Genomic DNA, 72,089 nt, shown 5'->3' with positions numbered 1-72,089 from the left:
AGATGTGACCCTGTGAAGACTTCCCCAAAGCTGGTGCCAGGAGTCTAGCGGGTCCATCTGAACAAAAGGCTCTTATACTTAAACAGATATACGTGTGTTTGCTATGCCATATATCAACAAGAGAAGATATGGATCTATGCCAGAACACTCTGTAGATGAGTGAACGCACCCCCCTCTTCATGCTACACAGAGTTGTTACAGACCTCCTAGGATGAGACATTCTTTTAATCTACAAATGATTATATACTTCTAAGCATATATGAGTAAATATTTCTAAGCATAAATGACAATGAACAATACAAAACCTAACACTTTTCTTTGGCTGTCACTTCTTCACCCTGACCTGTCTTATTTGGCTCAGCAGAACTAAAATATATATCCTGCTGCTTTTACACACGCACTCACATAACGCTCAGCGATTCTCTGCGTGATCAACCTCTCACATGTTTAAGCTTGCTGCCGGAGATTTCACTTGTCATGTTTGCGTAGTAAGCTAACGATTAATAAGACGATGTCAGAGGAATTGGTGCACAAATTATCATCACTCACAGATCAGTGCTGTCGCTCTCTATACACAGTTCGCGCGATTGCAAAGTGAAAGCAAAAAAACAAGCGCAATTCAAACGCGATTTCAATATGTCACATATTGACAGTGGCTCACCGATGCCAATGACATAATTACCCAGCTACATTTCCGAAAGAATGCAAAAGCATTGACATATATTTTTCCTTCCTACAATAGCCGGACGGGCAGGGCAGAGATAGATTTTGGTAGCCCGACTGGAAAAATCGCTAGCCCCGGGACGTCGGGCTAGCGATATTGCGAGCCCTGTATCTGATTGAGGAATCACTCATCTTTGGAAAAGAGAGTTTATTACAGAGAAATGTCTCTTTCAAAAATAAAAGCTATACTATACGCTTCTTCTGGGCTATATTCTCAGCAGCATATTAAACATATCAGGTCCCCATAAGGAGAATCATGTGCTAACGGCTGTCTAAATGACTCGGCTAAAGTTTGTAGCATGCTTGCTTGTTGTTTTTGTTTGCTTCCACTTGTCTTTGCACTAGGATGATGTCGGCGTAAATGTGCAGTTATATTCGTTGTGTTCCCACTAGTACTTTCAGGTTAATCTCGTTGAAATGACCTTAACGCCACAACACGCAAATCTCCGTTAACAAGCTACCCCTGATCGCCCCGTGCATGGGGCTGGACGGCCAACACGTTAACGAGCAAACTGCGCTAACGCACTAGTTCCCACCAATGTAATTGAGCATTGCGTGGCACATCCGACATACTGTTTTACTTTTGTCCATGACGCGCTTACCTTCAGGGTCATACGTCACATGAAAACCAAAATAGTTCCAAATGCCAGATCTGAATTAGGGTGGGGGAGGTTCAATTTGCCATGTTGCAAGGAGAGCTTAACTTCTGTCTAGCTAGCTTGACCTGCACTCAGTGGATCTGCGTTCGACTACTCCGCCTAGGCTGCACTGTCGAGCGCAGATCCACTGAGCGCTCAACACAGACAGCATCGTCAGAAGGAAAGTTGATAAAATAAATTAAAAATTTTGTATTGTTTGATACATATGCGTACCGAACCGAAAGCACTGTATCGAACGGTTCAATATCGATACGAGTATTGTTGCACCCCTAAAATATATATATATATATATATATATAGCAGCTGGATAGCGATAGCAGCTGGATAGCGTAGTGGTTAGACTACACGCCTTTGGAACAGAGGATCGCAAGTTCGATTCCTGCCTGGGGCGTCTGTATCCAGTAAGGGTCCTAAGGCTAGACCCCCTATGCTAAGCAAGCCTACCGCAGACATGAGCGAGACAGATAAATATGAAGGCAAGGATCATGGCCAAGCTTGAAACCTGGATCCCCCGTAGCCGGTTACCAAGATTACGTGAAGTACCCTCAGAAGGTCTGCTAGATGATGTTAAAGCAGCACTACGGGCAATACCTACAACCACGATTACCGACACTAACAAGCTGATCTACAATACGGCAGCAGTGATCAGTGAGATGCTTGGCTACAAGTTGAACAGCCACAAGGGGCAGTACCCTCCATGGAGAAGGAGGCTAGAGGGCAAGATCAAAGTAGCACGGAGGGAAGTTAGCCAACTAACGGAGTTGCAGAAAGGTGCGACAAATAAGGTGCCTAAGAAATACAGCAAGCTGTCCATACCTGAGGCCTTGGAAACTGCCAAGCAAAGACTCACAGCCTTGGCCAGCCGCTTGAGGAGGTACACCAGAGAGATAGAAGGCAGGAGAATAAACCAGCTGTTCTCCACAGAACCAGCAAAGGTGTACTCTCAGTGGCAAGGGAACAATAAGAGAATAGCACCACCAAGGCTGGAGACGGAGAAGGATGCAACCCATAACGGCAATGCTCAGTGGCTAGAGGATCTGAGGGCAGACCACAGCGACCTCCCTGAACAGGGTCCAGTAACCATCACAGTGGCAGATATCCAAGAAAGGGTCTCCAGTATGAAGAGTTGGACAGCACCAGGGCCCGACATGGTTCACGCCTACTGGCTGAAGAAGCTGACTGCACTCCACGAGCGTCTGGCAGCACAAATGAACCAGCTACTAGTTAACGAAAGACACCCGGAATGGCTAACTGAAGGCCGGACGGTCCTGATCCCCAAGGACCCCAAGAAGGGACCGGTCCCCTCCAACTACCGACCAATAACCTGCCTCAGTACTACATGGAAGCTCCTGTCAGGCATCATATCGGCTAAGATGAACAGGCACATGGGTCAATACATGAGCAGGACACAGAAAGGAATTGGCAAGAATACCAGAGGTGCAAAACACCAGCTACTGGTAGACAGAACAATCAGCCGAGACTGCAAGACCAGACTGACCAACCTGTGCACTGCCTGGATTGATTACAAGAAGGCCTATGACTCAATGCCCCACAGCTGGATACTGGAATGCCTAGAATTGTACAAGATCAATGGGACCCTAAGAGCCTTCATCAGGAACTCAATGGGGATGTGGCGTACAACACTAGAGGCCAACTCCAAGCCCATAGCACAAGTTACCATCAAGTGCGGGATCTACCAAGGAGATGCTCTGTCCCCACTGCTGTTCTGCATAGGCCTGAACCCCCTCAGTGAGATCATTAACAAGACTGGCTACGGATACCGACTACGGAACGGAGCAGTTGTCAGCCACCTCCTGTACATGGATGACATCAAGCTGTATGCCAAGAGTGAACGAGACATCGATTCACTGATCCACACTACCAGGCTATACAGCAATGACATTGGAATGTCGTTCGGACTGGAGAAGTGTAGTCGGATGGTAACAAAGAGAGGGAAGGTAGTCAGAACTGAGGGGATTGAACTACCAGAAGGCAACATTGCAGACATAGAGGACAGTTACAAGTACCTGGGGATCCCGCAGGCAAATGGGAACCATGAAGAGGCCGCTAGAAAGGCTGCAACCACCAAGTACCTGCAGAGGGTCAGGCAAGTCCTGAGGAGTCAGCTGAATGGTAAGAACAAGATTCGGGCCATCAACACATACGCCCTGCCCGTGATCAGGTACCCTGCTGGGGTAATAAGCTGGCCAAAGGAGGAGATAGAAGCCACTGACATAAAGACAAGAAAGCTCCTTACCATGCATGGAGGGTTTCACCCCAAGTCCAGCACCCTGAGGCTGTACGCTAAGCGGAAGGAAGGGGGCCGGGGACTGGTGAGTGTCAGCACCACAGTCCAGGATGAGACAACGAACATCCAAGAATACATTGGGAAGATGGCCCCAACTGACCGAGTGCTCAGTGAATACCTCAGGCAGCAGAAACCCAAGAAAGAGGAGGGAGACGAGGAACCATCATGGAAGGACAGGCCCCTGCACGGTATGTACCACCGGCAGATAGAGCAGGTGGCTGATATCCAGAAATCCTACCAGTGGCTGGACAAAGCTGGACTGAAAGACAGCACAGAGGCACTAATCATGGCAGCACAAGAACAAGCTCTGAGTACAAGATCCATAGAGGCTGGGGTCTATCACACCAGGCAAGACCCCAGGTGCAGGCTGTGTAAAGATGCCCCAGAGACAATCCAGCACATAACAGCAGGGTGCAAGATGCTAGCAGGCAAGGCATACATGGAACGCCATAACCAAGTGGCCGGCATAGTGTACAGGAACATCTGTGCCGAGTATAACCTAGAAGTCCCGAGGTCAAAATGGGAGATGCCCCCAAGGGTGGTGGAGAATGACCGAGCTAAGATCCTGTGGGACTTCCAGATACAGACGGACAAAATGGTGGTGGCTAACCAACCGGACATAGTGGTGGTAGACAAACAGAAGAAGACGGCCGTAGTGATCGATGTAGCGGTTCCGAATGACAGCAATATCAGGAAGAAGGAACACGAGAAGCTGGAGAAATACCAAGGGCTCAGAGAAGAGCTCGAGAGGATGTGGAGGGTGAAGGTAACGGTGGTCCCCGTGGTAATCGGAGCACTAGGTGCGGTGACTCCCAAGCTAGGCGAGTGGCTCCAGCAGATCCCGGGAAAAACATCGGAGATCTCTGTCCAGAAGAGTGCAGTCCTGGGAACAGCTAAGATACTGCGCAGGACCCTCAAGCTCCCAGGCCTCTGGTAGAGGACCCGAGCTTGAAGGATAAACCGCCCGCAGGGGCGTGCTGGGTGTTTATATATATATATATATATATATATATATATACTAGGGCTGGGCGATATATCAAAAATTTATCGTTACCAAAATTTATGACTCTCATCGACGACATTTTGCCCATGTCGGTAAATTCGGTATCTAAAAAAAAAAGAAAAGGCATGTGCAGGTTGGCGATGTTCATGTCCCTTTAAGACGCTGTGCTACGTTACAGACTTGACGGGGTGGAGTCACATGACTCTACTACCTGTAACAAGACGAGACACGGGTGAACAAATGGAGGACGATTTAAATGTTGAAGCAGCAGCGACGGAGGTAGAGCTGGTGGAGGAGGAAGAGGAGATGCTTGTTAACAAAAAAAATGCATCATCAATCGTTTGGCAACATTTTGGATTCAACAAGGATGATATTGATCAAAAAATTGTTAAATGTAAACTCTGCAAAAAGACTGTTGCGTCAAGTCAAGGTAACACAACCAACCTCTTCCACCACCTGCAGCACAACCATGTGATTCAATTCGAAGACATAAAAAAAGCTCAAAGCGAGAAGAGAGTAGGAGGACCAGCAAAAACGTCTTCCTCCACCAGGCAGCGGTCAATAACCGAAGCATTTGCTAGTACTCAACTATATGAACTTCCAAAAGATGGCAAGAAATCACAAATGCTATAGGCTACCGCATAGCAAAAGACATGGCTCCTATTGCTACAGTGGAACGCAACGGGTTCAGACACTTCATGAAAATAATTGACAAGAGATATGAACTCCATCACGAAAATATTTTTCAAAAACTATCATTCCCAGCATGTACAGCACAGAGAGGGAAAAGGTTGCTGCTGAATTGAGAAACGTTAAGCACGTTGCAGCCACATCCGATCTCTGGTCCAGCTGTACAATGGAGCCGTATATTAGTCTCACAGTTCATTACATCGACAACAAATGGGAGCTGCGTACCAGAGTGCTCGAGACGGCCTATTTTCCATCTGATCACACGGGGGAGATGGTTGGACAGGGGTTGAGAGCGATGCTGTCTGCATGGGACATCGGTGAAGAGGACCTTGTTGCTATATCAACTGACAACGGCCCAAATATTGTGAAAGCTGTCAAGCTCAATAAATGGACACGGGTGCAATGTTTTGGGCACAGGCTGCACCTGGCAATCGGTAAGTGTACATCTTAATATATTTGGGTGGTGACATCTGGTGTGTTTTAAAGTGACTTTAATTCTGTGTGTCATATTCAAAATTGAAAGTATTAATGTTTGAATAATGTTTATATAGGCATAAAAATACTTAAGACTGCTGAGCAGCAGTGTATCCAGAAAGTTTTTACAGAAGACTTATTGTGAGCCAGTGTTGATCATGTTGTGCTGTGAAATGTAGCAAAATACATCCCAGCCACCAGCTCCCCATCCGAGCGGGTTTTCAGTTCTGGAGGAAACATTGTGACATGCCTCAGATCCTGCCTGAAACCTGACATGGTCAATATGCTTGTGTTTCTTAGCAAGAACCTGGAGTAAACACTACTCAGGTAAACATCTACAACAGTAGTTTGATTGAACCGCTCAGGATACCAAGTCTGCTGCTGCCCCTTTTTGAAGTGCCCTGTTCTAGCCCTTCCTAATTTTAACTATCAGTGTTCTATTGAAGTTTTTTGCAAACAGCACTATTTAATGTTTTTGTTTAAGAGTTTATAGTTTTCACTAGTCACATGGCAGTGCTTAGTATTTATTATAGTTTTTTCTGTGTTCAATTGACATTTGTGTTTGTGACATTATTTGTTTAATTCAATTCAATTCAATTCAATTTTATTTATATAGCGCCAAATCACAACAAAAGTCGCCTCAAGGCGCTTCATAGATACAGAGAAAAACCCAACAATCATATGACCCCCTATGAGCAAGCACTTTGGCGACAGTGGGAAGGAAAAACTCCCTTTTAACAGGAAGAAACCTCCGGCAGAACCAGGCTCAGGGAGGGGCGGCCATCTGCTGCGACCGGTTGGGGTGAGAGAAGGAAGACAGGATAAAGACATGCTGTGGAAGAGAGACAGAGGTTAATAACAGATATGATTCAATGCAGAGAGGTCTATTAACACATAGTGAGTGAGAAAGGTGACTGGAAAGGAAAAACTCAATGCATCATGGGAATCCCCCGGCAGCCTACATCTATTGCAGCATAACAAAGGGAGGATTCAGGGTCACCTGGTCCAGCTCTAACTATATGCTTTAGAAAAAAGGAAAGTTTTAAGCCTAATCTTAAAAGTAGAGATAGTGTCTGTCTCCCGAATCCAAACTGGAAGCTGGTTCCACAGAAGAGGGGCCTGAAAACTGAAGGCTCTCCCTCCCATTCTACTTTTAAATACTCTAGGAACAACAAGTAGGCCTGCAGAGCGAGAGCGGAGCGCTCTAATAGGGTGATATGGTACTACAAGGTCATTAAGATAAGATGGGGCCTGATTATTTAAGACCTTGTATGTGAGGAGCAGGATTTTGAATTCAATTCTGGATTTAACAGGAAGCCAATGAAGGGAAGCCAAAACAGGAGAAATATGCTCTCTCTTTCTAGTCCCTGTCAGGACTCTTGCTGCAGCATTTTGGATTAGCTGAAGGCTTTTCAGTGAGTTTTTTGGACATCCTGATAATAATGAATTACAGTAGTCCAGCCTGGAAGTAATAAATGCATGAACTAGTTTTTCAGCGTCACTCTAACTTACAAGTTATAGTACCTCAAGGCCTTAGCAGAGATAGGCCTTTGTCCATGATGGCATTACATTTGCACAATCATTGTTTACTTTGTGAATAGCCAATGTGAAACATATTTATTATTAAACTATTTTGTTTACAAGGGATACACATTTTTTAGAGAGCATGGTTACATATTGTATCCTACACTTTTTTATTTTGTTCAGTTAATAAATCTTAACCACTAAAAGTACTTACTACTATTGTCTTCATTTATTTTCAGTGACATTTTACAGTCCTTTAAAGTGGTAATAATATAATTGCAATGAATAGGTCTAGGGGGAATAATATTATCAAAATAACTGGAGGAACTATGCTGCCTGCCACAGCCCCATCAAATGAAAAAAAAACAAAAAACGTTCGTTTTTTTGGCACTTGGGGTGGTTATCGTCCATTTATCGTTATCGAGGTTAACTGCTCAATTAACTGCTCAATTTATCACGATTTTAGGCCATAACAAAGGTTATGTTACAAATTATTGAGTTGTATTTTTGTTATTGACCAAATACTTATTTTCCACCCTGATTTACAAATAAATTCTTTACAAATCCTACCATGTGGATTCATGGATTTTTTTTTTCACATTCTGTCTCTCACAGTTGAAGTGTACCTCTGGTGCAAATTACTGACCTCTGTCATCATTTTAGGTGGGGGAAGTTGCACAATCGGTGGCTGACTAAATACTTTTTTGACACACAGTGTGTGTGTGTGTGTGTGTGTGTGTGTGTGTGTGTATATATATATACACACACACACACACACACACACACACACACATATATATATATACACACACACACACACACACATATATATATATATATATATATATATATATATATATATATATATATATATATATATATATATATATATATGTGTATATATATATATATATATATATATATATATATATATATATATATATATATATATATATATATATATATATATATATATATATGTGTATATATATATGTGTGTGTGTGTGTGTGTGTGTGTGTGTGTGTGTGTGTGTGTGTGTGTGTGTATATGTTATCGAATACCCAATCCAATAGTGAATAGCAATGAGAAATAGTATGCTGTGGTGACGACATTGTGGTACTTCATTTCAGAGTACAAATAATAGGTGAGGGAAGCATTCACCACAAAGAACTGTTTGCCACAACGTTTTGGCAATTGTCTCTCACTGTGTTTGTTTTGTAATGACAACTCTCTAAGGTTCTTTTTTAAATTCATTTACAACATTTAAACTTATGGTTGACAACAGCTCATTCATTGGTGTATCCTCAATGCGACAACTCAATGACCAAGTCATCATTGTTCAGGTTTTGGTAGGAGTTTTCCTTTGCATCAACACCATGTTGATCATAACCTTTTTTATGAAGGACACCTTTTACAGAACTATGCGCTACATCTTATTTGCTGTCACATTACTGTCTGATTGTCTCATTTTAATTCTGACAGATTTGCTGCTCATCTTGACCTATTTTCATTTATCTATACAGGTGTCATTGTGCCTTATTATGTTTGCAGTGTCATCCGTGTGTAACTTTGTCACACCATTTACTTTGACAGCAATGACCCTGGAACGCTATGTGGCCATTTGTATGCCCCTGCGTCATGGAGAGCTTTGCTCCACACGCAGCGCTCTGCAGTGCATCCTCATCATTCACGGCCTCAGCTCTGTGCCCTGTATTTTGATTCTGTCTGTCTTCTTTGCATCTGTATCCTTAAGCTTCTTCACACAGTACCAGTTTTGCTTTAGGGAGACGTTCATTATACGTAGTTGGCAGGGTCATCTCAGGTCAGCTATAAGTCAGTTTTACTTCTTGATTATGTGCATTATCATTGTTTTCTCTTATATTCAAATAATGAAAGTGGCCAAAGCTGCATCAGGAGAGAACAAAAAGTCAACACATAAAGGGCTCAGAACAGTGGCTCTTCATGCTTTCCAGCTGTTGCTATGTCTCATCCAGCTGTGGTGCCCATTCATTGAAGATGCTGTCCTTCAGATTAATTTCATGTTGTATGTTAATGTACGGTACTTCAACTATATAATGTTTAGTCTTACTCCTAGATGTCTGAGTCCTCTCATTTATGGCCTCAGAGATGACAAATTTTTCCTTGCACTAAGATATCATGTCCTCTGTCCCTTATTCAGGAAAAACAATTAGCATTTTCTAACTAAACACATAACACACTTAAACACATGATTCCACTAAAGAATAAGCTACTCACTGAGCATTAATGCAATCATAAGGAAGTAAGTAAACAGTATCTTCTATCATTTAGTCTCCCCGTTTGGACCTGAGGATCATGACACACACTAATAGTTCTATGCTGAATACAGTGTTTAGCTATTAACATATAACTGTAGTTCACTGTGGCGGCAGAAGTGATTTATTCATTGGAGCTTTGGTAACATCAAGGCCTCTGGTATCTTTATGCACTACTTGTCATATACAATGTTTTGTATGGTTCAATAACATGTTATTGTAAAAGTGAACTCATTTAAATGCCATTGCTGAAATGAAACAAACTGCCAGAGCTGATGTTTGTGAAAGACTTACATAATAAATGATCATTGAGAGGTGCATATATAATAAACATTTGCCAACAAAAACAATATTTTAACATGCAGTATGCATTTTTTCTTGCAACAGAAAGATCATATATGCCCTGTTTGCCTTCAGAGTGTTGTTTGGCAGACCTTCAGTGCTAAGTATGATCCCCAGATAACAGAACTGGCAAATACAAAGCAGGGGTAGAATCACATTAGCATGTATATCCCCAGAAAACCAATACTAACATATTAACAAACATGTCATATTGGCCCAGTTTATTTTTTCTTATCATTGTTATGATGATACCATAAATAGCATTTGCATTTTCTGTTGTATTGTTCTTTTGCTGTTAGGGTGTTCTTGTTATGGATAAAAAAAACTGTTTTTTGAAACTAGCTGATCTGCACTTTGCCAACTTCTGTCAACAACATTTGTGAATTTTGGCAGCAAAAACAAGCAAGGTCTTGTTCCAGAGAACAGATTTAGTTTTTAGTACAAGTGATGTAACTGGTTCACAAAGAGGTGAATTGAATGTGTTAAAAACAATGAATCAGTCAATTTGCTGCTGATGCTGACTGGTGTAATAAGCATTTAATTTGACCAATTACTGCAGATTATATCTGTAAAGAAGCTGAATAAATGTTGCCTGATAACTTATGGTGAACGGGTGGGAATAAATAAGGCTACGTTCACACTGCAGGCGAAAGCGCATCAAATCCGATTTTTCTGACCCTATGCGACCCATATCCGATCATGCTATGACAGTGTGAACGGCGCAAATCCGATATTTTCAAATCCGATCTGGGTCACTTTCGTATGTGGTACTGAATCCGATACATATCCGATGTTTTAGAAAGCGACTGTTGTTTGAACGGTCATGTCGCATTAAATCCGTCTTTTACGTCACCAACACAAGACAGGCGCCAATTATCAGCGCCCGATAAGACATCGCGAACGCTTCCTGGCCATCCCGTGTAGATGTCAGTGAAACTGTTGGGAAGACAACGTTGGAGAAACGTGAACATTTTATTTGTACTGTATAATCTGCAGATTCTGACAGAAATCTGCAACTATCCTTTGAAGCACCGCTCCTCTCTAAAACAGCAATAAGGATCATTATTAGGTTATTTACATTATTATGTAAATAACAAAATAACTTAAAGTAAAAATTGGGAAACGTAAAGTCCGAAGTCTTTATATTAAGGGCCATCTGTCAAACAATACTGTTTGCTCTGGGTCTAAACAGAGCGCGTTGTGTGTGAAGTCTTTTGCGCATGCGGGCCGCTTTGAGCGTTCACACTAGCGCCTTTGCTGTCGCATTTTATTTGTAGTGTGAACACGCAGACAAAAAAATCGGATTTGATCAAAAAAATCGGAATTGAGCATTAAGACCTGCAGTGTGAACGTAGCTTCCAGTTGCTTTTCGATATGTAACTGAATCAGAACAGGTGAATATTGAAATGTATTTTTCTTTACCTTTCTTTCCTTTGCGAAATGTCTATTGTATTGGGGGAAAAACAAATGATCAAACTATCAAATTGTTATGCTTCAATCGCGTTTTATGAACACAAAATGCGCATGTTTATTGAATATGAAAAAGTTGTGTTGATTGAACACAATTGTTTAAGTTTCTGCCAAAGCAAAACATTTGTGTGCAACCAATGTCCACTATTGAATCAAGTAAATCTAACATGGCCTTTTTTTCAGTGTAGGCTGTAGCCTGGCTACTCATCAGTTTGTTATACAGGGAGTGCAGAATTATTAGGCAAGTTGTATTTTTGAGGAATAATGTTATTATTGAACAACAACCATGTTCTCAATGAACCCAAAAAATTCATTAATATCAAAGCTGAATGTTTTTGGAAGTAGTTTTTGGTTTGTTTTTAGTTTTAGCTACTTTAGGGGGATATCTGTGTGTGCAGGTGACTATTACTGTGCATAATTATTAGGCAACTTAACAAAAAACAAATATATACCCATTTCAATTATTTATTTTTACCAGTGAAACCAATATAACATCTCCACATTCACAAATATACATTTCTGACATTCAAAAACAAAACAAAAACAAATCAGCGACCAATATAGCCACGTTTCTTTGCAAGGACACTCAAAAGCCTGCCATCCATGGATTCTGTCAGTGTTTTGATCTGTTCACCATCAACATTGCGTGCAGCAGCAACCACAGCCTCCCAGACACTGTTCAGAGAGGTGTACTGTTTTCCCTCCTTGTGAATCTCACATTTGATGATGGACCACAGGTTCTCAATGGGGTTCAGATCAGGTGAACAAGGAGGCCATGTCATTAGTTTTTCTTCTTTTATACCCTTTCTTGCCAGCCACGCTGTGGAGTACTTGGACGCGTGTGATGGAGCATTGTCCTGCATGAAAATCATGTTTTTCTTGAAGGATGCAGACTTCTTCCTGTACCACTGCTTGAAGAAGGTATCTTCCAGAAACTGGCAGTAGGACTGGGAGTTGAGCTTGACTCCATCCTCAACCCGAAAAGGCCCCACAAGCTCATCTTTGATGATACCAGCCCAAACCAGTACTCCACCTCCACCTTGCTGGCGTCTGTGTCGGACTGGAGCTCTCTGCCCTTTACCAATCCAGCCACGGGCCCATCCATCTGGCCCATCAAGACTCACTCTCATTTCATCAGTCCATAAAACCTTAGAAAAACCAGTCTTGAGATATTTCTTGGCCCAGTCTTGACGTTTCAGCTTGTGTGTCTTGTTCAGTGGTGGTCGTCTTTCAGCCTTTCTTACCTTGGCCATGTCTCTGAGTATTGCACACCTTGTGCTTTTGGGCACTCCAGTGATGTTGCAGCTCTGAAATATGGCCAAACTGGTGGCAAGTGGCATCTTGGCAGCTGCACGCTTGACTTTTCTCAGTTCATGGGCAGTTATTTTGCGCCTTGGTTTTTCCACACGCTTCTTGCGACCCTGTTGACTATTTTGAATGAAACGCTTGATTGTTCGATGATCACGCTTCAGAAGCTTTGCAATTTTGAGACTGCTGCATCCCTCTGCAAGATATCTCTCTATTTTTGACTTTTCTGAGCCTGTCAAGTCCTTCTTTTGACCCATTTTGCCAAAGGAAAGGAAGTTGCCTAATAATTATGCACACCTGCTATAGGGTGTTGATGTCATTAGACCACACCCCTTCTCATTACAGAGTTGCACATCACCTAATATGCTTAATTGGTAGTAGGCTTTCGAGCCTATACAGCTTGGAGTAAGACAACATGCATGAAGAGGGTGATGTGGACAAAATACTCATTTGCCTAATAATTCTGCACTCCCTGTAGAGGGTAAGCTCCACCCTTGTGCTTACTTCTCCCGTCGTCTGCAGAGCAGAACTACGACATCGGGGACAGGGAGCTGTTGGCAATCAAACTCGCCCTGGAGGAGTGGCGCCACTGGCTAGAGGGCACAACAGAACCCTTTGTGGTATGGACTGACCACAAGAACCTCGAATACATCCGGTCGGCTAAACGACTAAATGCCCGACAAGCCAGGTGGGCTCTGTTCTTTACCAGATTCTGCTTCACCATCACCTACAGGCCCGGCTCTCGGAACGTGAAACCCGATGCCCTTTCCCGTCTATTCACTACCTCAGAGGACCCCAACCGTGAGGCTCCCATTCTCCCTCCCACATGCGTTATCGGAGCCCTGTCGTGGGAGATCGAGTCTGCCATACGGGAGGCCCAGCGGGCAGAACCGGATCCGGGGACTGGTCCCCCGGGATTGCTCTTTGTTCCCACGTCCGTTCGCTCACGAGTGCTACAATGGGCCCACGGCGGAAAACTCACCTGTCATCCGGGCATTCATCGCACCGTCACCTTCATCAAGCGGTTCGCCTGGTGGCCTACACTGGCCAAGGACGTCCAAGAATTCATCGCCGCCTGTCCAACCTGTGCCCAGAATAAACCTGTCAACCAGCCCGCTGCCGGCCTACTTCATCCCTTACCTACGCCAAGCCGCCCCTGGTCCCACATTGCAGTTGACTTTGTCACTGGTCTTCCGCCATCATCAGGTAACACAGTCATCCTCACCATGGTCGACCGTTTTTCTAAAGCTGCCCACTTTGTTGCTCTCCCCAAGCTCCCCACTGCCCTTGAGACCGCTGCATCCCTCTGCAAGATATCTCACTATTTTTGACTTTTCTGAGCCTGTCAAGTCCTTCTTTTGACCCATTTTGCCAAAGGAAAGGAAGTTGCCTAATAATTATGCACACCTGCTATAGGGTGTTGATGTCATTAGACCACACCCCTTCTCATTACAGAGATGCACATCACCTAATATGCTTAAGCCATGGGGCGATCGTGGCTCAAGAGTTGGGCGTTCGCCTTGTAATCGGAAGGTTGCCGGTTCGAGCCCCGGCTTGGACAGTCTCGGTCGTTGTGTCCTTGGGCAAGACACTTCACCCGTTGCCTACTGGTGGTGGTCAGAGGGCCCGGTGGCGCCAGTGTCCGGCAGCCTCGCCTCTGTCAGTGCGCCCCAGGGTGGCTGTGGCTACAATGTAGCTTGCCATCACCAGTGTGTGAATGTGTGTGTGAATGGGTGGATGACTGGATATGTAAAGCGCTTTGGGGTCCTTAGGGACTAGTAAAGCGCTATATAAATACAGGCCATTTACTTAATTGGTAGTAGGCTTTCAAGCCTATACAGCTTGGAGTAGGACAACATGCATGAAGAGGATGATGTGGACAGAATACTCATTTGCCTAATAATTCTGCACTCCCTGTATGTTGAAGTTCAGGGTCTGACTGCTGGGCTGGGGTCAACATTCACAAAACTAAAGTCACTTTGGGTTCTAGCATCATAATGCAACTGTCTCTGTCCTGGATGCAGCTTGCACTTTACCATTTATTCATTCCTCAGACTGTGCCACTAACTGAAATTGACTGATTGTAATTCAGTTTATCCATTCCACTTATCCTTATCAGCCCTCTGCAACCCTGATAAGGACCCAGTGGGGAACAGAGGCTGGGTACACCTTGGACAAGTTGCCAGACTTTGGACTGTGGTACCCAGAGTATGAACCCACACAAACACTGGGAGAACACACAAAATCCACATAGAAATACACAGTACCTTCTTGCTGTGAGGCAATAGTGCTAACCACTGCAAAATGTATTCCACTACAGATTACAGAATACATGCCCCATAATGTATTTTGTAATCTATTCCATTACGTTACCTAATGAGAGTAACCTATTCTGAATACTTTGGATCACTTAATATATTATCATGCTTTTTACAACTACATGAATGTACTGTTGCTGTGTGATTTATTACTATTACTGAAGGCTACTCGCCATACCAATACCAACTAGATTTTTAAATCTTAATATAAAACGAGTAACAGTAGGGTGGAGATTAGGTAAGGCTGCACTTTTCGCAGCGATCTCGTATAGAAAACTATTCCACGCATATATAAAACAGGTCCGCGGCTCCGAACCGTAGCAAAGGGACCTCTATGACGCCAATGCACACAGTGCTCGCAGACGCTGCAATTTTGCGCTTCCAGCTGAGCCGCTGTCTCCATTGGCGGGGAGGTAAACATGGCAGGAGGCGTTGGATCCAGGGAAGGATAGCTGCATATGTATGTATATGTGTGTGTATGTGTGTCCAGAGTTTAGCTGAGACAGTGTCCTTCGCCCTGCCAGACTAAGTAAACAGTCTTCCAGCCAATCCCGGTGGCCTTGTGTAGGATAGGAAGAACAGTCTATGCACAGTCTGTTATCAGGATGTTTTTGTTCAGCTCCAGCCTTGAGACCACAGCTGACGCCAAAGTGGTAGCCGCATGAAATGATGGTGGTTTTTACTTTAGTGCAAACAACTCATATGAATTTCAAAGCTGTTCTAGCAGTCTGACACTGGTCTCTTGATCTCCTGTTGGAGAGCCGTGAGCTTCTCCACAATGTTATCAATCTTACGCTCCATTAGTTACTTTTGTGACTGATAGGTTAGTGTTACAGTTTTTTTTTATTGGTTTGGCGCAGTTTTCACAAGCAATTGGTACATTTTCAAAACTCTTAGTACTTATATCACAACAGATCATCAAAAGTGCACCTTTTTCAAACATTTCAGCATATTTTCAATTGTGTTAGTACAATACACATAATGACAAAATATCATTTTCACTACACAAAATAAGTGTTTCATCTAAATAAATGTTTCGTTCACAGTTACTGCCTTTCATAATGTTGTCACTATAAAATTTTTGATTTGCATCTCTTATTATTCAGTTTAATACATTTTTCTGTCATTTAATTCAACCGATCTTAATGTTTAATCAATGAATCATTCATTATGTCCATGGATTTTCAACTTGACTGATTGTTGTCTGGTCATTTGTAAGTTCCTTTTGAGAGGAACAATGTCCAGGTGAAACAACTGCGTTCAGAATATATTCAGGTACAACACTAAACTGTAACAGAGGGTGATGGAGCTGGACGCTGCTGTGAATCATCACAAGTATATTTTTGTTGATGAGGCCGCTTTCAATCTAGCAAAAACTAGACACAGAGGACGTAACCTTATTGGGCTACCATCCACGTCCCTGGACAACGTGGGGGGAACATCTCATGTGTGCAGCTATATCTGAAGATGGTGTGGTAGGCTGTAGACCAGTTCTAGGGTCATACAACACTGAACACCTGATAGTTTTTTTTTAAATGAACTGGAGCAGGCCTGTCAGGGAGAAGACATCGTCTATGTTGTTGTGTGTAGGGCTGAACGATTATGGAAAATAATCTAATTGCGATTTTTTGCCCCAATATTGCGATTGCGATGCGCGATTATTTTTTAAGGTCTTTGTCTTCTGTATTATTAAACAAAGACAAGCAATACATCATATAGTATGGCCAATACTATATTACATTAATTTTAAACTGTTCTTTCCTGGAAGACAGACCTCTGTTATGATGACATGAGGTGATGCATGAATTGATGACTGACATTTTTATTTAACTTCTTCAATCACAACAGTATATTTGAACATACACAATAGTTTATTTTTAGCTTACAAACATCTGAGCATAAAGTGCTCACAAGGAACCCTGGTGTAAACATTAAAATGAAAGTCAGTACAATGTGCAGATTGCAGAAATATACATAAACAAAATCAGTGGCTTTACCACACTCAGTTTTTCGACATCTGTGAACTACTAGACAGTCATTCAATTAAAAAATAATATTAAATAAATAAAACTAATAAATAAAAAATACACACATCTTACTGATCTCCGCAGTCAGTAACATTACACATAAAGTGCAAACATAATAGCAATTGTATAAACACACACACAAACACACCTTTAAAATTTAAAGGCGTGAAATTGGACGGTCTAGCCTTCTGAATCAGAAGGCTAGTTCTGATTAGCGTCACCGCTGTCTCGGTGGAGTTTAATAAACTCGGCCGTCTGCTTCTTGCTATCTAAAATATAACCAGACACTGGCGTAAATTCTCGACTGTCTCATACTTCTGTTTAATAAGTTTTCTGTTTGACGTTTAGTCAGCTGTGTGAAAACCAAGGAGGAACCCACCCGGGGGATTAATAAAGTTTTATTTTATCTAATCTAATAACTTTAATCTCAGCCAAACCGATTTACTCACGAACAAACAAAACACTGAAAAAAGCCCAACAATAACATTTTTAGGTTGTCTAAGTGACTTATATATTACGTTTAACCCGAGCAGCGAAACTCCGCGGTGATCTGAAAATGATGTGCCGGGAGTTGTGCCGTTCTCGGCCGCATCAGTAACCCTCGAGCTCCCGGCTAGCTGTCGAGCTGGTGGGTAGCAGACGCCTCTGAAAACGTCGAAGCACTTTTGCAAATATGGGATATCTTGATAAACCGAGCAGATATTCGATGTTTACACAACTACTTTCTCGCCTGAAAATATTTTAAAAGTTTATTTTGTGACCCAGAAAGATTAGTATGAGTAATTTTAAAACTTAGTAGCGGCCGCCATTGTTGGAAACTGGAGTTTGGCTGGGCCGCGCTATGAATTCTGGGATATGGTAGTAATTTGGACAGCCTTCGGCGCGTCGCTGTGACGTAATCGGTCTACAAATGCGGCCTCAGGAGGATGCAGCCCATGAATTTGGACATGTCCAGAGTATAATCGCAGCCTTTGCGGTTAGAAAATTGCACTTGATCATGTCGCGATATTATCGCAAATGCGATATATCGTTCAGCCCTAGTTGTGTGGGACAATGTCAGCTTCCACCATGCACAGCTGGTTCAGGAATGGTTTCAAACACACCATATTCCCCTTTCCTCAACCCAATTGAGAAATTCTTCTCTACATGGAGGTGGAAGGTGTATGATCGCCATCCCCATGAGCATGTCTCCCTTCTTCAAGCCATGTGTGGAGCTTGTGGTGATATAACTGCTGAGCAATGTCAAGCCTGGATTCGTCTTGCCAGGAGATTTTTCCCACGGTGCCTGAACAACGAAGACATCCACTGGGATGTTGATGAAAACTTATGGCCCAATGTTAATGACCGGCTTGATTAATTGTATAAAAGTGATAAAGATAAAATAAAAAATATATTGTGCTTATGTAAATGACTTGTTGTTTTTTCTCCCTTTTTCGTGTGTGTGTGTGTATATGTGTATATGTGTATATGTGTGTGTATATATTTTGGTTATGCCTGAACATAAGTGTAATATTTGCTGTGTAAAGTTTTACAGTTCAGTTACACTCATTCATCACCGAGGACAATTTGAAACGCTTACCTTGTATTATTTGCTCCTGAATGAAATGATTGGTAAAAGTACTACGTTGAAAAAAGATCTTACTGTTTTGTTTGGGTGAGTAAAGCAAATGTTCTCAGAATATATCACAATGATCATATGTTCTGCAACAATGATTAAGTGGAATGAAAATATGTGCAAATACAATGAACTCATGACATCAGATTTGAAAGAATGACTAGTGGTGTTACAAATGTGATCAAATGTGAGTTTTGTACTGAGAGATTTGAAAATGCACACTTTAGTTGTGAAAATAGTACCAAACCAATTAAAAAAAACTAAGTAAATCAGAGAATTAACTATTCATTGAGGAAATTATTTGGACTAAATTTAATTAAAAGCCACTGCAGTCAGGTGCTGAACAATTTAAGAAGTAAATAATTTTTGACTAATTCTATTCGAAGAATGGATTCACACAGGACACACAAAAGAAATGCTTTGCACATTCAGGTAGCATTGTTCTCTTCAATTTTATGTGTGAGGTGTTGTGTTGCCAAACAATAATAATAATTTGTGTTGACAGATAAGAGTTGATGGTCAAACCTGGACACCTGATATGTGCAGTAGTTTTATATTTTAGTACTTGAATCGATCTGTTGTACAAAATGTTTCCCAAATGCTTTTCCTTTGGTGACATCTTCCTTTCGTGACATTCCCTCTTGTGTTACAGTTTCAGCTATAAAAATCAGCTTGTGACAGCACACACCTCAGATGTGTTTTACTTACTGCAGGGATGGTTTGGTAAAATGACTCTCTGATGTCTTGTGACTTGTTGTTATCTTTGGGTATTATAGATATATGTCATTATATTATCAACAAGCACCGTGAATACTTAACTCAATAGATACACTTGTAGCTGTGAGGCTGTTTAGGTTGACATCATTTAAACTTTGGTTTAGATAGTGTGTGTGGGGAATTTGTTTTTAGAATCTTTAACCAGATATATAATAATATATGTAGATAAGTTCTTAGAATTTTGGGCCTCTCCACATTTTGAAGATATAAAACAAAAGAATATTTGCCTAAAAGTTAGAAATACATGGCAACAAATAACTCAGTAATTGGTGGTCAGTTGGCAATAAACAACATCAATAATCGGGTCATCATAGTCCAGGTATTAATCTCTGTGTTTCTTTGCATCAACTTTTTGCTAATCACAACATTTTTTATGAAGGATATTTTTTACACAACTATGCGTTACATCTTATTTGCCATTGCACTGTCGTCTGATTCGCTTTTTTTGTTAATGACCAATGTCTTGCTCATTTTGAATTATTTTAGTTTCACCATACAAGTGTGGTTGTGTGTTATTATATATATTGTTTTGTCTGTGTACACATTTGTCACACCAGTTACTCTGACAGCAATGACCCTGGAGCGTTACGTGGCCATTTGCGTTCCCCTCCGTCATGCAGAACTGTGCCGAACACAGAGAGCTCTGCACTTCATCCTGATCATTCATGGTCTGAGCTCTGTTCCCTGCATTGTTATTCTTTCTATTTTCTTTGCTTCAGCAATCACCAGCTTCTATACCCAGAGCAGAATTTGTGCTGTTGAAATGTTCATTTTTCACAGATGGCAGGATCATCTTAGGTCAGCTATAAGTCAGCTTTATTTCTTGATTATGTCCATCACTATTGTTTTCTCATATGTGCAAATAATGAAAGTGGCCAAAGCTGCATCAGGAGAGAATAAGAAGTCGACATGGAAGGGGCTGAGTACAGTGGTTCTTCATGGTTTCCAGCTGCTGCTGTGTCTTTTTCAGCTCTGGTGTCCATTTATAGAGGCTGCTGTCCTGCAGATTGATTTTATGTTATTTATCAATGTGAGGTACTTTAATTACATAACCTTTATTCTTGCTCCAAGATGTTTGAGTCCTCTAATTTATGGCCTCAGGGATGAGATGTTTGTTAATGCACTGAAATACTACGCTCTCTGTGGCTTATATAAGAAACATTCAACAGCTTTTTGATTTATTATGTTCTAATGTATTCCAATAGAAATACTCATAGATCTCCCAGTGGATCCTGATTCTGGTCAGAGGCGTCTGGAAGCGAATTCCTCTCTCTTTTAAGGCTTTCTTAATTCCAGCGTATTCCTTCCTCTTTTGAACCACGTCGGCAGCGTAGTCATGATCAAAGAAAAGCTGCTTATCCTGATGTACAACCTTTTTCTTCCACGCTGCCTTCAGCACCATCTCCTTGGTTGAGAACTGAAGAAAATTAACCACCACCGATCGCGGAGGTTTTTCTGGTCCGGGTTTTGGCACCAGAGCTCTGTGCGCCCGCTGAATATTTAGAGCAGAATCCGGCGGGAGCGAAAGCTCAGCTCTCAACAAGTCCTCCACACACTGCAGCACAGAGTTTCCTTCAGAGCCCTCTTTTAGGCCAAAAATGCGAATGTTGTTCCGTCGGCTACGGCCTTCCAAGTCAGCCAGTTTCGTCTGAATATTCCGTTGTTGCTGAAGCGACTGGATTAGAGCGTCTTTTGCGGCCAAATTCCACCTTTCCATCTCTTCCAGTCTTTTCTCAGCTTCTTCGAGTCTGGTCTCATGGCTAGCTAGCTCGTTCGCAGTTTCTGCCAGCTTTGTATTAATGTCTTTCTTGAAGCTGTCGAATTCGTCCTTCATTTCTTGTGTGATGTCTTTCTTAAACGTGGCAAACTCGGTTTTAAACTCTGCTTTAAGTGAGTGAATTTCCTTAATGATGTCCTGGAAGTCTGCGTGAGGGTGGCTAGCTACATCTCCTTCCATCTGCTCGCCTTGCATGCTGTTCTCGGACATGTCTGCGTTGCCCCCTCTTACCAGCTCCACTTGTTTCACAAAATCCTTAATGTTTCCTTGTCTTTTTGACCTTCTTCCACCTTCCATGGCATTTATTACACGGTTTAGCGGTGGAAATATTCGAATTCTGGTTCTCTTTCGAGTTTTGACCGGGAGCTGCAGGTTTATGCTGCCATCTTCCTTACGTCCCCCTAGTGGTCCCTCTGTCTCGGTGGAGTTTAATAAACTCGGCCGTCTGCTTCTTGCTATCTAAAATATAACCAGACACTGGCGTAAATTCTCGACTGTCTCACACTTCTGTTTAATAAGTTTTCTGTTTGACGTTTAGTCAGCTGTGTGAAAACCAAGGAGGAACCCACCCGGGGGATTAATAAAGTTTTATTTTATCTAATCTAATAACTTTAATCTCAGCCAAACCGATTTACTCACGAACAAACAAAACACTGAAAAAAGCCCAACAATAACATTTTTAGGTTGTCTAAGTGACTTATATATTACGTTTAACCCGAGCAGCGAAACTCCGCGGTGATCTGAAAATGATGTGCCGGGAGTTGTGCCGTTCTCGGCCGCATCAGTAACCCTCGAGCTCCCGGCTAGCTGTCGAGCTGGTGGGTAGCAGACGCCTCTGAAAACGTCGAAGCACTTTTGCAAATATGGGATATCTTGATAAACCGAGCAGATATTCGATGTTTACACAACTACTTTCTCGCCTGAAAATATTTTAAAAGTTTCTTTTGTGACCCAGAAAGATTAGTATGAGTAATTTTAAAACTTAGTAGCGGCCGCCATTGTTGGAAACTGGAGTTTGGCTGGGCCGCGCTATGAATTCTGGGATATGGTAGTAATTTGGACAGCCTTCGGCGTGTCGCTGTGACGTAATCGGTCTACAAATGCGGCCTCAGGAGGATGCAGCCCATGAATTTGGACATGTCCAGAGTATAATCGCAGCCTTTGCGGTTAGAAAATTGCACTTGATCATGTCGCGATATTATCGCAAATGCGATATATCGTTCAGCCCTAGTTGTGTGGGACGATGTCAGCTTCCACCATGCACAGCTGGTTCAGGAATGGTTTCAAACACACCATATTCCCCTTTCCTCAACCCAATTGAGAAATTCTTCTCTACATGGAGGTGGAAGGTGTATGATCGCCATCCCCATGAGCATGTCTCCCTTCTTCAAGCCATGTGTGGAGCTTGTGGTGATATAACTGCTGAGCAATGTCAAGCCTGGATTCGTCTTGCCAGGAGATTTTTCCCACGGTGCCTGAACAACGAAGACATCCACTGGGATGTTGATGAAAACTTATGGCCCAATGTTAATGACCGGCTTGATTAATTGTATAAAAGTGATAAAGATAAAATAAAAAATATATTGTGCTTATGTAAATGACTTGTTGTTTTTTCTCCCTTTTTCGTGTGTGTGTGTGTGTATATGTGTATATGTGTGTGTGTATATATATATATATATATATATATATATATATATATATATATATATATATATATATATATATATATATATATATTTATATATATTTTTTTTTTTGGTTATGCCTGAACATAAGTGTAATATTTGCTGTGTAAAGTTTTACAGTTCAGTTACACTCATTCATCACCGAGGACAATTTGAAACGCTTACCTTGTATTATTTGCTCCTGAATGAAATGATTGGTAAAAGTACTACGTTGAAAAAAGATCTTACTGTTTTGTTTGGGTGAGTAAAGCAAATGTTCTCAGAATATATCACAATGATCATATGTTCTGCAACAATGATTAAGTGGAATGAAAATATGTGCAAATACAATGAACTCATGACATCAGATTTGAAAGAATGACTAGTGGTGTTACAAATGTGATCAAATGTGAGTTTTGTACTGAGAGATTTGAAAATGCACACTTTAGTTGTGAAAATAGTACCAAACCAATTAAAAAAACCTAAGTAAATCAGAGAATTAACTATTCATTGAGGAAATTATTTGGACTAAATTTAATTAAAAGCCGCTGCAGTCAGGTGCTGAACAATTTAAGAAGTAAATAATTTTTGACTAATTCTATTCGAAGAATGGATTCACACAGGACACACAAAAGAAATGCTTTGCACATTCAGGTAGCATTGTTCTCTTCAATTTTATGTGTGAGGTGTTGTGTTGCCAAACAATAATAATAATTTGTGTTGACAGATAAGAGTTGATGGTCAAACCTGGACACCTGATATGTGCAGTAGTTTTATATTTTAGTACTTGAATCGATCTGTTGTACAAAATGTTTCCCAAATGCTTTTCCTTTGGTGACATCTTCCTTTCGTGACATTCCCTCTTGTGTTACAGTTTCAGCTATAAAAATCAGCTTGTGACAGCACACACCTCAGATGTGTTTTACTTACCGCAGGGATGGTTTGGTAAAATGACTCTCTGATGTCTTGTGACTTGTTGTTATCTTTGGGTATTATAGATATATGTCATTATATTATCAACAAGCACCGTGAATACTTAACTCAATAGATACACTTGTAGCTGTGAGGCTGTTTAGGTTGACATCATTTAAACTTTGGTTTAGATAGTGTGTGTGGGGAATTTGTTTTTAGAATCTTTAACCAGATATATAATAATATATGTAGATAAGTTCTTAGAATTTTGGGCCTCTCCACATTTTGAAGATATAAAACAAAAGAATATTTGCCTAAAAGTTAGAAATACATGGCAACAAATAACTCAGTAATTGGTGGTCAGTTGGCAATAAACAACATCAATAATCGGGTCATCATAGTCCAGGTATTAATCTCTGTGTTTCTTTGCATCAACCTTTTGCTAATCACAACATTTTTTATGAAGGATATTTTTTACACAACTATGCGTTACATCTTATTTGCCATTGCACTGTCGTCTGATTCGCTTTTTTTGTTAATGACCAATGTCTTGCTCATTTTGAATTATTTTAGTTTCACCATACAAGTGTGGTTGTGTGTTATTATATATATTGTTTTGTCTGTGTACACATTTGTCACACCAGTTACTCTGACAGCAATGACCCTGGAGCGTTACGTGGCCATTTGCGTTCCCCTCCGTCATGCAGAACTGTGCCGAACACAGAGAGCTCTGCACTTCATCCTGATCATTCATGGTCTGAGCTCTGTTCCCTGCATTGTTATTCTTTCTATTTTCTTTGCTTCAGCAATCACCAGCTTCTATACCCAGAGCAGAATTTGTGCTGGTGAAATGTTCATTTTTCACAGATGGCAGGATCATCTTAGGTCAGCTATAAGTCAGCTTTATTTCTTGATTATGTCCATCACTATTGTTTTCTCATATGTGCAAATAATGAAAGTGGCCAAAGCTGCATCAGGAGAGAATAAGAAGTCGACATGGAAGGGGCTGAGTACAGTGGTTCTTCATGGTTTCCAGCTGCTGCTGTGTCTTTTTCAGCTCTGGTGTCCATTTATAGAGGCTGCTGTCCTGCAGATTGATTTTATGTTATTTATCAATGTGAGGTACTTTAATTACATAACCTTTATTCTTGCTCCAAGATGTTTGAGTCCTCTAATTTATGGCCTCAGGGATGAGATGTTTGTTAATGCACTGAAATACTACGCTCCTTGTGGCTTATATAAGAAACATTCAACAGCTTTTTGATTTATTATGTTCTAATGTATTCCAATAGAAATACTCATAGATTTCCTTTTTTTTTTTTTTTTTTTTGTTTGCCTGTCCCGTTTGGCTCTTTTGCCATCAGAATTGTTGTCTAAAGGCAAAGAAAGATGCCCAACGGATTTACTTTACCAAACTGACCATCCCAGCCTTGCCGTAATGGTCCATTTGATTCACCTTTTATTGTTTATTTTATTTTCACTTACTGAATACGGGACAGACTTGACTGGGGGAAAGAAGGGGAGAAAGAAACAGGGAAAGAAAAACAGCTGAGAAGAGGGACGGGGGAGAAGGGCAAAAGACAAAAACCAACAGAACGGGCAGAGAAAAAAAAAATGCATATATCAATCACCTGGATCACCCGCTGAGAAAGAAAAAAGAAAGCAAGCAGAAGAGAACAAGAGTAATAGAATAAACAACATCACAATGATATATGGGAATATGACAGTAAATACTAAATGTTAAACCAAATAATACTTGTACAGCTGCTGTTATTGTGTATATATTTATTTATATTTAGATTTCTTCATACATTCTTATATAGTTCTATATTGTGTATTGTGTATTTTGTTGTACAGTTATTTTATTTTCAACTTTAATTTATATATTTATCTTTATCTTATTCTTCCCAGTTAAATTTACCCTTCATTCTAATTTGTGTTGTACAGTTATTTCATTTTTAACCTTAATTTATATTTTATTCCTTCCTAGTTAAATTTACCCTTTTTAATTTTTCATATTTATTTCCTATCTTATTCATAGCCTTTTCCTTTTTTGTTCTCTTTAGGTCACGAGCAGTTGTCCAAGCATTTCACTACATATCGTACTGTGTATGACTGTGTACGTGACAAATAAAAATTTGAATTTGAATTTGTGCAGCACATAAGATCAACAGAACACAGTGTGCTTTGAGGTAGGAGCCATAAAGGGTGTAGTTTGTGGGTGTGATCACCTGTGTGTACACCTGTGAGCATGGACGCGCTTGTTTTTTGTTTTTTAAAAGGTTCCTTCATGTAATAATCTGCTACTCATAGATTTCCAGTGTTTGAAAGTGGTACTGATAAAGCTGGCTATTCCATTCACTCTGCTGGTCTTATACTTAAACTGATGTATAGTATCTGACCCTTTTATGCTTAAATTGATTTTAGTTTGGCAACAGTGTGGATTAGGAGCAGTTAAGTTGTTGTAAAAAAATAAATTTTAATTATTTACTTATTGTAAAACTTATTGTACTCATAATTGTAACTGCTTCGAACAAAAGACATTTAATTGTTACGGTAAAAAATGTACTGAAAATAAATTATTGCCATACATGTCCACTGTCCATTGCTTTATTTAACTCCGTGTAGCCTCAGTCTAATTCACTTAAAGTGACTTTACATTTCTGACTAACAGGCAATATTGAAATGTTACTTACAGTGGGGCAAAAAAGTATTTAGTCAGCCACCGATTGTACAAGTTCCCCCACTTAAAATGATGACAGAGGTCAGTAATTTGCACCAGAGGTACACTTCAACTGTGAGAGACAGAATGTGAAAAAAAAATCCATGAATCCACATGGGAGGATTTGTAAAGAATTTATTCGTAAATCAGGGTGGAAAATAAGTATTTGGTCAATAACAAAAATACAACTCAATACTTTGTAACATAACCTTTGTTGGCAATAACAGAGGTCAAACGTTTACTATAGGTCTTTACCAGGTTTGCACACACAGTAGCTGGTATTTTGGCCCATTCCTCCATGCAGATCTTCTCGAGAGCAGTGATGTTTTGGGGCTGTCGCCGAGCAACACGGACTTTCAACTCCCGCCACAGATTTTCTATGGGGTTGAGGTCTGGAGACTGGCTAGGCCACTCCAGGACTTTCAAATGCTTCTTACGGAGCCACTCCTTTGTTGCCCGGGCGGTGTGTTTTGCATCATTGTCATGTTGGAAGACCCAGCCTCGTTTCATCTTCAAAGTTCTCACTGATGGAAGGAGGTTTTGGCTCAAAATCTCACGATACATGGCCCCATTCATTCTGTCCTTAACACGGATCAGTCGTCCTGTCCCCTTGGCAGAAAAACAGCCCCATAGCATGATATTTCCACCCCCATGCTTCACAGTAGGTATGGTGTTCTTGGGACGCAACTCAGTATTCTTCTTCCTCCAAACACGACGAGTTGAGTTTATACCAAAAAGTTCTACTTTGGTTTCATCTGACCACATGACATTCTCCCAATCCTTTGCTGTATCATCCATGTGCTCTCTGGCAAACTTCAGACGGGCCTGGACATGCACTGGCTTCAGCAGCGGAACACGTCTGGCACTGCGGGATTTGATTCCCTGCCGTTGTAGTGTGTTACTGATGGTGACCTTTGTTACTTTGGTCCCAGCTCTCTGCAGGTCATTCACCAGGTCCCCCCGTGTGGTTCTGGGATCTTTGCTCACCGTTCTCATGATCATTTTGACCCCACGGGATGAGATCTTGCGTGGAGCCCCAGATCGAGGGAGATTATCAGTGGTCTTGTATGTCTTCCATTTTCTGATGATTGCTCCCACAGTTGATTTTTTCACACCAAGCTGCTTGCCTATTGTAGATTCACTCTTCCCAGTCTGGTGCAGGTCTACAATACTTTTCCTGGTGTCCTTCAAAAGCTCTTTGGTCTTGGCCATGGCGGAGTTTGGAGTCTGACGGTTTGAGGCTGTGGACAGGTGTCTTTTATACAGATGATGAGTTCAAACAGGTGCCATTCATACAGGTAACGAGTGGGGGACAGAAAAGCTTCTTACAGAAGACGTTACAGGTCTGTGAGAGCCAGAGATTTTCCTTGTTTGAGGTGACCAAATACTTATTTTCCACCCTAATTTACGAATAAATTCTTTACAAATCCTACCATGTGGATTCATGGATTTTTTTTTCACATTCTGTCTCTCACAGTTGAAGTGTACCTCTGGTGCAAATTACTGACCTCTGTCATCATTTTAAGTGGGGGAACTTGCACAATCGGTGGCTGACTAAATACTTTTTTGCCCCACTGTATATTGGATGTCTTCATATTCTCTCAATCTCAATCCTGGCAAAGCTGAACGTCTTGTGATTGACACTGTCAGCTTCTGTCAGGAGGTCAGTCATTACTGTGGCAGGTTCAACTAAGAACCAGCATTTAGCTTTCACCCAGTTCCACCAGTCCTGTTTATTAAAAATGAATCAATTCATTTCTTCAGTGTTGATTATTGTATCTCATTTTTCACATGCCTTTCTCTGTCCTCTTTAGCCTATCTACAACTGTCCAAAGGGAAGCAGCCAGGCATTATTCTTACTTCCTATCACTAGGGTTCCATCAAAGTCAGAAAAATATTTTAATATTTTATTAATGACATATGAAGCTTTACATGGGCAGGCTCTTGTGTACATAGCAGACCTGCTCAGATCCGCAGCAGGCCTGTGCAGTCATCAGCTCAGGATCTGTTAACTGTTAAATTATGTTAAATCTGAGGGTGACCACACTTTTCAGGTATTAGCTCAAACCTTGAAAAAAAATGCACTTGTTCCTTTAGCCCATCTAGTTGGTTGAATCCGTGAAGAGGTCAACATGGAAAGGGCTCAGTACAGTGGTTCTTCATGGTTTCCAGCTGCTGTTGTGTCTTATCCAGCTATGGTATCCATTTATAGAGGCAGCCATCCTCCAGATTGATTTTATGTTATTTGCCAATGTGAAGTACTTTAATTACATAACTTTTACTCTTGCTCCAAGATGTGCGAGTCGTCTAATTTACGGCCTCAGGGATGAGATGTTTGTTAATGCACTGAAATACTATGCTCTCTGTGGCTTATAAGAAACATTCAACAGCTTGTTCATTCTGGTTAATATATTCTAATAGACATATTAAGACATTTATAGGGATGGTCGGAGTTGTACTGATAAAACTGGACATTCAGTTCACTTTTCTGGCCTTATATTAAACTGGTGCATAATAACTGACCTTTTTCTTCATTTGATTGAGCAACATTTGTGTGCAAATAAAACATATTGTACTTGGGTTTCTAACTTCTGTAAACAAACAAACAAAAAACCCATTTAGTTGTTACAATGAAAAAATGTCCGAAAAAATAATTCCTGCTGCTCATATAGAATTTGTGTCAGAATGATTAATAGTGCAATGTTCATTTCTGTTTGAAATGTTTTATCGAACTTTGTGTGACATCAGTCAAATGCCATGAAATTGGCTGTACATTTTCTGGCGAACAGGCAACAAAGCACTGATACTTTGGCACCAAATGGACTTGTATTCTGATTTGTTCCACTATATTCCTCATTTTGCCTTGTGGTGAACCATTTGTAGCATATCAGCTCAGCTATTTTAATAAAATGAAAATTCATGACCGAAACTTGTTTAACAAGTAAGCCGAATTTACTGTGGCATCTTCTACTCCTCTGCGTGGCCTATAAACAAAGTGCACGGGAGTTAGCACTTGTGCAATTTTCATCAAACATTTCTATCACAACTAAGGTAAAAGCATTTGGAAACAATGACTTCATAACCTTACAAACTGTTCAAGAATTTCCATCACAGCTAGTGTAAAGGCAATCTATTTTTTCTCAGTACATGCTGTGCAAGTAAAGCGTTATTGATATGTTATGAAAAAAGGACTCAGTTTTTGTGCACATGATTTGAATAAACAACAAGATGATAAATTTAGTTAGGAGCACCAGTTATTTCAGTGGACAACATACAGAGTGACCTAACTGCTGTTTTTAATTTTCAGTAAGTAGGCCAGTTTGAACCCATATTATCTGCAACCATATTGTTTACTCACTCCGTTTGCTGCCTTTGTTTGACTTTCTTTTTTGAGGTTTTTACAAAATGCAGGTCAGACATTATATCCTGTTTGAAAACAAGATTAATTTTCTGTATGCTAAAATTCACATATTTAGTCTTCCATTTTTTTTCTTGTTGAAGTGAATGTTATATTGTTAACAAAGATTTATGATGTCTCTGCAAAAAGCATCATAAAAGTGTGAGGGTAGTAAGCAAAGACAGATATCCACAGTGCCAAGTGGAGGTAAGATGAAAGTGCTATAAGCATACTTTACTGAACCTCAACAAAGATTCTTAAATGAGATACTGTCTTTGATTGAAGATTGGGCAAAAGAAACTTACGTGTTTGCTTTTTTTTTTTAAATTACTGAATGATTCACAGGTCAGTGTTAAGTAGGTCAGGTACAAGTGTTGGAATAAAAATGAGTGAAAAGGAATTGAGTATCCAAAGAAAAAAATGAAAGTCCTTCAGAAAGCCCAGAGAACTGTTACTTACGACCAAACTAGCAGTACTTCTGATCTTATAAGTCGGGAATCATGCGAAATCTGAATCTTGTGACTGTATTTCATTGAAAAAAAAAAGGTCTGTGTAGCTCCACACAGCTCCAGTCAAGTACTGAACAGCCAGCAGCATTTTTTCAGCATTTTTTTTTTCTTTCAAAGAACTGATTGCCGTTATCTGGGACATTTGGGACAGGCACAAGAAATGCTTTATATATTTATAGTGGCAGTGCTGCTTTCTTTTATTAGTTTAGACTATGATAGCTGTGGGGTATTGTGATTTCAAACAATAAATTGTTTCTAAGGAGACAGGTAAGAGTTGATGGACAAATCTAGAGACCAATTACATGCAGTAGTTGTGTATACTTGAATCGATCTATTGTACAAAATGTTTCCCAAATGCATTTCCTTTGGTGACATCTTCCTGTCGTGACATTCCCTCTTGTGTTATAGTTTCAGCTATAAAAATCTGATTATGACAGCACACACCTCAGACATGTTCTATTTACCGCAGGGATGCATTGGTAAAATGACTCTCTGATGTCTTGTGACTTGTTATCTTTAGGTATTATAGATATATGTCATGTCATATCAACATGCACTGTTAATGTTTAACTCAATATATATTCCACTTATTTTTACTGTGAGGCTGTTAAATTTGAATTTATTTTAACTTTGGATAAGATACTTTGTGTGAGATTTTATTTTAGAATTTAGAAACCAGACATGCATTCATATATGTAGATAAGTTCTTAAGATCTCCCCATATATGAAGATTTAAAACTATTTGCCTAAAACTAATAAATATATGGCATTAAATAACTCAGTAATTGGTGGTCAGCTGGCAATAAACAACATCAATAATCGGGTCATCATAGTCCAGTTACTTATCTCGATGTTTCTTTGCATCAACCTTTTGCTAATCACAACATTTTTTATGAAGGATATTTTTTACACAACTATGCGTTACATCTTATTTGCCATTGCACTGTTGTCTGATTCACTTTTTTTGCTAATAACTAATGTCTTGCTCATTTTGAGTTATTTTAGTTTCACCATACAAGTGTGGTTGTGTGTTATTATATATATTGTTTTGTCTGTGTACACATTTGTCACACCAGTTACTCTGACAGCAATGACCCTGGAGCGTTACGTGGCCATTTGCGTTCCCCTCCGTCATGCAGAACTGTGCCGAACACAGAGAGCTCTGCACTTCATCCTGATCATTCATGGTCTGAGCTCTGTTCCCTGCATTGTTATTCTTTCTATTTTCTTTGCTTCAGCAATCACCAGCTTCTATACCCAGAGCAGAATTTGTGCTGTTGAAATGTTCATTTTTCACAGATGGCAGGGACATCTTAGGTCAGCTATAAGTCAGCTGTTTTTCCTGATTATGTCCATCACTATTGTTTTCTCATATGTGCAAATAATGAAAGTGGCCAAAGCTGCATCAGGAGAGAATAAGAAGTCGACATGGAAGGGGCTGAGTACAGTGGTTCTTCATGGTTTCCAGCTGCTGCTGTGTCTTATTCAACTCTGGTGTCCATTTATAGAGGCTGCTGTCCTGCAGATTGATTTTATGTTATTTATCAATGTGAGGTACTTTAATTACATAACCTTTATTCTTGCTCCAAGATGTTTGAGTCCTCTAATTTATGGCCTCAGGGATGAGATGTTTGTTAATGCACTGAAATACTACGCTCTCTGTGGCTTATATAAGAAACATTCAACAGCTTTTTGATTTATTATGTTCTAATGATCCACAGATTTCCAGGGATGGTCAGAGTTTTACTGATAAAAACAGACATTCTGTTCACTCTGCTGGTCTTATATTAAACTGATGCATAATATGACCCTTTTCACCTTTCTATTGTTCTTATTTAAAAAAATTTCGATAACAGGCAGCTTGCTTTGTGTTATTGTAGTCTTTTGTGGTGATTTTGCACTATATAAATACAACTGGACTGAATTGAAAATGCAGCTCAGATAATAACATTTGTTTGTAAACAAAACATGTTGTACTTGTGATTGTAGCTTCTTTAAACAATAAAAAAATATTTAGAATATAATAGAATCAACCTTTATTATCTCACAAATGAGAAATTTGGGTGTTACACAGATCTAAAGGGAATATAAAATGTAGAAGGAAGACACAATGCGGTCCTATATACATAAGCAACTGAAGTTCATATATGCACGTAACAATGCACAGAAATATGTATACAAATTGTACAGAGATAAAAAAAAAAAAAAAGTTCAACTGTGTTATAGAGTCTGACAGCTGCTGGTAAGAATGACCTGCAGTAGCACTCCTTCCTACACTGTGGGTGTAAAAGTCTACTGCTGAACGAGCTGCTCAGTGCTCATACAGGTTCATGCAGGGGATGGGAGGTATTGTCCATGATGGATCTTAGCTTAGACAACATCCTCTCCTCCCCAACCTGCTCGATGGACTTCAGCGGACAGTCCAGGACAGAGCTGGCCCTCTTGACCAGTTTGTTAAGTTTCCCCCTGTCCCTCTCTGCCATTCCACCACTCCAGCAGACCACAGCATAAAAAATAGCAGATGCCACCACAGTGTCATAAAACTTCCTTAGCAGAGTCCTGTTCACCCCAAAAGATCTCAGCCGCCATCGCAGGTGGAGATGACTTAGACCAGGGGTCAGCAACCTTTAAAACCCAAAGAGCCATTTGGACCTGGTTTCCATGCAAAACAAAACACTGGGAGCCGCAAATACTTTTTGACATCTAAAATGAAGATAACACTGTATATATTAGTTTTTTACCTTTATGCTTTGCGTGAACAACTAAGATGTGTTGCTTATGAAATCCATGAAGTGCTACAGAGAAAGTTACATTTTATTTATGTAATTAACACATTTTGAACTCGTAAAGAAATATAACAAAAGGAAAGACACCCAGCTGAACTAAAATGATCCATGTAGCAAACAAAAACTGTTGTGAGCCGCCACCCTTATATCGCCTTTGGGCTTTTGGAGCCTTGACCTGGCTTTTAAAAAATAATTGGAAAAAAAGCACTATGCTGCTAAAAAAAAAAATCAAAAATAGATATTTGCAAAATTCTGCCGAAATATGTATTTTGCCAGGTTAAGGTGTGTGGAGGGGCGTTGTCTGCAGTGCCACTGCAGGGGAGGTGGACGCTCTTTAGCGGCACCCGCAATCACGCCTCGCCACCTTAACGTCTTTGCTATCTATGCTGTTGTTGGTGTATGCCAGGCTGTGAGCTGAAAAGCTTCAGCCGGCTGTATGAGTCAGCAACCGTGTGTGAAAACCGGTCAATAAAGAGATGCTGAAAAGCATGTTCATGCAAACATCGTCGGGTCTGCCGTGGTATGTTTACAATGGGACTTCTGCTCTTGAACCTCTGCGCATATCCCATATTAAGCGCACAGCGTCTGCAAATCAGGGCTGTACGAAGTCACTTTCATCTTTACCCAGGACTGTAAGCTGTCATCTGTGATGCGTGAGCGCTGTTTGTTTTTAACATAGTTCACGGTGGAGAACAGCTGCTGGCATAATGTGGATCCGAAGATCCATAATTGGCCTACCTGGGGTTGAAAGTCTCGATAAATGTATGGAGTTTCAGCGAGTATACCGGCTTCCGCGAATGTGACGCTTATTGTGAGCGATGAAAAAATAATAAAATAGAATTAAATTTTTATATTTCAATATCACAATAATCTTACAATTTAGAACTAAAAGTAAAAAAAAAATAACTAACATAAATAAAATACACTAAATACTTCTAATTAATTTTCCCAAACCACGCGGAGCCGCACTATAAGGACTAAAGGTTGCCGACCCCTGACTTAGATCCTTTTTGTAGATAGAGTGCATTTTTGTTTGTGGACCAGTCCAGTTTGTTACCAAGGTGAACACCCAGGTATTTGTACTCCCCTACTGTTTCAGTGTCCAAACCCTGGATGTTCACTGGTGTAATAGGGGGTGGCTTCTTGCTGAAATCAATCACCAGCTCCGTCCTGCTGGCATTGATGCGAAGATGGTTCTGTTCGCACTAGCTAAAAAAGTAATTCATGACCCCCCTGTATTCCACTTCGTTTCCCACTGACACCTGACTCACAATGGCGGTGTTGTCTGAGAACTTCTGGAGATGGCAAGTGTCCATGTTATAAGGATAAAAGGGTGAAGAGGAAAGGTGCAAGTACTGTTCCTTGTGAGACCTCCATGCTACAGACTACCACCTCAGACACACAGTCCCTCAGCCTCACATACTGGGGTCAACTGGTAAGTAATCAACAATCGGGGGCGACCGTGGCTCAGGGGATTGGGAAGCTCATCTGTAACCGGAAGGTTGCTGGTTAGATCCTCCTGCTCTCTCTGCCCTGGTCGTTGTGTCCTTGGGCAAGACACTTTACCCTACCTCCTACTGGTGCTAGCCAGAGGGGCCAGTGGCACGATATAGCAGCCTCGCATCTGTCAGTCTGCCCCAGGGCAGCTGTGGCTACAACTGTAGCTTGCCTCCACCAGTGTGTGAATGTGAAAATGAATGAATAATGGAATTGTAAAGCACTTTGGGTGCCTAGAAAAGCGCTATATAAATGCATTCCATTATTATTGTTGTTATTATTATTATTATTATTATTATTATTATTATTATTATTATCCATGAGGGCAGCTGATGGTCCATTCCCGCTCCCTGCAGCTTCCCCCTTAGAACTGAGGGTTGGATGGTGTTGAAGGCACCGGAGAAATAAAAAAAAACCCCATCATTCTCACAGTACACCTGGGACTCTCCAGATGAGAGAAGCAGCAGGTAGATGACAGCATCATGCACTCCGATGTTCGGCTGGTAGGCAAACTACAGTGGGTCTAGGTCTCTTCCAACTAGTGGGCGAAGGTGGTGAAGTATGATCCTCTCAATGGCCTTCATTAGGTGTGAAGTCAGTGCAAAAGGTCTGAAGCGGTTCAGCTCCTTGGGGTGCATTGTCTTTGGCACTGGCACCACGCAGGAGGTCTTCCACAGAATGGGGACTCTCTCCAGACTGAGACTCAGGTTAAAGATGTATGTAATAACCTCACAAAGTTGATCTGCACAGTCCCTCAGAGGTCTGGAGCTGAATTCATCCAGACCCCTGGCCTTCCTAGATTACATCTCCCTCAACTGACTCCGCACCTGGTCAGATGTGATGGAGAGGCTGTAGTATAGGGTGTGGGTGGGTGGCTCCTGGTGACTGGCATGGGCAGAGGAGGCAGTAGTGGTTGAAGGTTTTGACATCAATTTTGTTTGATTTGGGTGATGTGGGGGAGCTGGTTGACCTTTTGACCTTTACATTTTCATTAATATCTTTAAGACAGAAGCAGCACAAACGACAATCTTTGCAGCACAACCCAAACATAGCACAGTTGACTGACATCAATTTTGTTTGATTCCATCAATGCGGGGGGGCTGGTTGACCTCTGATGACCTCTATAAATGTTTATTAATATCTTTAAAATGAAAGCGGCACAAACGAAAATTTTTGCAGCACAAACATAGCACAAATGTTTGATACCACTTTTGTTAGATTTGAAGAAGGTGGGGGAGGGGGCGGGGGGGCAACTTCACTAACATTGGTTAAATCTATTAGCCCAAACCTGACTATCCAGGTCCTCAGGCTCTGGACCCCCTCTGCTCACTGTGATGGTGTTCAGTCCTCTCCACACACCTCTGGTGTTGCTCTGCTGGAGATGCTCCTCCTGTAGCTGTCCTTTCCCCTCCTTATCTCTCTCGTTAGCTCCTCTGGACTCTCCTCATTTCCTCTCTGTCTCCAGATCTGAAACCCCTCCTTTTCTGCTCCAGCAGAAAAGTGGGCTGCATATTACCTCCCAGTCTGTAGTTTGGAAGCAGTCTTTCAGTGCCATGCTCACCTCTTTACCTCTGAAGAGGTGGGGGGTTATTTACACACCAGCTTATGTATGAGGGAACCAGATCGACCAGGTTATGGTCTGAGCGACCTAGTGGGGAGAGGGGTGATGATCTATATGGACCCTTGGTATTTGCATATTTGCATACAGTAAGTCCGGTGTTTTGTTTTCTCTGGTAAAACAACCCACATACTGGGTGAAAGTAGGAAGAGTTGAGGACAAGGAAACATGATTAAAATCCCCAAGGATGAAAAGGAAAGCTTGGGGGTGTGATGTCTCCAGCTGGGACACTACTGTGTGAATTGTCTCGCATGCTACTGCCACATCTGCCGCTTGCAGAATGTAAACAGTTATTGCGATGACTTGCGAGAATTCCCGCAGCAGGTAATACGGTCGGATGCTAACCGTTAACAGCGCCACAGCTCGTGTATAGCACTACTCCTTAACACTGATGTACCCCAATTTACACCATCTCTCGTTCACATACATCACAATCTTTTACTTACTGTTTTACTTTTTTTCTGACTAACAGACAACACTGCACTCATACTTTGGAATCCAAATGGGCTAATATTTTGATAAGTATTTGCTGAATGACATTCCTCATTCTGCCTTTTGGTAACTTTCTATATCTCAAAAAATCTAGAAAGACTATGTGTGAAACAGCTAACTGCTTATCTGGAGAGGAACTGTGCAAGCGGATGGGGCTCCAGGGAATCCAGGGAAACAGGGTAGGTCAGCCACACACTGTGATCTGCTGGTCCCTCACAAACTCACTCACGTTCACTTCCAGGGAAGAAGAGGGATGGATCCAGGAGGTCTATTCGCAAAGAGAACCACAGGTTAGACTGAAGACAACACTGATGGAAGAAAAGAGCTTAGTTGGAGCCAGGACTACACTGATGAGAGTAGTACAACAATCCAGCGATGAGTAGCACCTAGGGCTGCACGATTAATCGTTAGAAAATCACGATCTCGATTCATACTTATGTGAAATCTCATTTCCAAATGACAACGATTTAAAAAAAAAAAAAAAAAAAAAAAAAAAGACGACGACGATTGTACTGCATTTTGATCCGGGACGTAATCTACATGAAAACAAGCGCTCACTCTTCCTGCTCAACAAATGACAAGGGCGGAGCCTTGTACCACGTAATACAGAAGCTGGCTGCTAAAATTGGCAGGGAAAAAACAAAGGAGAGCACGTCAGGGATGACGAGAAAGTGACAGGAGGAAATCCGTCCCGGTCAACCACCCAAACATCAATAACGGGAACCTTATACAGCGCTTCCCTATACCCGTCTAACTCCCGCAGGCACAAAGAAATTACGGAGGCTATTACTTATCACCTGACCAAAGATATGGCTCCCATCAACACTGTGCAAAACGAGGGATTTAGGAAAATGATCAACACCCTCAACAAACGCTACACAGTGCCGTCCCGCAACTATTTTTCTATTGTTGCACTACCTGCTCTATACATGCAGTGTCGAGCAACGGTGGAGACGGAATTTCAAGCAGTACAACATTTTGCGGCAACAACAAAACGTGAGACATTTGTTGTTTTTATGTTTATTTATTGTTTTTATGTTCAGTCTCAACTGTTACGAAGTTGATGTGCAGTTAATAAGTGCAATAAATATTTATATTGGAAAAGAAAATCGTGAGAGAATCGTGATCTCAATTCTAAGCCAAAAAATCGTGATTCTCATTTTATGCAAAATCGTGCAGCCCTAGTAGCACCAATTCATTGCAGGAACAGGGAGATAATAAGCAGCAGTGGAGTAGATCAGCTGGAGATTAACCCCTGGGCCCAGTCCGTGAGTCATTTAGTACCGCGCTGCGAGAGTTGAGGCTCAGGTGTGAAATGTATGGTTTTCAGAGGTTTAATCAGTTTTTAGCATTATTTTTTATTAATTGTTTTTATCGTTGACTTGGTTTCCCTGGGTGTGTGTTATGAATAAATCTTTTTTTGGTACCGGTACTGATTTTATTTGGTTTTATTTATCAGCAACACCTTAAAGGTCAGTCCCTGATAATATTGTCAGATATAAACCGGTCTGTAATGCGAAAAAAGGTTGGGTACCGCTGGAGTCGATGACTCGCACATGTGTTGGGCCAAGGCAGGAACCCATAACAAGTTCCACCCAGGCAGAGAGGGGTGGGAGAGCGAGAGAGAGAGAACAACAACAAAAACAATAGTCCAGCTGATGAACCCTGGGAAGGCATGCCTGACCATGACAGTACCACATCATCCCAAAAGAGCACAATGCTCTTCCCATATACTGCTGGCTTACTTGTGGCTCCTAGGATATTCAAAAGTTATATGAGAGGCAAAGCCTTAAACTCTCAGGCCCCTCTTCTGCAAAATCAGGACCAGTTTAGATTTGGGAGAGAGACCCCCCTTCTACTTTCAAGGTTAGGCTCAAAAGTCTCCATTTTTATAAAGCTTATAGTTAGAGCTGGAACTACCACATCATCTTACCATAATTTAGGTACATACTGTGTATTTAAAGATTTAACCTCCTGGGACGCAAACTCTTTCATGGCATGCATTTTTAATTTCTCTTCGCTATTTGGGCTGATTGGGACCTGCTTAATGTAAAAACAAAGAATTACGTGATTTTTTTTATCTGAGTTTTGTTTTGGAGAAAAATGAGATCCATATATTTAGCTACACAGAGTTGCTCAGAGTGCTTGTGTTACACTAGCTAATCTACTCAGTCACTTTAACATAACTATTAACATTCACATCTCACAGAACTGATTTGATTGGAGCATTACAACACGTTTGCACAGAGCATAGGAGCGCACGTACTCTGCTTCACGAGCGCTCCACCTAACGAGCGGGCTCGCAGTGCGGCTGCGCGGAACACCCCTCTGGTTTCTCCCGTGTTTACATATAAATAACTCGGGCGGACTCTCTCATTCACATTTACGTGGGTAACCATGGTAACAATAAACAACATTTTCGGTGCGAGCACCATTTACCGACCTGTAAAAGCAGGTGAAGAGCAGAGTAAGGAAGACACGATGCATCTCTGCTTTCCTCCAGAACGTGTCTGAGGAAGCAGCGGAAGGTGGACTCCACTTACTGCACCCCGAAACCCCGGAGCAACCACCAAAGTTCCGCCCTCACTACTTTCTAACATAAAATGAATCCCTGTTACTTGGACTTTTAAAGAAACTGAAAATAAATACATATAGTAATGAAAAATGTCCCGTTACATGGATGTTTTACACAAAATAATATTAATGTGGTCATTCCCTCACAGGGGTGCCACACATACATACAGTGGGGCAAAAAAGTATTTAGTCAGCCACCGATTGTGCAAGTTCCCCCACTTAAAATGATGACAGAGGTCAGTAATTTGCACCAGAGGTACACTTCAACTGTGAGAGACAGAATGTGAAAAAAAAATCCATGAATCCACATGGTAGGATTTGTAAAGAATTTATTCGTAAATTAGGGTGGAAAATAAGTATTTGGTCACCTCAAACAAGGAAAATCTCTGGCTCTCACAGACCTGTAACGTCTTCTGTAAGAAGCTTTTCTGTCCCCCACTCGTTACCTGTATGAATGGCACCTGTTTGAACTCATCATCTGTATAAAAGACACCTGTCCACAGCCTCAAACAGTCAGACTCCAAACGCCGCCATGGCCAAGACCAAAGAGCTTTCGAAGGACACCAGGAAAAGTATTGTAGACCTGCACCAGACTGGGAAGAGTGAATCTACAATAGGCAAGCAGCTTGGTGTGAAAAAATCAACTGTGGGAGCAATCATCAGAAAATGGAAGACATACAAGACCACTGATAATCTCCCTCGATCTGGGGCTCCACGCAAGATCTCATCCCGTGGGGTCAAAATGATCATGAGAACGGTGAGCAAAGATCCCAGAACCACACGGGGGGACCTGGTGAATGACCTGCAGAGAGCTGGGACCAAAGTAACAAAGGTCACCATCAGTAACACACTACAACGGCAGGGAATCAAATCCCGCAGTGCCAGACGTGTTCCGCTGCTGAAGCCAGTGCATGTCCAGGCCCGTCTGAAGTTTGCCAGAGAGCACATGGATGATACAGCAGAGGATTGGGAGAATGTCATGTGGTCAGATGAAACCAAAGTAGAACTTTTTGGTATAAACTCAACTCGTCGTGTTTGGAGGAAGAAGAATACTGAGTTGCATCCCAAGAACACCATACCTACTGTGAAGCATGGGGGTGGAAACATCATGCTATGGGGCTGTTTTTCTGTCAAGGGGACAGGACGACTGATCCGTGTTAAGGACAGAATGAATGGGGCCATGTATCGTGAGATTTTGAGCCAAAACCACCTTCCATCAATGAGAACTTTGAAGATGAAACGAGGCTGGGTCTTCCAACATGACAATGATCCAAAACACACCGCCCGGGCAACAAAGGAGTGGCTCCGTAAGAAGCATTTGAAAGTCCTGGAGTGGCCTAGCCAGTCTCCAGACCTCAACCCCATAGAAAATCTGTGGTGGGAGTTGAAAGTCCGTGTTGCTCGGCGACAGCCCCAAAACATCACTGCTCTCAAGAAGATCTGCATGGAGGAATGGGCCAAAATACCAGCTACTGTGTGTGCAAACCTGGTAAAGACCTATAGTAAACGTTTGACCTCTGTTATTGCCAACAAAGGTTATGTTACAAAGTATTGAGTTGTATTTTTGTTATTGACCAAATACTTATTTTCCACCCTGATTTACGAATAAATTCTTTACAAATCCTACCATGTGGATTCATGGATTTTTTTTTTTCACATTCTGTCTCTCACAGTTGAAGTGTACCTCTGGTGCAAATTACTGACCTCTGTCATCATTTTAAGTGGGGGAACTTGCACAATCGGTGGCTGACTAAATACTTTTTTGCCCCACTGTATAGGGCTTTGGGAGTACGGTATCCAGAGTACAGTTTGTATATCCAACCTAACCTCTGGGGCCGGTGCCCACTTCTCAATTTTAAATACATGTAGAAATTGAGGGTTCTCAGGAGGGGACGTGCTGACACCTACTGCTTTCTGGCAGGAAGCACCATGCCCCTCCCGTGTTTTAAATGCACTTTAGAACAGCAAGCAGCAACATGACACCGCCTCTCTGGGAACATCTCAGGCCCCCTAGGTGTGGAGGCCTGTCTCCACCCACCACACTCCCTACTGGTGGATGATATCCTCAGCTGTCGGTACGTTGTTGGTTCTCGGTGTCCGGGGCTGAGCGCTCAGGTATGTACCTGATGCACTCCCAGCGGAAGCTTGACGGGGCCTATCACCCGTGGCCGGGTCGGGTCCCTTCGGGAGGTTGGGTGCCCTCAGACCTAGTGCCTCTGGGACCGGGGCTCGGTCCGCTCTGGCACGACTGGCTGCTGGCAGAGCCTGCGGGCTCATCACCGCAGATCCCTGTAGCTTCTGCACTGAGGCTTGTTGTGAAATCAGTTTTACCCCTGTTCTTTTATTCGTCAAGGCATCCAGAGACGGCACCGGAACTCAGTAGTTATTTCACAAAACCTTTATTCATCTTCATTTAAGCATCCACTTCTAGAAGGGAAGACGAGGCCGGTGTGTCCCTCTGCAAAATCTTCACCCCTTTGTTAGTTACAGCCAGCTTTATAGAGGCGACCCCATCATAAAACCCCCCACGGTGTGCTGCAAACTCTGTGTCTGTGTCTATGTGCACGAGCACATGAATGCCTATGTGAGTGCACATGAGTGAGTGTGGTGTGGATGTGTGTTCGTGACAGTTAAAACACTGTGGGTGTAGGTAACTCCCTAGAGGTCATAAAAAACCCATCTCCCTTCCAGACCACAGATCTCCAGTTACAAATGTTGAGACCCCCACCCAAACATTCTCTGGGGAATTTCCACTCAGCATTAACTCCTCTCTGTTTTACTTTCACAGTTCAACTAGGGAGGGTCTCCTATACTCTACTCCTAAGTTCATGACACAATCAGGCCTTTATTACATTAAGGGCAGTGTCAGTGTCTCTACAATAATTCTACATTCTATGTTAACACATTTCTAAACTCTAAAATAAGCTAAACATTCCTACAGGCTGCAGGGTGACCCCACATCTGGTGCTCTCCTCAGCTCTTTCCAGGAAGGTGGCGCGGTTGCTTCTCCGGTGGTCGTCTTTAGGCTTTCGCACTCTGGGAGGCCTGTGGATGTTCGGTCCTGGTACCCTCCATGTCTGCTTCATGCTCTGGGGTGCAGGGCTATGGCTCCCTACGCTCTCTAGCATAGTGGTTCCCAAACTTTTGTTGCTAGGCCCCCCTTTTTTTTTTCCAAGGACAAAGAGGAAACAAATCCTGTCGGGGATACCATCCTTGGCATGACAGGTGTTGTGCAGGTGAAGCCAAACGCAAGATATGTTTCATTATGTGTTCTAGATTTTGGCTGGCAAGGAAGTTGGTTTGGAAACATATTTGGCAATGCTTCAACCTCTGCTTTGTGTTTGTGTGGGAGCCCAGTCCAAAACGCCCAGTCCAGACGCGGATGCGCGAGCAGCTCAGTGCGCACTCGCGGAGCAGATTCTCCACACGGAGCGGACATACCCGGACTCTCTCATCATTGCTCTTGGGGACTTTAACAAAGCCAATCTGAGCCATGAGCTTCCGAAATACAAGCAGTATATTAAATGCCCGACCAGAGAGGAGAGGACATTGGACCACTGCTACAGCACGATCAGCGGGGCCTATCGCGCGGTGCCGCGCGCTTCACTCGGACTTTCTGATCACGTCATGATCCACCTAATCCCCGCGTACAGACAGAGGCTGAAGCTCTCCAAACCTGTCGTGAGGACCAAAAAACTGTGGAGCAACGAGGCTGTGGAGGAGCTTCGCACGTGTTTGGAGACCACAGACTGGGACACATTGAAGGCTGCTTCTAACAGCTTGGACGAGTTTACGGACACTGTCACCTCCTATATCCACTTCTGTGAGGACAGCATTGTGCCATCACGCACCAGGGTGAGTTATAACAATGACAAACCCTGGTTTACCCCTAAACTCAAAAAGCTGTGGCTGGAAAAGAGTAAGGCGTTCAGAAGCGGAGACAGGGACTGCTACAGAGAGGCCAAGTACAAGTTCACTAAGGAAGTGGACATTGCCAAACATCAGCACTCTGAGAAGATGCAGCAGCAGATCTCAGAGAATGACTCGGCCTCTGTGTGGAAAGGTTTTAGGAATATTACAAACTACAAGCCTAAAACCCCCCACTCCACTGACGACTTGCTCTTGGCCAACACCCTCAACGACTTCTACTGTCGTTTTGACGAGCCATCAGGCAGCCTTCACACCTCCAACGACCCCAACAATAGAGGCACTTTGGACACTCATTCCCCCACCTCTCCCCCCTCCATAGAGCCATCACCACCTTCAAACTGTTCACCTACAACACCCCCCTCCTCACCCCACACAAAAGAGGATTTCACACCACCTCCTCCGACCACAACTCTTCATATTCATGAAGCAGATGTGAGGAAGCAGTTTAAGAATCTGAATGCTCGGAAAGCTCCCGGCCCAGACGGTGTGTCTCCTGCCACCCTCAGACACTGTGCAAACGAGCTGGCCCCAGTGTTTTCTGGCATCTTCAACTCCTCACTGCAGGCATGTCATGTGCCTGCCTGCTTCAAGTCCTCTACCATAATCCCTGTCCCCAAGAAACCTAGGATCACTGGACTAAATGACTACAGACCCGTGGCTCTGACATCTGTGGTCATGAAGTCATTTGAGCGCCTAGTTCTCTCCCATCTCAAGACCCTCACGGCCCCCCTCCTGGACCCCCTGCAGTTTGCATATAGAGCCAACAGGTCTGTAGACGACGCCATCAACATGGCCCTACACTTCATCCTGCAGCATCTGGACTCCCCAGGAACCTACGCCAGGATCCTGTTTGTGGACTTCAGCTCTGCCTTCAACACCATCCTTCCAGACCATCTCCGAGGCAAGCTTTCCCAGATGAATGTGCCTGATCCCATCTGCCGGTGGATCACTGACTTCCTGACGGACAGGAAGCAGCACGTGAGGCTGGGGAAGAATGTCTCGGACTCCCGGACCATCAGCACCGGCTCCCCTCAGGGCTGTGTTCTTTCTCCTCTGCTCTTCTCCCTGTACACCAACTGCTGCACCTCCACCCACCAGTCTGTCAAGCTAATCAAGTTCGCAGATGACACCACCGTCATTGGGCTCATCTCTGACGGGGATGAGTCTGCCTACAGGAGGGAGGTTGAACGTCTGGTGTCCTGGTGCAGCCACAACAACCTGGTGCTGAATGCCCAGAAGACAGTGGAGATTATTGTGGACTTCAGGAAGCACACAGCCCCACTCCCCCCCATCATCCTGACTGACACCCCCATCACCTCTGTGGACTCATTCCGCTTCCTGGGTACCACCATCACCCAGGACCTGAAGTGGGAGCCCACCATCACCTCCGTCATCAAGAAAGCCCAGCAGAGGATGTACTTCCTGAGGCAGCTGAAGAAATTCAACCTGCCAACACGGACGATGATGCAATTCTACACTGCAATCATCGAGTCCATCCTCACCTCCTCCATCACCGTGTGGTACGCTGGAGCCACTATCAGGGACAAACAGAGACTGCAGCGTGTTGTGCGCTCTGCTGAGAAGGTGATTGGCTGCAGACTCCCATCTCTGCAGGACCTGTACACCTCCAGGACACTGCGGCGTGCAGCCCGGATCTCAGCTGACCCTTCTCACCCTGGACACAGTCTGTTTGACCTGCTCCCCTCAGGCAGGAGGCTCCGGTCCATTCGCACCAGAACCTCTCGCCACAAGAACAGTTTCTTCCCCTCTGCTGTTGGACACATGAACAATAACCACATGACTGTCCCCGCCACTAACACATGACCCTACGCTGTGTCACTGCATCATTTCATGTCTGGCACTGATCACCACCTGCACTCATGTATATATCTTTCTACGTAGCACTCATAATTCTTATTCTCATGTATATATCTCATGTATATCTCATGCACATATCTTTCTTTCTACATAGCACTTTAATTCTTATTGTTTGCACTGAAGCACCGCAGCAATTTCCTAATGTTGTAAACCTCAACATCTGGCAATAAACCCATTCTGATTCTGATTCTGATTCTGAAAAACATGTTCATTATGCTAGCAGTGTCCAAGCATTCTTGGACACTGCTAGCATATCGTGCGCATAATGTGCGCTGTCAGTCTTGCGTGCTGCTCAGTAACATTTAATATTTAGTATTTAGTGTTACTTACATGTATCTAGGTTGTTGCTTTGATCTCTGTATTGTGTTGTTCTCTGGTTGTTTGTTTTCTTTTTTCTTCTTTTAACAGGTGATACAACAGATTTTCTCAGTCTGCTCCTACAGTCCCCCTTTCCACCCGTTTTTCTTTCTCCCTTTCTTTCTTTCTCTTTCTCCTTTACTGTCTAATGGTCTGTCCAATTGTAATAACTTAACATAAAATAAAATAAACAATAATAATATAGATCAATCAAGTGGACCAATATGGCATTGCCATATTTTCTCCACTTGAAAAAATAAATCCGTTGGGCATCTTTCCTGGCCTTCAGAAAACAATTCTGATTACTAAAGTATGGAACGGGACAGGCAACAAGAAAAAAAAAACTCTCTTGAGTGCTCCATCTATCAATAGTATTGTGGCATCGAGGGGAATGTGTGTAAAAGGAAGATGATGACACTGCGTAGCAAGGTTTTGTGTGATCGTTATTCTCGAAGGCTGCAACCTTTAAAATAATGAGTCATCTGTCAGACAACTCCAGCAGTCCAGCAGAAGATATTTGGCTACAGAAGACAGTAGAAGATTTCTTTACTGCACTTTATTTTTGTTTTGTTTTTTAAAATTCATTTAATATTGACACTTTGTCAACTCTGAGAAGTGCTTCAGTTCTATATGGCAGATAACAACTCAGTGAATAATGTTTTTTTGCAGCGACCTAATGACCGGATGATTATTGTGCAGATTCTGGTAATAATATTTCTTTGTATTAACATGTTGCTCATCCTGACTTTTATAAAAAAAAGAATCGTTTCACACATCTGCACGCTACATCTTATTTTCTGTAACATTACTGTCGGACAGCATTTTGTTATTTGTGAGTGATATCCTGGTAATCTTAACCTATTATCAATTTACAATACAAGTGTGGTTGTGTATAATCATCACTATTTTTGTGCTTATGTATACTTTTGTCACACCGGTTACTCTGACAGCAATGACTCTGGAGTGCTATGTGGCCATTTGTATGCCCCTGCGTCATGGACAGTTGTGCTCCACACACAGCACTATGTACTGTATCCTGATCATTCATGTTCTCAGCTCTGGCCCTTGTATAATTATTCTGTCCATGTTCTTTGCTTCTGCCTCACTTAAGTTCTACAAGCAATCCATGATATGTAGTGTAGAGACATTTACTCTTTACAGATGGCAGGATCATGTTCGATCAGCTGTGTATCAATGTTATTTCTTGATTATGGGCATCACTATTGCATACTCATATGTTCAAATAATGAAAGTGGCCAAAGCTGCATCAGGAGATAAAAAGAAGTTGACACATAAAGGACTCAAAACAGTGATCCTTCATGCTTTCCAGTTGTTGCTCTGTCTCATTCAGCTGTGGTGCCCATTCATTGAAACTGCAGTGCTTCAGATTGATTTAAGGTTATTTATAGATGTCAGATATTCTAACTACATTATGTTTAGTATTGCTCCAAGGTGCCTGAGTCCTCTGATCTATGGTCTCAGGGATGAACATTTTTTTCTTGTACTGAAAAGTCTTATGCCTACTTCATCCTGTTCAAAATAAACATAATTTGAGTTACATCAGAAATATAAATGCTGCCATTCATATTTCCTCAGACCATACAGGAAATGACTGCTTCAATATGCAAGAGTAATTTTATGTAAATAATGATTAATTTTAAATTATTACTAGTTTTGCAACTTGCTTTCCTGTATATGTTCAGTGATGCTATATTTTTATGCATTTAAACAAAACTCTGCAGTTACATGTCACTTTTCCGGTGCAGTTTACACATACGTTTAAAATAAGAAAATAAAATTTAAATAAATGTTAAGTGTATCTACACAATTTGTCCAAGAGAATTTCTTTTCCTAATAGAAGATGATTCACTTTCTCAGAATGAATTGTAGAGTTTTTATGATGTTGCAGCTTGATTGATTTAGCTTTATCTGTTATGAATTGTTGCAAAATAATTCAACTGAAATTTATAAATGATTGAGTATGTGCAACATGACAAGACCTAAAAAATATCATTGAAAGTCAGGATTATGTGACAAACAAATGATATATGAAAACAAATACTACTTTTATTTTATTGCTGTTATGTGAATGGGGAAGAATGATGAAGATGGAATAATGTTATTTTGACAAACTTCTATGGTACTGATCATAATCCTACGGAGCCCCGCAAGGGACATAGCAGAAAAAAAAAACTAAGATGAACTTTTGCAAGATCTTTTTTGAGAGATCTCGCAAAAACTTTATGCAGATTCTGCTAATAATTTATCTTTTTATCAACATGTTGCTCATCCTGACTTTTATTTTTTCTTTTAAAAGAATCCTTTCACACATCTGCACGCTACATCTTATTTTCTGTAACATTACTGTCGGACAACATTTTGTTATTTGTGAGTGATAACCTGGTAATCTTAACCTATTTTCAATTTGCAATACAAGTGTGGTTGTGTATAATCATCACTATTTTTGCGCTTCTGCATACTATTGTCACACCAGTTACTCTGACAGCAATGACTCTGGAGCGCTATGTGGCCATTTGTATGCCCCTGCGTCATGGACAGCTGTGTGTGTGTGTATATATATACTAGAGATGGCACAATATCACTTTTTTATGACCGATACTGATATCATAAATTTGGATATCTCCCAATACCGATATGAATCCGATATAGTGTGTTTTTTAATCAAATAAAACTGTTTTTTAAATATCTTGCTGCTTTTTGTCTAAGTTCATACTCAAGTAAAAAAACAAACAAAAAAAAACCCAAAACACTGAAGCTATTCTTTTAAACCTGTATGCAAAAAATATACTGCGCCCAAAATATTTCATAGTTCAGCAATACTGATCAATCTAATAAACTTAAACCTACTCCATCCTACCTATTCTGGTATTTTAAAGAGTAAGCAACCTAACTAATAGGGTTCTAAAACTCCCAGCAAAAAAAAAAATTGTGCCCTCCTTTTCCCTGTTTATGCCCTCTTGGCCCTCCTAGCTAAACTTTTCTAGATCCGCCCCTGCACAGTTACCAGCCGTCAGCTACCTAGAAAAGGATCCTGGTTTAGAAAGTAATATTAAATAAATTCTAACAACAGATTATTAAGCTTAAACGTGCTGCTGTTGTTCAGCCGCTGGTTTCCTCTATCTGGCGTGAAGTGGGCGATAAACAAACAAGAGAGACGGACTCGTGACAGAGAAGCCGATCAGCTGATCATTGATCAGTTTCATGATTGAAGCAGCAGCAGGAGAGGGAGGGAGAAGAGGCAGTTGCTCCAAATATTGGTTGTTAAGCTTAACGCGGGAATGCTTTACAAACATTCAGAGATGAAGTTACACACTTGCTTTCTCTCTGGGATAACTTCCTCGGGGATGAAATGCCGGATTGGTAGCGAGGCTACAAATACACACAGCCACTCTATCACTTGACGCATACTGCCCCTACGTGCTACGGTTATGAGCCGAGTTACGCCATGTCTCAAGTTTTGTGAGGTGCTTTTTTGATATTTAATGGATCAATTATGTTTTTTATTTCTCTCCGATATCCGATCCAGTAATTTACGTCAGTATCGGACTGATACCGATACGTAATATCAGATCGGTCCATCTCTAATATATACATACACATATTTAATAAATGCACTTTAGAACAGCAAGCAGCAACATGACGCCGCCTCTCTGGGAACATCTCAGGCCCCCCTAGGTGTGGAGGCCTATCTCCCCCCACCACACTCCCTGCTGGTGGCTGATGTCCTCAGCTGTCGGTGCGTTGGTGGTTCTCGGTGTCCGGGGCTGAGTGCTCAGGTATGTACCTGATGTACTCCCAGCGGCAGCTTGGCAGGGCCTGGCACCTGTGGCCAGGTCGGGCCCCTTCCGGGAGGTTGGGTGCCCTCGGACCTCATGCCTATGGGACCGGGGCTCGGTCCGCTCTGGCACGACTGGCTGCTGGCAGAGGCTGCAGGCTCGTCACAGTAGTTCCCTGTAGCTTCTGCACCTTGGCTTCTGCACTGTGGCTGCAGGGTGACCTCACATCTGGTGCTCTCCTCAGCTCTTTCCGGGAAGGTGGCGCAGTTGCCTCTCCGGTGGTCATCTTTAGGCTTTCGCACTCTGGGAGACCTGTGGATGTTCGGTCCTGGGTCTCCTCCATGTCTGCTTCATGCTCTGGGGGGCAGGGCTATGGCTCCCTACACCCTCTAGCACAGTGGTTCCCAAACTTTTGTTGCTAGGCCCCCCTTTGTTTTACAAGGACAAAGAGGAAACAAATCCTGTCGGGGATACCTACCTTGGCACGACAGGTGTTGTGCAGGTGAAGCCAAAGGCAAGATATGCTTCATTATGTGTTCTATTTTTTGGCTGGCAAGGAAGTTGGTTTGGAAACATATTTGGCGATGCTTCAACCTCTGTTTTGTGTTTGTGTGAAAGCCCAGTCCAAAAACATGTTCATTATGGTAGCAGCGTGAAAGCATTCATTTTTTTTCATACCGCCATTGCAGAGCCATTGCCCTCCCTCCCCGCACCACTGCTCTAGCAGGTCGTTACATGGATAAACCTTTTGAACTCAAGTGCGCTCACACACACAGGTGTACACACGGGTGCTCACAGACACAAAATATATCTTCCTTGGCTGCTACCTTAAAGCATATTGAGCGCTGTCAATCTTGCGTGCTGCTCAATAACATTCAAAATTTAGCATTTAGTGTTACTTACATGTATCTAGGTTGTTGCTTTGATCTCTGTATTGTGTTGTTCTCTGGTTGTTTGTTTTCTTTTTTCTTCTTTTAACAGGTGATACAACAGATTTTCTCAGTCTGCTCCTACAGTCCCCCTTTCCACCCGTTTTTCTTTCTCCCTTTCTTTCTTTCTCTTTCTCCTTTACTGTCTAATGGTCTGTCCAATTGTAATAACTTAACATAAAATAAAATAAAATAAAATAAAGAATAATAATATGGACCAGTCAAGTGGACCAATATGGCATTGCCATATTTTCTCCACTTGAAAAAATAAATCCGTTGGGCATCTTTCCTGGCCTTCAGAAAACAATTCTGATTACTAAAGTATGGAACGGGACAGGCAACAAGAAAAAAAAACTCTCTTGAGTGCTCCATCTATCAATAGTATTGTGGCATCGAGGGGAATGGGTGTGAAAGGAAGCTGACGACACTGCGTAGCAAGGTTTTGTGTGATCGTTGTTCTCGAAGGCTGTAACCATTAAAATAATGATGCACAGTCATCCGTCAGACAACTCCAGCAGTCCAGCAGAAGATATTTGGCTACAGAAGACAGTAGAAGATTTCTTTACTGCTCTTAATTTTTGGTTTTTTAAAATTCATTTAATATTGACACTTTGTCAACTCTGAGAAGTGCTTCAGTTCTATATGGCAGATAACAACTCAGTGAATAATGTTTTTTTGCAGCGACCTAATGCCCGGATGATTATTGTGCAGATTCTGGTAATAATATTTCTTTGTATTAACATGTTGCTCATCCTGACTTTTATAAAAAAAGAATCGTTTCACACATCTGCACGCTACATCTTATTTTCTGTAACATTACTGTCGGACAGCATTTTGTTATTTGTGAGTGATATCCTGGTAATCTTAACCTATTTTGAATTTAGAATACAAGTGTGGTTGTGTATAATCATCACTATTTTTGTGCTTATGTATACTTTTGTCACACCAGTTACTCTGACAGCAATGACTCTGGAGCGCTATGTGGCCATTTGTATGCCCCTGCGTCATGGACAGCTGTGGTCCACACACAGCACTATGTACTGTATCCTGATCATTCATGTTCTCAGCTCTGGACCATGCATAATTATTCCGTCCATGTTCTTTGCTTCTGCCTCACTTAACTTCTACAAGCAATCCATGATATGTAGTGTAGAGACATTTACTCTTTACAGATGGCAGGATCATGTTCGATCAGCTGTGTATCAATGTTATTTCTTGATTATGGGCACCACTATTGCATACTCATATGTTCAAATAATGAAAGTGGCCAAAGCAGCATCAGGAGATAAAAAGAAGTTGACACATAAAGGACTCAAAACAGTGATCCTTCATGCTTTCCAGTTGTTGCTCTGTCTCATTCGGCTGTGGGGCCCATTCATTGAAACTGCAGTGCTTCAGATTGATTTAAGGTTATTTATAGATGTCAGATATTCTAACTACATTATGTTTAGTATTGCTCCAAGGTGCCTGAGTCCTCTGATCTACGGCCTCAGGGATGAAAATTTTTTTCTTGTACTGAAAAGTCTTATGCCTACTTCATCCTGTTCAAAATAAACATAATTTGAGTTACATCAGAAATATAAATGCTGCCATTCATATTTCCTCAGACCATACAGGAAATGACTGTTTAAATATGCAACAGTAATTTTATGTAAATAATGATTAATTTTGAATTAATCGTAGTTTTGCAACTTGCTTTCCTGTATATGTTCAGTGATGCTATATTGTTATGCATTTAAACAAAACTCTGCAGTTACATGTCACTTTTCCGGTGCAGTTTACACATACGTTTAAAATGAGAAAATAAAATTTAAATAAATGTTAAGTGTATCTACACAATTTGTCCAAGATAATTTTTTTTTCCTGATAGGAGATGAGTTTTTATAATGTTGCAACTTGATTGATTTAGCTTTATCTGTTATGAATTGTTGCAACATAATTTAACTGAAATTTATAAATGATTGAGTATGTGCAACATGACAAGACCTAAAAATATAATTATTAATCAGGATTATGTGACAAACAAATGATATATGACAACAAATACTACTTTTATTTTATTGCTGTTATGTGAATGGGGAAGAATGATGAAGATGGAATAATGTTATTTTGAAAACAGCTTTGGTACTGATTATTAGATTAGATTGGATTAGATTAAATTAGATGAAACTTTATTCATCCCTCAGTTGGGTTCCTCCAGGAAATTCAGTTTCCAGTAGCACAGCACCGACAGAAGTTGCGGAATGTGAACAGAAATATACCATACATACACATATACAGAGTATACAATAAGGATAAATAAGAATAAATAGGAATAAGAATACCAGGGAATTGCACATTTCAGCTTTCAACTATTGCTAGTCAATTGCACCGTTGGATATAAAAATATATATAATATATAATATATATATAAATACTGCACAATGAAAAAGGCACTAAAGATTAGTTGTTCCCACCCTCCTTTGTACCCGTTTACCCTCCCTCTCCCCTCCAGCGAGGAGTTAAACAGTTTGATGGCATGTGGGACAAAGGAGTTTTTAAGTCTGTTATGGAAAATTCCAAAGAATCAACACAGTCTATTTTAGAGGCTTGGAGGAATGACTTGCAAATGGATATATCTGATGATGAGTGGTATAAATCATGCTCCTTGGCCCAGAGTCAGACAGTTAATGTGCAATCTCGACTACTTCAATATAAATGGTTAACAAGACAATATCTTACTCCGTCAAAAATGCATTATTTTAATTCAAACATCCCAGACACCTGTATTAAGTGTGGAGTGGACAGGGGCACTTTATTTCACTGTATATGGGAGTGTCCACATGTGAAAATCTTTTGGGAAAAGCTAATAAATCTGTTGAGTCAAATTATTGGTGATGTGATTCCACTTCATCCTAAAATATGTATTTTAAATATATACCCAAATAATTTTATACCTGCTGCAAACAATAGACCTCTGTTAACGATTGGACTTTTGGAAGCCAAGCGCTGTATTGCTGTGTTGGAAAAATCAAAAAATATGTGGACTATCGCAATGGCTTAATGGACTGACATCTATACTATCTATGGAGAAAATAACTTATACATTAAGAAATAAACTGGACAAGTTTTGGGCTATATGGTCAAAATTCTACAACTTTCTGGAGAACTGCAACGTATACACTGTGGACTTAACAGCCTGAGACTCTAACTTGATTTGTATATCTGTCCTTCCCTTCTGTTATGGTTTTCTTTGTTTTTGTTTCTATTACTATGTTGTTTCTGTTGTTGTTGTGGTTTTGTTTTTTATTTATTTATTTATTTTTTAATTTTACTTTATTTTTTTTGTAATATTCACAGTGCACCATGTAAAACCGGTTAAAACCAATAAATAAATGTTAAAAAAAAAAAAAAAAGTCTGTTGGTCCTTGACTTTGGGAAAAGCAACCTGTCACTGAACAGACTGTCCATGTGCAGAGGATGCCCAGCATTGTCCATAATGTCCAACAGTTTCTTTAGTGTCCTCCTATTGTCACCAGAGTGTCCAGCTTCATGCCAACCACAGAGCCAGCCTTCCTGATTAGTTTTTCCAGCCTGGACACGTCCTTCTTTGCTGTGCTGCTCCCCCATAGCATAGAGCAGTACTCCGGCAACCTGGTAAAACATCCTCAGGAGCTTCCTGCAGATGTTGAAGAACCTCAGTCTCCTGAGGAAGTACAGTCTGCCTTAACCTTTTTTTTATACAGGTGCTGTGTATTGCATGAGCAGTCCAGTTTGTTGTCCACCCGCAACCCGAGGTACTTATGTGTTGACCACCTCCACCTCCTCTCCCTCTATCCGAACTGGCAGTGGAACTGGTCTGGACCTCCTGAAGTCCACAACCAGTTCCTTGGTCTTCGAGGTGTTGAGTAAGTCAGTAAGACAAAGGAGCTGATAGTGGACTTCAGCACTAAGCAGGAGAGGAACTACCAGACCCCCGTCATCAACGAGTGCCCAGTGGAGAGAGTGGACAGCTTCAAATACCTCGGAGTTCACATCACGCAGGACCTGTCATGGTCCTGTCACATCAACACCGTGGTGAAAAAGGCCCGACAGCGTCTCTACCACCTCAGACGCTTGAGAGACTTCCAACTGCCCTCCAAGGTGCTCAGGAACTTTTACTCGTGCACCATAGAGAGCATCCTGGCGGGAAACATCTTAACCTGGTTCGGGAACAGCATCATGCAGGACAGACGAGCTCTACAGAGGGTTGTGCGGTCAGCTGAGCGCACCATCCGCTCCGAGCTCCCTGACCTGCACTCAATCTACAGCAGGCGGTGCTGGACCAAGGCCAGGAAGATCGTGAAGGACCTCAGCCATCCCAACAACAGACTGTTCTCTCTGTTGAGGTCAGGAAAGCGATTCCGCTCCCTGAAGACCAACACAGAGAGACTGAGGAGGAGCTTCTTCCCGCAGGCGATACGGTCTCTCAATCACACCACCACACAGTACTGACCCACACATATGGTTCTTACACACACACTGGACATTCTGGACATTGGTTTTGCACAACACTGGTCACTATATTCTTCATTTCCGGTTAATACTTGTACAGCTGCTGTTATTGTGTATATATTTATTTATATTTAGATTTCTTCATACATTCTTATATAGTTCTATATTGTGTATTGTGTATTTTGTTGTACAGTTATTTTATTTTCAACTTTAATTTATATATTTATCTTTATCTTATTCTTCCCAGTTAAATTTACCCTTCATTCTAATTTGTGTTGTACAGTTATTTCATTTTTAACCTTAATTTATATTCTATTCCTTCCTAGTTAAATTTACCCTTTTTAATTTTTCATATTTATTTCCTATCTTATTCATAGCCTTTTCCTTTTTTGTTTTCTTTAGGTCACGAGCAGTTGTCCAAGCATTTCACTACATATCGTACTGTGTATGACTGTGTACGTGACAAATAAAATTTGAATTTTGATTTTTGAATTTTGATTTTTTTTTGCAGGTGGTTTGTGTGACTCCATGTGACAAAGTTCCTCACCAGACTACTCCTCTTCCTGGTCATCCCAGATACACCCCATGATGGCTGTTTCGTCCGCAAACATCTGAATATGGCATGATTCAGAGTTACTGCAGACGTCAGAGGTGTACAGGGTGAAGAGGAGAGGGGACAGCACAGTTGCACAAATCTGCAGCACTACATACTAATGAACAGTATTAAGAGAAAAAATATATAAAATGTACAAATATAAATAAAAAATATATGTTATGTATATAAAGTGGTGGTTTATAGAGGGACATGCTATTTCTGCATGTAAATGCAAACTTATAAATATCATTTAAACGCAATAAGAAAGCCATTATTATTATTAAAGTATGTCATTGAATGAGTATACATATAACTATGAGATCAGCAGTGTTTGCATTTTTTCCTCTTTTCTGTGTTTATTTTAGTCTCAGAAAACTGTTCTCTGAAATCCATTCTTTTCTACAGCTTCTACCACGCAAAAACATTTTCCTGTTGCCCTGAGCAAAGCACAGCGCAAAGGTGCTGGTCAGGGAGCATTTGCGCATTTTGCAACGTTTAACAAAGTAAACATAGTGTGACATATATTCGAGTGACCAACATAAATGCAGAATCACAGGGAGCGGCCACCTGAAGAACACATGAAGAGTGGCTCCCGAAAAAATTATTTCATTTTCTGCACCTAATGCTTTTCTCCATACTCATTAGTGATGTTCGATTCGTGAACGAATCGTTCAATACTCGAGAATCACTTTACTGACTCGTGAATCATGATTCACAAGCCCAACTGACTCACTGACTCATTCCTGTTGCTGTTAGCAAAATAATTCCATTAGTAGAAATATATCTAGCTTATAATTAAAATTGTGGGGGGGGGAATAACAGCCAGTTTCATAACAAAAGCATTTCCCTCTGAACTGGAAGAAAAAACCCTGAGTAGAAGCTCACATCAAGAAAATAGCTCCTCGGTTCAGAGTAGCATTGCGCTGCTAACATGCTAACAACACATTTGAGCTACTCACCCTGTCACTACCCGATCCGTACCGGAAACCCGATCGGTACCCCGCATGCGCGAAAGGTCTCTACTTCCGGTCGTAGCGTTTTACGATAGTTATGGGTCAGAGTATCTGTTAAGATGTTAAGAATAACAAGTATATCTTAAAATGTTTGCAATAATGAAGCATTTCAGTACAATGTAGACAAAAACGAAAAATAAAAAGAAAGTTACGGATCAGGACTCTCCGATCCTTACTGCGCATGTGTAAAGTCTGACCGTACAAATCGGGTCTACCCGATCCGTACCGCGCATGTGCAGATGTTTTTTTTTTCTTCTTCTGTTCGTTTAATGGCAGTTTACTCCCCAGTGTACGAGGATACCGCCACCTGCTGACCGAGCGAATAAACCCTATTGTAAACTGAATTAGCGTCATTACAAACGTGTGTTAAATTTGATTTAGCGATAGTCGAGTGTGTTTATGCTCGTCTGTGAGGAGAGGATTGTTGGAATAGTGATGATGATGTGCGCTATCACTGTCAATTGTCAGTAAACACTTCATCTGGCTGATGAATCTACACGTGAGATATTACAAAGTCTGCATTATTAACTCTGTAATTAGGCGCCATTCTTCTTATTTTACGGCGCTGTTGCTCAATCGGGGGATGCTCTCTGTTGAGGAGAAAAGCATGAATTTCTTTGTATACGGATTATCCATTGTTTAAATGTCCCGGGCAGTCGAAAAGGAGGCAGAGCTGTTGAGAAATGCTAGGAGCTAACTGGGCGCTAACCGTATCAGTCAAATATAGGTCGTGTCCAAATTCATGGGCTGCATTCTCCTGAGGACCCGGCCTTCGCGGTCTACGTGGGCCGGGTCCTCAGAAGATCGGGTAGGCCGGAAGTAAACGGCCGTGAAATTGGACGGTCTAGCCTTCTGATTAGCGTCACCGCTGTCTCGGTGGAGTTTAATAAACTCAGCCGTCTGCTCCTTGCTGTCTAAAATATAACAGGACACTGGAGTAAACTCTCGGCCATCTCACACTTCTGTTTAATCAGTTTTCTGTTTGACGTTTAGTCAGCTGTGTAAAAACCAAGGAGGAACCCACCCGGGGGATTAATAAAGTTTTATTTTATCTAATCTAATAACTTTAATCTCAGCCAAACCGATTTACTCACGAACAAACAAAACACTGAAAAAAGCCCAACAATAACATTTTTAGGTTGTCTAAGTGACTTATATATTACGTTTGTCACGGCCGGGCGGGTTACAGAAAGTAATTCGGCGTGCCCGTGTGGCGTGCTGGCTAGACCCAAGCGCGGCGAAGGCTAGCGGTGGGTTTGGAGCAGGCACGCAGTTATTCTAGTAACGATCAGTGCACGAAGCGTGGCTTCGGAACGGTCGTTACCGACAGAGAGCGAGCGGAGCCGGGAAGAGAAAAAGGATTGAAGGGATAATCACTCACGGTTGCTGAATCAGGCGGAGACTGACGTCGGCAGAGTTTCGGAGCTCCTGACACGAAGAGAATGATGTCTGAGCAGCGAACAGGTGGGTGGCGTCTCTCTTTTAACCCCGGCCCCGTGATCAGCTGATCACAGCTGATCACCGGCTGACAACGTTTAACCCGAGCAGCGAAAGTCCGCGGTGATCTGAAAATGATGTGCCGGGAGTTGTGCCATTCTCGGCCGCATCAGTAACCCTCGAGCTCCCGGCTAGCTATCGAGCTGGTGGGTAGCAGACGTCTCCGAAAACGTCGAAGCACTTTAGCAAAGATGCGATATCTTGATAAACCGAGCAGATATTTGATGTTTACACAGCTACTTTCTCGCCTGAAAATATGTTAAAAGTTTATTTCGTGACCCAGAAAGATTAATAAGAGTAATTTTTAAAACTTAGTAGCGGCCGCCATTAGCCGGAAACTGGAGCTTGGCTGGGCCGCGCTATGAATTCTGGGATATGGTGGGCCACGAAGGACACACCCGACCCATCCTTCAAATTCGGAAAAAGGAGCACGCATTTGTCGGCTGCATTCGGAGGGGTCTACGAAATTGGACAGCCTTCGGCGCGTCGCTGTGACGTAATCGGTCTACAAATGCGGCCTCAGGAGAATGCAGCCCATGAATTTGGACACGACAATATTGAATGTCGCAATGTTGGCAAAGAGAGGAAGTGACGTAAGATTTGCGCATGCGGGGTACCGATCGGGTTTCCGGTACGGATCGGGTAGTGACACACCCCCTCGCTTCCTGTGCTGAATCGTAAGCATAAGCGAATCACTCAGGACTCGCTCACCCCCTCCCTCCTGTGCTGAATCATAGAGCGAACGAATCACTCACTCACTCACCCCCTCCCTCCTGTGCTGAATCATAGAGTGAGCGAACGAATCACTCAGGACTCACTAACCCCCTCCCTCCTGTGCTGAATCAAAGACTGAGCGAACGAATCACTCAGGACTCACTAACCCCCTCCCCTCCTGTGTTGAATCATCGAGCGAGCTAACAAATCACTCACTCACACCCCCCCCCCCCCCCCCCCCCCCCCCGGCTCACAGCTTCTTCTTCTTCTTGGTTGGCAACCAATGTTAAGGCGCATTACTGCCCCCTGGCTCACAGCACAGTGGACATTTAGATGAGAAAATATATATTTGACACACTTAAGGAAAATACTAATGAAATATAAATAACCAAAATAAATGTTTATTAAGCAATTTTGATAGGAAATTGCTTAATTTTAGAAATGTTTTTGCTCTTTTTTCTCTATAAAATAGTTGCTGTTGTTGTTTTTTTAATCATTCATCTTAGCAGTGGGATTTACATGAAAAGGGAAACAAATTAAGTTTGAGTGAAAATGTAAAATTTTTGCACTCTCTGGTCAACTGACTCAGTGAATCAAATGACTCAAAAAACCCGATTCACTTTGGTGAGTGACTCATTAACACTCGATTCAGTAAAAAGAATCAAATTTACCATCACTAATACTCATTGCCTTACAAAACAAAGGCAGCATACTTTTCCATCTTCTAATCTTTTTTTAATCAGTTACAGACAACCTCTTGTCTAAAGCCATCAAAAGTTTCTGTGGGTCTTCCACATGCAACTGAGTCACGTAAATGTTTGTAATCACTGAGATGTCTGCTGTGTTCTTAGTTCTGAAGAACTGAAGAAGCTGCTCAGATGAGGTGTGAAACGTCTTCAAGGAACTTAAAGAAGTCCAGACACTTTTCTTTTAGATTTAACCGTTGCACCAATAATTAATACAGCTGTACATTCATACAGTTTGCAAGACATGAACAATGTGGCCTTGTCAGTCAGTATCTCTTTTGGGATGCCAACTTGGAAGATGGCATGAAACAGAGCCTGCGCCACAACCTTTGCAGAAATGAAGCGCAACAGCACTGCTTCAGGGTATAGCATTGCTAATCCACCAGAACTAATAAAAAGTTATATCCATGTGCACTCTGGTGAAATGGACCGATGAGGTCCATGCATATGTGGCCAAATGGGACATCAATTAATGGTAACTCACACAAAGGAGCTTTTGGAATGGCTGGCTGGTTAACCAGTTGACAATGCGGCTGAATGCGGACCATCGACACATATCTGCGCAGAGGCCAGGCCAATAAAATTGTGCCATTCTTTGCTCCACAGTTTTGTCATATCCCATATGCCCTGCCATGGGGTTATATTGAGTTGCCTGGAAGATCATTTCCCAGCATCTTTAAGCAATGGGAAAAATGAACCAGTTTTCAATTTAAATGGACTAAACACTGCAGGTGTCCCGTCACATCATGTCAACATTTCAGGGTTGCGATCTTGAGTTTTACTTGGCTAATGCAACAAATCCACTGGAATGCCGTGGCATGAGGCATGATTTTTATTACATATTTGTCCCAATATAACAGAATAATTAGAAAAAAAAGAATTAGGATCTGAAACATAGAAGACAAACTTTTACTAATTTTGTGCAATAAATACCTAAAAGATGCAATACGTAGGGAAAAAAAATCAGCACATTTATTTTTCACAGACTTATCAGGGTAGGAGTTTATAAAAATCTAAATCAACAGGATATAGTTTTTTTCTCTGGCAGTAACTATGGCAGTTGGTTACATTCAACATTCAACCACTTTTTCTGAACTTTCAGAATAAGGGTTTTGTAATGGTCCATCAGTTCTTTCTGGTTGACCTGCCATTTTGTTATGTTCTCTCCCGCTCCCCTGCTTCCTTTTATGTGGGTATGTGTGTGTGTGGTCTGTGTGCCAGTGTATGAGTCATACCAGGCCTTTGGAGGTTCTGCGCTAAAGCCAATCAAGATTCACCGGCCTCTGCTGATGATCTTCATCATCTAGCCTACTACTTGACAGAGAGGCTGAACTTCGTCAATGCTGGCTCATTGGGTGACATAATGAGTACAGCCCCAGCTCCAGGGTGAGTCTGTCTTTATCCCTTGCCTAAGAAAAAAATTTAACTAATCGTCGTGTCTTGTTTTGTGAGGAACCTGGGAAGGAGAGGGCTGGCAGGAGCAGTGCACAGCTGTAAATATTGTGTTTTGGATTTCACCTCACACACCACAGATCAAGAACACTGAACAGAGTCGGGAGTTGCCATGGAAGGGATCACATTTTTGAAACTTCACTGTTCTTTGCTCACTGTACTACTACTACTACCACTACTACTACTACTACTACTACTACTACTACTACTACTACTACTACTACTACTACTAATAATAATAATAATAAAAAGCCCCTTCTTTTTTAAATTATATTTTTATTGAAAAAGAACATGTTACAATAAAGGGCATTGATATTATTTAGTCAAAAAAAAAGAATTTTTTCTTAGTCCTTTTGTTTTTCATTCAAATAACAAAAAGTGAACTCGGTGGCTTGACAGTGTATACAAAGTGCAGCATGTTTAACTTATTTACATAAAGTACAATTAATACATATTGTGAAGTAGAGGGTTGACCTGACATTGTACAGTGCATGGGAGATACACCAATTCAGGGCTGGTATTATCTAAATTCAGGGTGGAGGGGGGACAAGCAAGTCCATTTATTCCATATTTTGTAGAATTGGTCTTTTCAAATTTTTATGGAGAATGTCGATTTTTCCATTTTAAATATCTCAAAAATCACATGAAACCAATCCTCAAGTGTTGGCGGAGTTGGATTTTGCCACTTTCTGGTTATTAATTTTTAGCTGGCCGCTAATAGTGCTTGTAAGAGCTATGTGTTCCCTCCCCGGACCGAACCAGCAACCAGTTCCAAGTACAAATTTACAAAATTAATATCAAATTTTATATTTAAGACCTCACACAGAGTTTTATGAATCGCCAGCCAGTAATTTTTTAAGTTAGGGCAATCCCAAAAGATATGGTAATGATGTGCCACTTGTGATACACATCTTCTCCAGCATTCCACTGTCCCATTTTTATATCTAGTTTGATGAGGGGTTTTGAAAAATCTAATAATGTTCTTCCAGCAGTGGTCTCTCCAAGATATTGAACTTGCTGAGTACCAATGAAAATTACAAATCCTCTCTCAGCTTTTGTTTGTTATACCCTTCCCATTTAATATGCTTCCTTGCCTGAAGAAGCACATAATACAGTTTGGAGATTGCCTTTCTCAGAGAACCAACATCTGCTAATTTACCTGGAGAAGCTCTGATTTGTTACTATTGAGTTTAGTACTATTGAACCATGATGTTCAGCTAAACAGAGGGTGAGAGAGGACAGAGGGAAAGCAAAAATAGGTTTAGTAGACAGATAAAGCTGGGTGTCATCAGCATAACAGTGAAACTGAATATTGTATTTACAAAAGATGTGTCCAAGCATAAATAAATTTGCTGTTGCTAACCAGGAAGCCCTGTGTTTTGGGTCTTTTTCTTGCCCTCCAACCTGACAGAATGTTCCAGCCAGGTATTTACTCCCATTGTGGGGGCCACTTCCACAGAACGGCGCCTGATGGGAACCGAGCTGGCTGACGTAAAAAAAGATCCTGGCCAAAAGATCATGCCCGTTTCCTCTTTTTATATTGTAAAAAGAGGAAACCCTTTTGCATCTGACTTTTAAATCAGAAACTATTTGTAAGTAGGGATGGGTATTGTTTAGGTTTTATCCGATACCAGTACCAAACTGGTACTTTTGAAACTCTGCCAGTGCTTAAACGGTGCTCGAACCGGTGCTTAAAGAATGAAGAACACACACTTTGTCCAAAAACCTCTCATGTTTAGCTGTTTTTTTGTAAAAAGATAACAACGTTAGCCTTTTCTGCAGCTATAGGGCATATATGCAGTGTTGGGGAGTAACGGAATACATGTACCGCTGTTACGTATTTAAAATACAAAATATGAGTAACTGTATTCCGTTACAGTTACCATTTAAAAATGTGGTATTTAGAATACAGTTACTTTGTTGAAATAAATGGATTACACGGCGGTACTTTCCTGTTTCATATTGTGGCGGGTCAGGACTGTTTGGGTTTTGTTTGACAGCTATGTTCTGTTGTTCCAGGCGGCAGCGTTACGGTTGCCATGATTACAGGGTGACGCTCTCTCTCTGTGTGTTTCCTGGGTGAGAGAGCGTCTTTTTGTTGTTGTTGTTGTTGTGCTAAGCTGAATGCTAACAGAATGCTACTGCTCTAAAGAATGTAGCATCATGGGCATTGTAGTCCGTGCTGCAGGGAGAATGGACTGCCATACTCGTTATGTGTCTGTGAGCACGAGGAGGGAGAAAAAGGGGAGTGGAAAAGTACAAGCTGTCATCGAGCAGAAACGGGAGCTGGAAGCATGTAAATATAATAATAACCACTGCAGCCAAGAAGAGTGCCTGACGAGCCCAGTTGTAAGTAAGCTATTAAGACTCGACTGTACGCTGTGTTCGTGTTTTCCTCCGAAACAATAAGTTCCGTTGGAACAGCCTTTCAACGCCTCTCCACACAACAAAGTAAAGCTATTTTTCGGCTACAGCCCTACACAGAACCCGACGTATTAGCCAGAGGTCCCTTTACTACGGTTCGGACCTTCAGTAACAGTAATAAATCACAGCAATAGTATATTCACGTAGTTGTAAAAAAGATGATAATATATTAAGTAATCCAAAGTATTCAGAATACGTTACTGTCATTGAGTAACATAACGGAATACGTTACAGAATACATTTTGGGACATGTATTCTGTAATCTGTAATGGAATATATTTTAAAAGTAACCTTCCCAACACTGTATATATGGTATCACTCTGGGCTGGAAGCAGTGCTTAAACAATGGGAAAACACAAACTTTGTCCAAAAACCTCTCATGTTTAGCTGTTTCCCACTTTTTCTTTGGTCATTTTAGCTTTTTTGGCCAGGGTGAAGGGAGTACCTGCCATCAAACAAGAAGAGAGCTGCATGTAACTACGACAGTGTTTGCTTGTTCACCTTACATGCATTAATGTAATAACGTGGTTAGCCTACTCAACGTAAATTACACACGAACAACATTAAGCTACTCGCCCAGAGAAGAACAGCTGCTGCTGCCATCATCATCAGTCATCACTTCTGCTACACTGGCAGGGCAACAGGCCAGGACTCTCCTCTTCGGGTTCTTGGGGGATGTTGCTAACTCCGGGTCCGATAACAGGCACCACATCTGCAGTAGATGTGCACGGTGTGAGGTCTCGCAGCAAGTGATCAAATACGGCGCATTTCTCGGCTTTTAAAAAAAAAAAACGCTATGCATCGGCAGGTGTTTTTCATCAGATTCGAGGTGTTACCTCCTTTGCACAGTATCACCTTAAAGCACTTGTTGCAGGCTGCTAAGTTTGCATCTTTTGCTGTGAAGTACAGCCAAACTTTTGACTGCTTCGCCTTGGGCATTTTTAATCTGTAGCTCTGCTCTAAAAGAACGTATGTACCTGGGCCCGCCTACTACGCTTGCAAAGGTAAAATGATTGGCTGGAATCCAAAGTGTATGACATCTCAGGGGAAAAAAAAGCACCGAAATAAAGCACCGAAATGTGCGCTGCTTTTTTCGTTCTGGTTACTACCGGTTGCCATAATGGCACCGGATACCGGTACCCACCCCTTTTTGTAAGGGACAATTTACAAATATCTACAAACGATTGCGATCTTGTAATTTTTTGGTTTATATCCTTTAGTGTAGTGTATCTATGCCATTTAAGCAAAATATGCACAATGATAAAACTAAGTTTTTTGTAATTATATAGTCATATTCCAGTTGAATAAATAATGCACATCTAAAATAATAATTTCATTTATTATTTTACCATATAACTATTTATCACTTCCGTTTTCAGTTACAGAATTAACTCTCAATGTTTTTATCTTCAGTTAAGAAATCAATGCAGTAACATTCACAATGAGCAGAACCAGAACAGAAGACCCGGTGGCGCCAGTGTCTGGCAGCCTCACCTCAGTCAGTGCGCCCCAGGGTGGCTGTGACTACAATGTAGCTTGCCATCACCAGTGTGTGAATGTGTGTGTGAATGGGTGGATGACTGGATGTGTAAAGCTCTTTGGGGTCCTTAGGGACTAGTAAAGCACTATACAAATACAGGCCATTTACCATTTATTTTGGATGAAAGTACAAGTCTTGCAAGTGTCCAAAACAGAAACTTGAAATACTGGGTCAATGACCCCGATCTACCTACCCGTCTTTATGCCAAAGGTGTCTTAAATGACTTTTTTTTTAACCCATGTTAGTCACAAATGCATGTGTTGGAGTAGTTTACTTGAGTACAGACAGTCACATACCGTACAAACAGTGTGTGCAGTGGGACCATGAAGTCTCTGCTGGGTGGATTACTGATGATCTGAGGTAGCCACTTATATTTAAACCTACCAACTGGCCAATCTGTATGTGGTCAGTTTTAGGATATAAATAACTGATGTTTTTCATGTCATGTGTTACTAACTTCTGTCTATACATTTTAAAATAATAAAAGGGAAAAAAATGAAATACAAGAAATTTTCTTGAAATTTAAACTTCCTTCTTTATAGTAAATACATTAAAAGAGAAAATGCTGAGGAAAAAACAAAAGGACAGTTTTCATTTAACTGAATACCTCACAAACAGAAATAGTACATGTCAAAGTCACATCAGTTTAGGAGTTTTTAAGACATAAACCTAAAATAGAGGGGTGTTGTCTTATTGATTGACAGAATTGATTACCTTGTCGCCAAACACCAACTTTACAGTTCTTTTACAGTTCTGTTATGTTGACTTTACTGCAAAGTCTCCTGAGTATACCATCAATTACATATTTAAAAGCATCTATATTGAGGAGAATGGGTGTTAAGGGAAGATGACAACACAGTAGAAGGAAGTGTCATGTGTAATTGTTATTCTTAGTTGCTGTAAGCTTCAATTTCATGATGCACAGTCATTTCTCAGAAAATTGCAGGGAACGCAGCAGAAGACATTTGGCTCTGGAACAGAATGGGCGGTTTCTTCACTGGATTTGATTTTTGATTTTTATTAAAAAGAAAATCTTATATTTATTGACAAAACTTTAATGAACTCTTAGAAGTACATATTTTTGTTCTCTATGGCAGGTAACAACTCAGTGAATGATGTTTTTTTGCAGCGACCAGTCTATGACCGGGTCATTATTGTACAGATCCTGGTAATAATTTTTCTTTGCATCAACATGTTGCTCATTGTGATCTTTATTAAAAAGGAATCCTTTCACACATCTGCACGTTACACCTTATTTTTTGTAACACTGCTGTCAGACAGTGTTTTGTTATTGGTGTCAGATGTTTTACTTGTATTGAGCCAATTTGAATTTACAATACAAGTGTGGTTGTGTATAACTATCTCTGTTGTTGTACTTCTTTACTTCATTGTCACACCAGTTACTCTGACAGCAATGACTCTGGAGCGCTATGTGGCCATTTGTATGCCCCTGCGTCATGGACAGCTCTGCTCCACACGCAGCACTATGTACTGTATCCTGATCATTCATGTTCTCAGCTCTGGCCCTTGTATAATTATTCTGTCCATGTTCTTTGCTTCCGCCTCACTTAAGTTCTACAAGCAATCCATGATATGTAGTGGAGAGACATTTACTATTTACAGATGGCAGGATCATGTTCGATCAGCTGTGTATCAATTTTACTTCTTGATTATGGGCACCACTATTGCATACTCATATGTTCAAATAATGAAAGTGGCCAAAGCTGCATCAGGAGATAAAAAGAAGTTGACACATAAGGGGCTTAAAACAGTGATCCTTCATGCTTTCCAGTTGCTGCTCTGTCTCATTCAGCTGTGGTGCCCATTCATAGAAATTGCACTACTTCAGATAGATTTTAGTTTATTTCGAAATGTCCGATATTTTAACTACATCGTGTTTAATATTGCTCCAAGGTGCCTGAGTCCTCTGATCTATGGCCTCAGGGATGAAAACATTTTTCTTGTACTGAAAAGTCTTATGCCTACTTCATCCTGTTCAAAATAAACATAATTTGAGTTACATCAGAAATATAAATACTAAATTCTAAATCTATACAGGGAAACTGCTTCAATATGCAAGAAAAATTTCATGTAAATAATGATGAATTTCAATTTATTAGTAATTGTGCAACTTGCTTTCCATGCTCTATGATGCTATATTGTTATGCATTAACCCCCCCTCCCCCCCCAGAAAATTAAATGAAAATAATTGTCAAGTGTTTATTATTTTTTTTATTATAATTTATTCACTTATTTTAGGGTATGTGCTCAATTTGACCAAAATTGTTTTTTTCTCTGATATGACATGGTTAACTTCCTCAGAATTCAATCAACATAGATGCACAATATATAGCAACAAATACAACTTTAATTGTATTACTATCATGAACGGATGATGGAATAATTAATATTTTTAAAAACATATTTGGTACTGATTGTAATTCACTGATAAGAATCACTGCAACAAAAATATGAATTCTAAATGTATTTTATAACTGTTCTGATATTTAACAATAAAATAAATTGTTACTATTATTAGTGATAACTATACTACTAATAATACTAATAATAATTTCTTTAAAAAACTGTATTTTTAGGAACAGTATTTACCACAGTAAAAAAAAAATCACAATTGCTTTCGACTATTTCTGCATTTAATAGAATGCGATAAGAAAGCTGTTATAGGAACCACTGTTGAAAAAATATAATTGAACCAGTATACGTAAATATAACTATGAGATCAACAGTGCTTGCATTTCGTTCTACTCTTTTCCCATTTCTTTCTTCTTCTTCTTTTTGTCTTAAATAACTGTCCATTGAAGTCCATTGTTTTCTACTGCTTCCACCACACAAAAACAATTTCCTGCTGCCTTGAGCAAAGCACAGCACAAAGGTGCTGCTCAGTGAGGATTTGCATGTTCTGCAAAGTTCAACACAGTTGGCACAGTGTACATATATTCCAAATGCAGAAATGCAGAATGACAGGAAGCAGCCACCTATAGTACACGTGAAGAGTGGCTGCCAAAAAAGATTTCATTTTTTGCACCTAACGCTTTTCTCCATAGTCTAGAAAGGCAGCATAATTTCCATCTTCTGGACAAAGTTTAATGCCAATGAAATTTTCTGTGCTTCTTTTACATTCAACTGGTTCACGTGAATGTTTTTTATAGTAACTGAGATGGATGCCTGTTGTGCTCTTAAAAACACACAGTTTCTTTCTTGTTTCTACCAACCTTTAGAGGTTAGAGGTCATTGTACCAGCTAAAGCAGACCCCCCGCCCCCAGATCTTATATCCCCTGAAAACAGATATAAGATCCCTTGAAAAATTATATAAATGAAACTTGTATGTTTTGGATACTTACTAAAACAATATATGAAAGTAATGAGAAAGTGGCCACTTTCATGAGTAAATCATGTAAGCCTTATAGGATTTACTCATGAAAGTGGCCACTCAATTATTATTATGTGTTTTTGCTGCACTGTTCTGCTGTCTGTGTCCACGTTTGTATGTATAGGCAGGTGTGTGCGTCTGTGTAACGTATGTGTAACGTCTGAGGTATGCAGAGGACCCAAATGCTGAACTCTTCAAAAGACAGTGTGTTTATGAACAGTGAAAATGAATGAAAATGAAACAACAATAAATAAACAATGTGCTGGATGCAATGCACTGGGGCTCCCAAGGTGATGCCTCCTGAATCACTCACAGTGCAAGTGTGCGTGGCATGTATCATGGTAACAATAAACTCCAATGCCCAGCTTTGGCTCCTCTCCCGTGAAACACTCCGCTCCCGACTCTTAGTGAAAACAAATCAAAAACATCGTTACAAAAAAGATGTTTACAAAAAGCCAGCCATGGCCATACTAACGAGTATAAAAAGGGATGCCCCTGAAGACTCTAATCAGCTACACGTGGCAGTGGCTGATGGGCATCAGATGGGGCAATCTCCAGCGCGGGAGCACTTCCAGGGTGAACAGCACTCGGTGCCCAAACGTCCTGGTCCTAAACGTCCCACATCAAAACAGAGACACAGGGAAGGGAGGGGAGGAGAAGAAAACACAAAAAACTATACAGGAACACAAAAGGCAGGTCTACCGGCAGGGACAATATGCCTCATTTACGTATTTGATTGGATAGTACAATGCCATTTACACATTGCCACATTGAAGGCACCCTTGTCCTCCAAAAGAGAAAAGGCACATTTGACTGAGGATAGCAAATTCAAGTGCTGTTGTAATAGAAAAGTTAAATTCAGTTGTTTATTTATGGCAACATCCAATATTAAGGCTGTTTATCAAAACAAATGAAAGAATAAAGTGCTTGGACCTGACCATTGAAAATTGAATATTCAGCAGCAGTCCATGAATTGTTGGAGAGCATATATACTAACTTTCTCCAGCACACCATATGGGAAGCGCAGTTGACTAATTAGACATGGGTGAGGAATGCCTTCTGGTATCAGTACATTTTGGACCACCTCGAGTGTGCACCACTTAAAGCACTTAACAGAAAAGTGCAAAACACAAAATAAACTAGCTGTAGCCATATGGACAGTAGCATGAAGTTACACCTTTCTAGTAGGCTTAGCATAGTAGAACAGCTGGATGAACACTATCAAGTTGTAAGATGTAAAATGCACAACAAAGGTGACAAAACATCAGCACATTCTGTCTAGAATCAGGAGGTAATAATGAAGAGAATCGGCTGCCCACCGGATGGCCAGGCACTCTTTCTTGCAGGCAACTGCAAGTGACAAATAAATAAAAGTTTCTTCATCATCTTCATCTTTCTCCACTGGCCTCCTGCTCTTATTATTTTCATGCGGAATTGGTCGGTCGACCCCCCCTTACCTGCTGGGACAAAACAGCTCTCTGTGCGAGGTGTCGGTCGGCGCATGTAGAGGAGGGGTTCCCCACAACACCACCTGGCACTGCTCTGTCTATCGGATCAGATATGGGGCACTGTTACGGGTGAGATCAGTCAAGGAGCTGGTCAGGTCTGCAAAGCCTGGCATGAACCAGGGTAGTAACCAGCCAGTCTCAAGAACCGACTCATGTGTTTTTTGGACTTGGGGTGCAATCAGAATGTGACGGCTGCAGTTTTATCCATCTGTGGATGCACCTCCCAGGTTCCCAAGTGGTACCCCAAATACTAAAAACAGCCATAATGCTCGGGTCTTATTTTCTACAGTTGACAGGCTAACAACAAACAAAAACAAAACTGAAGTAATAGTCTTTGGCGCCAAAGAAAAACGATTACAGGTCACCAGAGAACTTCAATCTATACATCTAAAAACCACAAACCAGGCGAGAAATTTGGGTGTAGTGATGGATGCAGACCTAAACTTAGAAAAACACATTAAGACAATAACAAAATCAGCTTACTATCACCTCAAGAATATTTCAAGGATAAAAGATCTGATGTCTCAACAGGACCTGGAAAAACTAGTCCATGCATTCATTTTTAGTAGGCTTGATTACTGTAACAGCATCTTTACAGGTCTACCTAAAAAATCAGTCAGACAACTACAGCTCATTCAGAACTCTGCTGCTCGAGTCCTCACTAAGACCAAAAAAGTGGACCACATCAGTCCAGCTCTGAGGTCTTTACACTGGCTGCCTGTCCGTCAGAGGATAGACTTTAAAGTTCTGATGCTGGCCTATAAAGCTCTGAATGGTTTAGGACCAAAATACATCAGTGACCTCCTGACCCAGTATGAACCTTCCAGATCCCTCAGGTCATCTGGATCCGGTCTTTTATCAGTTCCCAGAGTCAGAACCAGACACGGAGAAGCTGCATTCAGCTTTTATGCTCCTTATATCTGGAACAAACTCCCAGAAAGCCTCAGATCAGCTGAAACACTCAGTTTATTTAAATCCAGGTTGAAGACTCACCTATTCTCAGCTGCATTTGAATAAAGCACCAAATCCACACTTTTAAGCTTAAATTTCAAAACTTACACTAACTACTGATCTTATCTATTTCTGATTTTATCTGTTTTGATTTTATATACTGTTTTGTTTGTTTGTTAAGCTTAAATTTCAAAACTTACATTAACTACTGATTTTATCTACTGTTCTGATTTTATCTGTTTTGATTTTATATACTGTTTTGTTTGTTTGTTTGTTTGTTTGTTAAGTGGGTTTAGAGCTCTGGGTAGCTCCCCAGCTGGGTCTAGACTGGGTCTAGAGAGTATTTTAAATTCAGGGAATTTAAAATAGAAAGTAGCTCGTCCACAGAAGGACTGGTAGCTCCCCTTACGATAAGGGTTCAGATCGCGCAAACAGGTGTGGGATTAGAGCTCTGGGTAGCTCCCCAGCTGGGTCTAGACTGGGTCTAGAGAGTATTTTAAATTCAGGGAATTTAAAATAGAAAGTAGCTCGTCCACAGAAGGACTGGTAGATCCCCTTACGATAAGGGTTCAGATCGCGCGAACAGGTGTGAAATGTGTGTGTTTAATTAGTTTGTTTGTTTGCTTGTTTTAATCAATTTTAAATCATGCTTTTTATTTGTTTTTGTTTCTAATGTCTCTGTAAAGCACTTTGAATCCCCTTGTTGTTGAATTGTGCTATACAAATAAATTTGCCTTTGCCTTTGCCTTACTGACGAAAAACACATTCCATGCAATGACTTTCCTGATCCACGACTGCTGTGTGCAGTGCTATCTGTGTCTTCCACATTTGTGCTTGAGCTGCCTGAAGATAATCTCAAAAGTGAACAACAAGAAGATCCTGTACTGTCAGAAGTCATTGGCTGGAAAGCTAAGGGTCGAAAACCACCCTACTGGTGTATGAAAAATGCCCACCTCAGAAAAAAGTGCTATGGCATGAGTACTCTAGACTTACATTTCACAATTGCTTACTCTGTCGTAGAGCTTTCAACCCATCCCAAAATTCAGTGTTGCATCAGTTGGTTGTTCCTGAATCTTTAAAAGACACTGTCCTACAGCTGCTGCACGGCAACCCAGTGTCCGGTCACGTATCAGCAGAGATGGTCCTGAAACGTGCTCAGCAGCTATATTACTGGCCATTCATGTCACAGGACATCAGAATATGGTGCACACAATGCACTCCATGTGATGCCAGATGGAATCCCACACCTCATCACAGAGCTCCAATGAAAACAATTGTTGCAGCGGAACCATTTCAAAAGGTGGCAGCTGACATACTTGAACTCACCATTACGAGTCATGGCAACAGGTATGCGCTGGGAATTCAAGACTGTTTCTCGAAATATGTCAACCTCTATGCTATCCCAGACCAAC

The 72,089-nt window shown here is 41.4% G+C and overlaps 1 protein-coding gene and 6 pseudogenes across 1 annotated transcript; all 7 read left to right on the top strand.

Annotated features, from left to right (window-relative positions):
* The first annotated feature begins 8,653 nt into the window (after window positions 1-8,653).
* Window positions 8,654-9,574, top strand: LOC146619164 (odorant receptor 131-2 pseudogene; annotated as a pseudogene).
* Window positions 9,575-19,777: 10,203 nt separating this feature from the next.
* On the top strand, window positions 19,778-20,710 carry LOC146619163 (odorant receptor 131-2-like). Its single transcript, XM_085370196.1, has one exon. It carries the CDS (start codon window positions 19,778-19,780, stop codon window positions 20,708-20,710), a length of 933 nt encoding a protein of 310 aa, XP_085226322.1.
* A 3,507-nt stretch (window positions 20,711-24,217) lies between these two features.
* Window positions 24,218-25,150, top strand: LOC146619162 (odorant receptor 131-2 pseudogene; annotated as a pseudogene).
* Window positions 25,151-31,277: 6,127 nt separating this feature from the next.
* On the top strand, window positions 31,278-32,210 carry LOC146619161 (odorant receptor 131-2 pseudogene; annotated as a pseudogene).
* A 14,066-nt stretch (window positions 32,211-46,276) lies between these two features.
* On the top strand, window positions 46,277-47,200 carry LOC146619160 (odorant receptor 131-2 pseudogene; annotated as a pseudogene).
* A 3,814-nt stretch (window positions 47,201-51,014) lies between these two features.
* On the top strand, window positions 51,015-51,926 carry LOC146619159 (odorant receptor 131-2 pseudogene; annotated as a pseudogene).
* A 13,990-nt stretch (window positions 51,927-65,916) lies between these two features.
* LOC146619158 (odorant receptor 131-2 pseudogene) lies at window positions 65,917-66,842 on the top strand (annotated as a pseudogene).
* Window positions 66,843-72,089: the final 5,247 nt, after the last annotated feature.

The sequence above is a fragment of the Diplotaxodon limnothrissa genome, linkage group LG14 (genome assembly GCF_057381915.1).
Source record: "Diplotaxodon limnothrissa isolate DT_005_m linkage group LG14, D_limnothrissa_male_GT1.1, whole genome shotgun sequence".
NCBI classification, from domain to species: Eukaryota; Metazoa; Chordata; class Actinopteri; order Cichliformes; family Cichlidae; genus Diplotaxodon; species Diplotaxodon limnothrissa.
This window is presented reverse-complemented; position numbering and strand designations above follow the sequence as displayed.

What these genes read in the sequence shown, in the direction of transcription:
- LOC146619163 (XM_085370196.1), top strand. Translation starts at nt 19,778, where the DNA reads ATGGCAACAAATAACTCAGTAATTGGTGGTCAGTTGGCAATAAACAAC.